At 43.1% G+C, this 72,089-nt stretch overlaps 1 protein-coding gene across 1 annotated transcript; it reads right to left on the bottom strand.

Moving 5' to 3' along the window:
* Nucleotides 1-25,959: 25,959 nt before the first annotated feature.
* LOC129868503 (NLR family CARD domain-containing protein 3-like) lies at nt 25,960-60,237 on the bottom strand. The gene is made up of 11 exons (XM_055942550.1): nt 59,511-60,237; nt 56,131-56,274; nt 40,282-40,398; nt 37,051-37,135; nt 36,693-36,921; nt 34,547-36,311; nt 34,102-34,275; nt 32,410-32,583; nt 27,135-27,308; nt 26,916-26,962; nt 25,960-26,500 (listed from the first exon to the last, which is right to left on the bottom strand). The coding sequence occupies exons 2-11, from the start codon at nt 56,256-56,258 to the stop codon at nt 25,977-25,979; spliced, it is 3,417 nt and encodes a 1,138-aa protein (XP_055798525.1). The 5' UTR covers nt 56,259-56,274; nt 59,511-60,237; the 3' UTR covers nt 25,960-25,976.
* Between the last annotated feature and the right edge of the window lie 11,852 nt (nt 60,238-72,089).

A 72,089-nucleotide genomic window follows, 5' to 3' on the forward strand; every position in this document is an offset into this window, starting at 1 on the left:
TCTTGATCTGTTGCTCCTGTGTGATGTGTTGGGGCTGCGTTTGAGAGCGATGTCCTTCAGAGTCCGGGCAAAGGTGGGCACTGCTGCCTTGTAGAGGTGGACCTGGTCATAGAGGCTGTTCAAGTCCAGGGTGAAGTGGTGGGCCAGGAAAACATTTGGTTTTGAGGCACAGTCACGGGAAATGCTTGCGTTTACCCGCTGTATTGTAGCAGGGTGGAAGTCTTTTCGTGGTAGCAGGGTGGAGATAACCACTTGTGCGTTGGGGCTCTCTCTCTCTGTTCTCTCTGCTCTCTCTGCTCTCTCTCTCTCTCTGTTCTCTCTCTGCCCTCTCTGTTCTCTCTCTCTGCTCTCTCTGTTCTCTCTCTCTCTCTGTTCTCTCTCTGCCCTCTCTGTTCTCTCTCTCTGCTCTCTCTGCTCTCTCTCTCTCTCTGTTCTCTCTCTGCCCTCTCTGTTCTCTCTCTCTGCTCTCTCTGCTCTCTCTCTCTCTCTCTGTTCTCTCTCTGCCCTCTCTGTTCTCTCTCTCTGCTCTCTCTGCTCTCTCTCTCTCTCTGTTCTCTCTCTGCCCTCTCTGTTCAATTCAATTCAATTCAATTCAAGGGGCTTTATTGGCATGGGAAACATGTGTTAACATTGCCAAAGCAAGTGAGGTAGATATTATACAAAAGTGAAATAAACAATACAAATTAACAGTAAACATTACACATACAGAAGTTTCAAAACAATAAAGACATTACAAATGTTATATTATATATATACAGTGTTGTAACAATGTACAAATGGTTAAATTTGCACACAAGCACACAAGTTAAAATAAATAAGCATAAATATGGGTTGTATTTACAATGGTGTTTGTTCTTCACTGGTTGCCCTTTTCTTGTGGCAACAGGTCACAAATCTTGCTGCTGTGATGGCACACTGTGGAATTTCTCCCAGTAGATATGGGAGTTTATCAAAATTGGATTTGTTTTCAAATTCTTTGTGGATCTGTGTAATCTGAGGGAAATATGTCTCTCTAATATGGTCATACATTGGGCAGGAGGTTAGGAAGTGCAGCTCAGTTTCCACCTCATTTTGTGGGCAGTGTGCACATAGCCTGTCTTCTCTTGAGAGCCATGTCTGCCTACGGCGGCCTTTCTCAATAGCAAGGCTATGCTCACTGAGTCTGTACATAGTCAAAGCTTTCCTTAAGTTTGGGTCAGTCACAGTGGTCAGGTATTCTGCCACTGTGTACTCTCTGTTTAGGGCCAAATAGCATTCTAGTTTGCTCTGTTTTTTTGTTAATTCTTTCCAATGTGTCAAGTAATTATCTTTTTGTTTTCTCATGATTTGGTTGGGTCTAATTGTGCTGTTGTCCTGGGGCTCTGTGGGGTGTGTTTGTGTTTGTGAACAGAGCCCTAGGACCAGCTTGCTTAGGGGACTCTTCTCCAGGTTCATCTCTCTGTAGGTGATGGCTTTGTTATGGAAGGTTTGGGAATCGCTTCCTTTTAGGTGGTTGTAGAATTTAACGGCTCTTTTCTGGATTTTGATAATTAGTGGGTATCGGCCTAATTCTGCTCTGCATGCATTATTTGGTGTTCTACGTTGTACACGGAGGATATTTTTGCAGAATTCTGCATGCAGAGTCTCAATTTGGTGTTTGTCCCATTTTGTGAAATCTTGGTTGGTGAGCGGACCCCAGACCTCACAACCATAAAGGGCAATGGGCTCTATGACTGATTCAAGTATTTTTAGCCAGATCCTAATTGGTATGTTGAAATTTATGTTCCTTTTGATGGCATAGAATGCCCTTCTTGCCTTGTCTCTCAGATCGTTCACAGCTTTGTGGAAGTTACCTGTGGTGCTGATGTTTAGGCCGAGGTATGTATAGTTTTTTGTGTGCTCTAGGGCAACGGTGTCTAGATGGAATTTGTGGTCCTGGTGACTGGACCTTTTTTGGAACACCATTATTTTGGTCTTACTGAGATTTACTGTCAGGGCCCAGGTCTGACAGAATATGTGCAGAAGATCTAGGTGCTGCTGTAGGCCCTCCTTGGTTGGTGACAGAAGCACCAGATCATCAGCAAACAGTAGACATTTGACTTCGGATTCTAGTAGGGTGAGACCGGGTGCTGCAGACTGTTCTAGTGCCCGCGCCAATTCGTTGATATATATGTTGAAGAGGGTGGGGCTTAAGCTGCATCCCTGTCTCACCCCACGACCCTGTGTGAAGAAATGTGTGTGTTTTTTGCCAATTTTAACCGCACACTTGTTGTTTGTGTACATGGATTTTATAATGTCGTATGTTTTACCCCCAACACCACTTTCCATCAATTTGTATAGCAGACCCTCATGCCAAATTGAGTCGAAGGCTTTTTTGAAATCAACAAAGCATGAGAAGACTTTGCCTTTGTTTTGGTTTGTTTGGTTGTCAATTAGGGTGTGTAGGGTGAATACATGGTCTGTTGTACGGTAATTTGGTAAAAAGCCAATTTGACATTTGCTCAGTACATTGTTTTCATTGAGGAAATGTACGAGTCTGCTGTTAATGATAATGCAGAGGATTTTCCCAAGGTTACTGTTGACGCATATTCCACGGTAGTTATTGGGGTCAAATTTGTCTCCACTTTTGTGGATTGGGGTGATCAGTCCTTGGTTCCAAATATTGGGGAAGATGCCAGAGCTAAGGACGATGTTAAAGAGTTTTAGTATAGCCAATTGGAATTTGTTGTCTGTATATTTGATCATTTCATTAAGGATACCATCAACACCACAGGCCTTTTTGGGTTGGAGGGTTTTTATTTTGTCCTGTAACTCATTCAAGGTAATTGGAGAATCCAATGGGTTCTGGTAGTCTTTAATAGTTGATTCTAGGATTTGTATTTGATCATGTATATGTTTTTGTTCTTTATTCTTTGTTATAGAGCCAAAAAGATTGGAGAAGTGGTTTACCCATACATCTCCATTTTGGATAGATAATTCTTCGTGTTGTTGTTTGTTTAGTGTTTTCCAATTTTCCCAGAATTGGTTAGAGTCTATGGAGTCTTCAATTACATTGAGCTGATTTCTGACGTGCTGTTCCTTCTTTTTCCGTAGTGTATTTCTGTATTGTTTTAGTGATTCGCCATAGTGAAGGCGTAGACTCAGGTTTTCCGGGTCTCTATGTTTTTGGTTGGACAGGTTCCTCAATTTATTTCTTAGATTTTTGCATTCTTTATCAAACCATTTGTCATTGTTGTTCATTTTCTTCGGTTTTCTATTTGAGATTTTTAGATTTGATAGGGAAGCTGAGAGGTCAAATATACTGTTAAGATTTTCTACTGCCAAGTTTACACCTTCACTATTGCAGTGGAACATTTTACCCAGGAAGTTGTCTAAAAGGGATTGAATTTGCTGTTGCCTAATTGTTTTTTGGTAGGTTTCCAAACTGCATTCCTTCCATCTATAGCATTTCTTAATGTTACTCAGTTCCTTTGGCTTTGATGCCTCATGATTGAGTATTGCTCTGTTCAAGTAGACTGTGATTTTGCTGTGGTCTGATAGGGGTGTCAGTGGGCTGACTGTGAACGCTCTGAGAGACTCTGGGTTGAGGTCAGTGATAAAGTAGTCTACAGTGCTACTGCCAAGAGCTGAGCTATAGGTGAACCTACCATAGGAGTCCCCTCGAAGCCTACCATTGACTATGTACATACCCAGCGTGCGACAGAGCTGCAGGAGTTGTGACCCGTTTTTGTTGGTTATGTTGTCATAGTTGTGCCTAGGGGGGCATATGGGGGAGGGAATGCTGTCACCTGCAGGCAGGTGTTTGTCCCCCTGTGTGCTGAGGGTGTCAGGTTCTTGTCCAGTTCTGGCATTTAGGTCGCCACAGACTAATACATGTCCCTGGGCCTGGAAATGATTGATTTCCCCCTCCAGGATGGAGAAGCTGTCTTTATTAAAGTATGGGGATTCTAGTGGGGGGATATAGGTAGCACACAGGAGGACATTTTTCTCTGTTAAGATAATTTCCTTTTGAATTTCTAGCCAAATGTAAAATGTTCCTGTTTTGATTAATTTAATGGAGTGAGTTAGGTCTGCTCTATACCAAATTAGCATTCCCCCTGAGTCCCTTCCCTGTTTCACACCTGGTAGTTTGGTGGATGGGACTACCAGCTCTCTGTAACCTAGAGATGCTGTTCTCTCTCTCTGCTCTCTCTGCTCTCTCTCTCTCTCTGTTCTCTCTCTGCCCTCTCTGTTCTCTCTCTCTGCCCTCTCTGTTCTCTCTGCTCTCTCTGCTCTCTCTCTCTCTCTGTTCTCTCTCTCTGCCCTCTCTGTTCTCTCTCTCTGCCCTCTCTGTTCTCTCTGCTCTCTCTCTCTCTCTCTGTTCTCTCTCTCTGCCCTCTCTGTTCTCTCTGCTCTCTCTGCTCTCTCTCTCTCTCTGTTCTCTCTCTCTGCCCTCTCTGTTCTCTCTCTCTGCCCTCTCTGCTCTCGTTCTCTCCCCCGCTCTGCTCTCTCACTCTGCTCTCTCTGCTCTGCTCTCTCTCTCTGTTCTCTCTCTCTCTCTGTTCTCTCACTCTCTGCTCTCTCTCTCTCTCTGTTCTCTGATCTCTCTCCCTCTGCTCTCTGCTCTGCTGCTCTGTCTTTTCTCTGCTCTCTCTCTGCTCTCTCACTCTCTGCTCTCTCACTCTCTCTTTGCTTTCTCAACCTGCTTTCTGCTCTCTGTCTCTCTCTGCTCTCTCTCTGCTCTCCGCTCTCTCTCTGCTCTCTGTCTGCTCTCTGCTCACTCTCTCTCTGCTATCTCGTCTCCCTCTGCTCTCTCTCTGTTCTCTGCTCTCTCTCTCTCACTCTGCTCTCTCTGCTCTCTCTCTGCACTCTCAGCCTACTCTCTGCTCTCTCTCTCTGCTCTCTCGCTGCTCTCTCTCTCTGCTCTCTGCTCTCTCTCTCTGCTCTCTCAGCCTGCTTTCTGCTCTCTCTCTCTCTCTACTCTCTCCCTCTCTTTCTCTACTCTCTCGTTCTTTCTGCTCTCTGCGCTCTCTCTCTCTGCTCTCTCTGCTCTCTCTCTCCCTCTGCGCTCTCTGCTCTCTCTCTGTTCTCTCTGCTCTGCTGCTCTCTCTTTTCTCTGCTCTCTCTGCTCTCTCTGAGCTCTCTCTTTCTGCTCTTGTTCTCTGCTCTCTCTCTCTGCTCTCTCTCTCCCTCTGCTCTCTCTCTCTTCTCTGCTCTCTTTCTCTGTTTTCTGCTCTCTTTGCTCTCTACTCTGCTCTCTCTATTCTATGCTCTCTCCATCCCTCTCTGCTCTCTCTGCTCTTCTCTCTCTCTCCCTCTGCTCTCTGCCCTCTCTCTCCCTCTGCTCTCTCTGCTCTCTTCCCTCTCTCTTCTCTCTCTCTCTCTGCTCTCCTCCTCTCTCTCTACTCTCTCTCTCTTTCTGCTCTCTCTTTCTGCTCTCTCTCTCCCTCTCTGCTCTCTGCCCTCTCTCTTCTCTCTCTCTCGCTCTGCTCTCCCCCTCTCTCTCTACTCTCTCTCTCTTTCTGCTCTCTCTCTGCCCTCTATGCTCTCTCTCTCCCTCTCTGCTCTCTCTCTGCTCTCTCTGCTCTTTCTCTTTTCTCTGCTCTCTCTGCTCTCTCTCTTTCTGCTCTCGTTCTCTGCTCTCTGCTCTCTCTTCTCTGCTCTCTCTCCCTCTGCTCTCTCTCTTCTCTCTGTTCTCTGCTCTCTCACTCCCTCTGCTCTCTCTCTTCTCTCTGCTCTCTCTCTTCTCTCTCTCTGCTCTCTCTCTCTCTCTCTCTGTTCTCTCTCTGCCCTCTCTGTTCTCTCTCTCTGCTCTCTCTGTTCTCTCTCTCTCTCTGTTCTCTCTCTGCCCTCTCTGTTCTCTCTCTCTGCTCTCTCTGCTCTCTCTCTCTCTCTGTTCTCTCTCTGCCCTCTCTGTTCTCTCTCTCTGCTCTCTCTGCTCTCTCTCTCTCTCTGTTCTCTCTCTGCCCTCTCTGTTCTCTCTCTCTGCTCTCTCTGCTCTCTCTCTCTCTCTGTTCTCTCTCTGCCCTCTCTGTTCTCTCTCTCTGCTCTCTCTCTCTCTCTGTTCTCTCTCTGCCCTCTCTGTTCTCTCTCTCTGCCCTCTCTGTTCTCTCTGCTCTCTCTGCTCTCTCTCTCTCTCTGTTCTCTCTCTCTGCCCTCTCTGTTCTCTCTCTCTGCCCTCTCTGTTCTCTCTGCTCTCTCTCTCTCTCTCTGTTCTCTCTCTCTGCCCTCTCTGTTCTCTCTGCTCTCTCTGCTCTCTCTCTCTCTCTGTTCTCTCTCTCTGCCCTCTCTGTTCTCTCTCTCTGCCCTCTCTGCTCTCGTTCTCTCCCCCGCTCTGCTCTCTCACTCTGCTCTCTCTGCTCTGCTCTCTCTCTCTGTTCTCTCTCTCTCTCTGTTCTCTCACTCTCTGCTCTCTCTCTCTCTCTGTTCTCTGATCTCTCTCCCTCTGCTCTCTGCTCTGCTGCTCTGTCTTTTCTCTGCTCTCTCTCTGCTCTCTCACTCTCTGCTCTCTCACTCTCTCTTTGCTTTCTCAACCTGCTTTCTGCTCTCTGTCTCTCTCTGCTCTCTCTCTGCTCTCCGCTCTCTCTCTGCTCTCTGTCTGCTCTCTGCTCACTCTCTCTCTGCTATCTCGTCTCCCTCTGCTCTCTCTCTGTTCTCTGCTCTCTCTCTCTCACTCTGCTCTCTCTGCTCTCTCTCTGCACTCTCAGCCTACTCTCTGCTCTCTCTCTCTGCTCTCTCGCTGCTCTCTCTCTCTGCTCTCTGCTCTCTCTCTCTGCTCTCTCAGCCTGCTTTCTGCTCTCTCTCTCTCTCTACTCTCTCCCTCTCTTTCTCTACTCTCTCGTTCTTTCTGCTCTCTGCGCTCTCTCTCTCTGCTCTCTCTGCTCTCTCTCTCCCTCTGCGCTCTCTGCTCTCTCTCTGTTCTCTCTGCTCTGCTGCTCTCTCTTTTCTCTGCTCTCTCTGCTCTCTCTGAGCTCTCTCTTTCTGCTCTTGTTCTCTGCTCTCTCTCTCTGCTCTCTCTCTCCCTCTGCTCTCTCTCTCTTCTCTGCTCTCTTTCTCTGTTTTCTGCTCTCTTTGCTCTCTACTCTGCTCTCTCTATTCTATGCTCTCTCCATCCCTCTCTGCTCTCTCTGCTCTTCTCTCTCTCTCCCTCTGCTCTCTGCCCTCTCTCTCCCTCTGCTCTCTCTGCTCTCTTCCCTCTCTCTTCTCTCTCTCTCTCTGCTCTCCTCCTCTCTCTCTACTCTCTCTCTCTTTCTGCTCTCTCTTTCTGCTCTCTCTCTCCCTCTCTGCTCTCTGCCCTCTCTCTTCTCTCTCTCTCGCTCTGCTCTCCCCCTCTCTCTCTACTCTCTCTCTCTTTCTGCTCTCTCTCTGCCCTCTATGCTCTCTCTCTCCCTCTCTGCTCTCTCTCTGCTCTCTCTGCTCTTTCTCTTTTCTCTGCTCTCTCTGCTCTCTCTCTTTCTGCTCTCGTTCTCTGCTCTCTGCTCTCTCTTCTCTGCTCTCTCTCCCTCTGCTCTCTCTCTTCTCTCTGTTCTCTGCTCTCTCACTCCCTCTGCTCTCTCTCTTCTCTCTGCTCTCTCTCTTCTCTCTCTCTGCTCTCTCTCTCTCTCTCTCTGTTCTCTCTCTGCCCTCTCTGTTCTCTCTCTCTGCTCTCTCTGTTCTCTCTCTCTCTCTGTTCTCTCTCTGCCCTCTCTGTTCTCTCTCTCTGCTCTCTCTGCTCTCTCTCTCTCTCTGTTCTCTCTCTGCCCTCTCTGTTCTCTCTCTCTGCTCTCTCTGCTCTCTCTCTCTCTCTGTTCTCTCTCTGCCCTCTCTGTTCTCTCTCTCTGCTCTCTCTGCTCTCTCTCTCTCTCTGTTCTCTCTCTGCCCTCTCTGTTCTCTCTCTCTGCTCTCTCTCTCTCTCTGTTCTCTCTCTGCCCTCTCTGTTCTCTCTCTCTGCCCTCTCTGTTCTCTCTGCTCTCTCTGCTCTCTCTCTCTCTCTGTTCTCTCTCTCTGCCCTCTCTGTTCTCTCTCTCTGCCCTCTCTGTTCTCTCTGCTCTCTCTCTCTCTCTCTGTTCTCTCTCTCTGCCCTCTCTGTTCTCTCTGCTCTCTCTGCTCTCTCTCTCTCTCTGTTCTCTCTCTCTGCCCTCTCTGTTCTCTCTCTCTGCCCTCTCTGCTCTCGTTCTCTCCCCCGCTCTGCTCTCTCACTCTGCTCTCTCTGCTCTGCTCTCTCTCTCTGTTCTCTCTCTCTCTCTGTTCTCTCACTCTCTGCTCTCTCTCTCTCTCTGTTCTCTGATCTCTCTCCCTCTGCTCTCTGCTCTGCTGCTCTGTCTTTTCTCTGCTCTCTCTCTGCTCTCTCACTCTCTGCTCTCTCACTCTCTCTTTGCTTTCTCAACCTGCTTTCTGCTCTCTGTCTCTCTCTGCTCTCTCTCTGCTCTCCGCTCTCTCTCTGCTCTCTGTCTGCTCTCTGCTCACTCTCTCTCTGCTATCTCGTCTCCCTCTGCTCTCTCTCTGTTCTCTGCTCTCTCTCTCTCACTCTGCTCTCTCTGCTCTCTCTCTGCACTCTCAGCCTACTCTCTGCTCTCTCTCTCTGCTCTCTCGCTGCTCTCTCTCTCTGCTCTCTGCTCTCTCTCTCTGCTCTCTCAGCCTGCTTTCTGCTCTCTCTCTCTCTCTACTCTCTCCCTCTCTTTCTCTACTCTCTCGTTCTTTCTGCTCTCTGCGCTCTCTCTCTCTGCTCTCTCTGCTCTCTCTCTCCCTCTGCGCTCTCTGCTCTCTCTCTGTTCTCTCTGCTCTGCTGCTCTCTCTTTTCTCTGCTCTCTCTGCTCTCTCTGAGCTCTCTCTTTCTGCTCTTGTTCTCTGCTCTCTCTCTCTGCTCTCTCTCTCCCTCTGCTCTCTCTCTCTTCTCTGCTCTCTTTCTGCTCTCTCTCTCTGTTTTCTGCTCTCTTTGCTCTCTACTCTGCTCTCTCTATTCTATGCTCTCTCCATCCCTCTCTGCTCTCTCTGCTCTTCTCTCTCTCTCCCTTTGCTCTCTGCCCTCTCTCTCCCTCTGCTCTCTCTGCTCTCTTCCCTCTCTCTTCTCTCTCTCTCTCTGCTCTCCTCCTCTCTCTCTACTCTCTCTCTCTTTCTGCTCTCTCTTTCTGCTCTCTCTCTCCCTCTCTGCTCTCTGCCCTCTCTCTTCTCTCTCTCTCGCTCTGCTCTCCCCCTCTCTCTCTACTCTCTCTCTCTTTCTGCTCTCTCTCTGCCCTCTATGCTCTCTCTCTCCCTCTCTGCTCTCTCTCTGCTCTCTCTGCTCTTTCTCTTTTCTCTGCTCTCTCTGCTCTCTCTCTTTCTGCTCTCGTTCTCTGCTCTCTGCTCTCTCTTCTCTGCTCTCTCTCCCTCTGCTCTCTCTCTTCTCTCTGTTCTCTGCTCTCTCACTCCCTCTGCTCTCTCTCTTCTCTCTGCTCTCTCTCTTCTCTCTCTCTGCTCTCTCTCTCTCTCTGTTCTCTGCTCTCTCTGCTCTGTTCTCTCTGCTCTCTGCTCTGCTGCTCTCTTTTCTCTGCTCTCTCTGATCTCTCTCTTCTCTCTGCTCTATCTCTCACTCTCTGCCCTCTCTCTCTGCTCTCTCCCTCTCTCTGCTCTCTCAGCCTGCTCTCTCTTCTCTCTCAGCCTGCTCTCTGCTCTCTCTGCTCTGCTGCTCTCTCTTTTCTCTGCTCTCCCTCTGCTCTCTCACTCTCTCTTTGCTTTCTCAGCCTGCTCTCTGCTCTCTCTCTCTGTTCTCTGCTCTCTGCCCACTGATCTCTCTGCTCGCTCTGCTCTCTCTCTGTCTGCCCTCTCTGCCCTCTCTGCTCTCTCTCTCTGCCCTCTCTGTTCTCTCTCTCTGCCCTCTCTCTCTCCCTCTGCTCTCTCTCCCGCTCTGCTCTCTCACTCTGCTCTCTCTGCTCTCTCTCTGTTCTCTGATCTCTCTCTCCCTCTCCTCTCTCTGCTCTCTGCTCTGCTGCTCTGTCTTTTCTCTGCTCTCTGCTCTCTCACTCTCTCTTTGCTTTCTCAGCCTGCTTTCTGCTCTCTCTCTCTCTCTCTGCTCTCTCTCTGCTCTCTGCTCTCTCTGCCCTCTCTGCTCTCTCTCTGCTCTCTCACTCTCTGCTCTCTCACTCTTTCTTTGCTTTCTCAGCCTGCTTTCTACTCTCTCTCTCTCTCTGCTCTCTCTCTGCTCTCTCTCTCTCTCTGCTCTCTCTCTCTGGTCTCTCTGTTCTCTCTCTCTCCCCTCTCTGCTCTCTCTCTCTCTCCCCCTGCTCTCTCTCCCGCTCTGCTATCTCCCTCTCTTCTCTCTCTCTCTCTCTCCCTCTGCTCTCTCTGCTCTCTGCTCCCTCTCTGCTCCCTCTCTGCTCTCTCTCTCTGGTCTCTCTGCTCTGCTGCTCTTTCTCTTTTCTTTGCTCTCTCTGCTCTCTCTCTCTCTCTGCTCTCTCTTCTCTCTGTTCTCTTCTCTCTCTGCTCTCTCTCTCTCTCTGCTCTCTCTGCTCTGTTCTCTCTGCTCTCTGCTCTGCTGCTCTCTCTCTTTTCTCTGCTCTCTGATCTCTCTCTTCTCTCTGCTCTATCTCTCTCTCTGTGCTCTCTCCCTCTCTCTGCTATCTCTATTTCTGCTCTCGTTCTCTGCTCTCTCTCTCTCTGCTCTCTCTTCTCTCTGTTCTCTTCTCTCTCTCCTCTCTGCTCTCTCTCTGTTCTCTGCTCTCCATGCTCTCTGCTCTCTCTGCTCTGCTGCTCTCTCTTTTCTCTGCTCTCTCTACTCTCTCTCTGCTCTCCGCTCTCTCTGCTCTCTCAGCCTGCTCTCTCTCTGCTCTCTCTCTCTGCTCTCTCAGCCTGCTCTCTGCTCTCCGCTCTCTCTGCTCTCTCAGCCTGCTCTCTCGCTCTGCTTTCTCTCTCTCTGCCCTCTCTGCCCTCTCTGCTCTCTCTCTGCTCTCTCACTCTATGCTCTCTCACTCTCTCTTTGCTTTCTCAGCCTGCTCTCTGCTCTTTCTCTGCTCTCTCTCTCACTCTGCCCTCTCTCATCTCTCTCTCACTCTGCTCTCTCTGCTCTATCTCTTTGCTCTCTCAGCCTACTATCTGCTCTCTCTCTCTCTCTCTGCTCTCTCTGCTCTCTCTCTCTGCTCTCTCTCTACTCTCTCTCTCTCTGCTCTCTCTCTGCCCTCGCTGTTCTCTCTCTCTCAGTCTACTCTCTCTCTCTGAACTATCTGCTCTCTCTCCCTCATAAAACATTATACTTGTCATGAACTAGTAATGTCCAGCCTGCACATGTCAGGATACCACATTCAATGTCAAAACATTTCTACGATTTGACAACACATGCCACTGCTTTTGTGATAAATGCCAGAGCCAAGCATCGTCTCTCACAGGTAAGATGCTCTTTCTGAGCAGAGCAGAACATTTGGTTAGTTGCATTATGCAGAGCATCCTGTAGTGGTTCAGTGATGGTGGAGTTCAGTCTCACTGTTGTCCATCTGCAGTGGTTCAGTGATGGTGGAGTTCATTCTCACTGCTAGGTTGTCCATCTGCAGTGGTTCAGTGATGGTGGAGTTCAGTCTCACTGCTCGGTTGTCCATCTGTAGTGGTTCAGTGATGGTGGAGTTCATTCTCACTGCTCGGTTGTCCATCTGTAGTGGTTCAGTGATGGTGGAGTTCATTCTCACTGCTCGGTTGTCCATCTGTAGTGGTTCAGTGATGGTGGAGTTCATTCTCACTGCTAGGTTGTCCATCTGCAGTGGTTCAGTGATGGTGGAGTTCAGTCTCACTGCTCGGTTGTCCATCTGTAGTGGTTCAGTGATGGTGGAGTTCAGTCTCACTGCTCGGTTGTCCATCTGCAGTGGTTCAGTGATGGTGGAGTTCATTCTCACTGCTAGGTTGTCCACCTCACTATTGTTGATCCCTTATGTCCTTATGTTAATGAATATGTCATCAGAACATCTGAATATCAGTGGTATCCATGATGGTGTGGTCCAACCTCCATGATTGATGACCTCCCCACCTCTCTCTCTCTCTCTCTCTGAGGTGTGAATGACATCCCCACCTCTCTCTCTCTCTCTCTCTCTCTCTGAGGTGTGAATGACATCCCCACCTCTCTCTCTCTCTCTGAGGTGTGAATGACATCCCCACCTCTCTCTCTCTCTCTCTGAGGTGTGAATGACATCCCCACCTCTCTCTCTCTCTCTCTCTCTCTCTGAGGTGTGGATGACATCCCCATCTCTCTCTCTCTCTCTCTGAGGTGTGAATGACATCCCCACCTCTCTCTCTCTCTCTCTCTGAGGTGTGAATGACATCCCCACCTCTCTCTCTCTCTCTCTGAGGTGTGAATGACATCCCCACCTCTCTCTCTCTCTCTCTCTCTGAGGTGTGAATGACATCCCCATCTCTCTCTCTCTCTCTCTCTCTGAGGTGTGAATGACATCCCCACCTCTCTCTCTCTCTCTCTCTGAGGTGTGAATGACATCCCCACCTCTCTCTCTCTCTCTCTGAGGTGTGAATGACATCCCTACCTCTCTCTCTCTCTCTCTCTGAGGTGTGAATGACATCCCCACCTCTCTCTCTCTCTCTGAGGTGTGAATGACATCCCCACCTCTCTCTCTCTCTCTCTCTCTGAGGTGTGAATGACATCCCCACCTCTCTCTCTCTCTCTCTGAGGTGTGAATGACATCCCCACCTCTCTCTCTCTCTCTGAGGTGTGGATGACATCCCCACCTCTCTCTCTCTCTCTCTCTGAGGTGTGAATGACATCCCTATCTCTCTCTCTCTCTCTCTCTGAGGTGTGAATGACATCCCCACCTCTCTCTCTCTCTCTCTGGGGTGTGAATGACATCCCCACCTCTCTCTCTCTCTCTGAGGTTAGAATGACATCCCCACCTCTCTCTCTCTCTCTGAGGTGAGAATGACATCCCCACCTCTCTCTCTCTCTCTCTCTCTGAGGTGTGAATGACATCCCCACCTCTCTCTCTCTCTCTCTCTCTGAGGTGTGAATGACATCCCCACCTCTCTCTCTCTCTCTCTGAGGTGTGAATGACATCCCCACCTCTCTCTCTCTCTCTGAGGTGTGGATGACATCCCCACCTCTCTCTCTCTCTCTCTCTGAGGTGTGAATGACATCCCTATCTCTCTCTCTCTCTCTCTCTGAGGTGTGAATGACATCCCCACCTCTCTCTCTCTCTCTCTGAGGTGTGGATGACATCCCCACCTCTCTCTCTCTCTCTCTCTGAGGTGTGAATGACATCCCTATCTCTCTCTCTCTCTCTCTCTCTGAGGTGTGAATGACATCCCCACCTCTCTCTCTCTCTCTCTGGGGTGTGAATGACATCCCCACCTCTCTCTCTCTCTCTGAGGTGAGAATGACATCCCCACCTCTCTCTCTCTCTCTGAGGTGAGAATGACATCCCCACCTCTCTCTCTCTCTCTCTCTCTGAGGTGTGAATGACATCCCCACCTCTCTCTCTCTCTCTCTCTCTCTCTCTCTGAGGTGTGAATGACATCCCCACCTCTCTCTCTCTCTCTCTCTGAAGTGTGGATGACATCCCCACCTCTCTCTCTCTCTCTCTCTGAGGTGTGAATGACATCCCCACCTCTCTCTCTCTCTCTCTGAGGTGTGAATGACATCCCCACCTCTCTCTCTCTCTCTGAGGTGTGAATGACATCCCCACCTCTCTCTCTCTCTCTCTCTGAGGTGTGAATGACATCCCCACCTCTCTCTCTCTCTCTCTGAGGTGTGAATGACATCCCCACCTCTCTCTCTCTCTCTCTGAGGTGTGAATGACATCCCCACCTCTCTCTCTCTCTCTCTCTCTCTGAGGTGTGAATGACATCCCCACCTCTCTCTCTCTCTCTCTCTGAGGTGTGAATGACATCCCCACCTCTCTCTCTCTCTCTCTCTCTCTGAGGTGTGAATGACATCCCCACCTCTCTCGCTCTCTCTGAGGTGTGAATGACATCCCCACCTCTCTCTCTCTCTCTGAGGTGTGAATGACATCCCCACCCCTCTCTCTCTCTCTCTCTGAGGTGTGAATGACATCCCCACCTCTCTCTCTCTCTCTCTGAGGTGTGAATGACATCCCCACCTCTCTCTCTCTCTCTCTCTCTGAGGTGTGAATGACATCCCCACCTCTCTCTCTCTCTCTCTCTCTCTCTCTGAGGTGTGAATGACATCCCCACCTCTCTCTCTCTCTCTCTCTCTGAGGTGTGAATGACATCCCCACCTCTCTCTCTCTCTCTCTCTGAGGTGTGAATGACATCCCCACCTCTCTCTCTCTCTCTGAGGTGTGAATGACATCCCCACCTCTCTCTCTCTCTCTCTGAGGTGTGAATGACATCCCCACCTCTCTCTCTCTCTCTCTCTGAGGTGAATGACACCCCCACCTCTCTCTCTCTCTCTCTGATGTGTGGACAACATCCCCACCTCTCTCTCTCTCTCTCTCTGAGGTGTGGATGACACCCCCACCTCTCTCTCTCTCTCTCTGAGGTGTGAATGACATCCCCACCTCTCTCTCTCTCTCTCTCTGAGGTGTGAATTACATCCCCACCTCTCTCTCTCTCTCTCTCTCTCTGAGGTGTGAATGACATCCCCACCTCTCTCTCTCTCTCTCTCTCTGAGGTGTGAATGACATCCCCACCTCTCTCTCTCTCTCTCTCTCTCTCTGAGGTGTGAATGACATCCCCACCTCTCTCGCTCTCTCTGAGGTGTGAATGACATCCCCACCTCTCTCTCTCTCTCTGAGGTGTGAATGACATCCCCACCTCTCTCTCTCTCTCTCTCTCTGAGGTGTGAATGACATCCCCACCTCTCTCTCTCTCTCTCTCTCTCTCTCTGAGGTGTGAATGACATCCCCACCTCTCTCTCTCTCTCTCTCTGAGGTGTGAATGACATCCCCACCTCTCTCTCTCTCTCTCTCTCTCTGAGGTGTGAATGACATCCCCACCTCTCTCTCTCTCTCTCTCTGAGGTGTGAATGACATCCCCACCTCTCTCTCTCTCTCTGAGGTGTGAATGACATCCCCACCTCTCTCTCTCTCTCTCTCTGAGGTGTGAATGACATCCCCACCTCTCTCTCTCTCTCTCTCTCTGAGGTGAGAATGACATCCCCACCTCTCTCTCTCTCTCTCTGAGGTGTGAATGACATCCCCACCTCTCTCTCTCTCTCTCTCTGAGGTGTGAATGACATCCCCACCTCTCTCCCTCTCTCTGAGGTGTGAATGACATCCCCACCTCTCTCTCTCTCTCTCTCTGAGGTGTGAATGACATCCCCACCTCTCTCTCTCTCTCTCTCTCTGAGGTGTGAATGACATCCCCACCTCTCTCTCTCTCTCTCTGAGGTGTGAATGACATCCCCACCTCTCTCTCCCTCTCTCTCTGAGGTGTGAATGACATCCCCACCTCTCTCTCTCTCTCTCTCTGAGGTGTGAATGACATCCCCACCTCTCTCTCTTTCTCTCTCTGAGGTGTGGATGACATCCCCACCTCTCTCTCTCTCTCTCTGAGGTGTGAATGACATCCCCACCTCTCTCTCTCTCTCTCTCTGAGGTGTGAATGACATCCCCACCTCTCTCTCTCTCTCTGAGGTGTGGATGACATCCCCCTCTCTCTCTCTCTCTCTGAGGTGTGAATGACATCCCCACCTCTCTCTCTCTCTCTCTCTCTCTCTCTGAGGTGTGAATGACATCCCCACCTCTCTCTCGCTCTCTCTCTGAGGTGTGAATGACATCCCCACCTCTCTCTCTCTCTCTCTCTGAGGTGTGAATGACATCCCCACCTCTCTCTCTCTCTCTCTCTGAGGTGTGAATGACAGTGTTGCTGGGGTACAGCAGTATCAATCATCACTATTGGACAACCTCAGGAAGCAGATGGAGGCGGTGCTAAAGAAGCATTCAGGAAGCAGATGGAGGCGGTGCTAAAGAAGCATTCAGGAAGCACATCAGGTCAACTTGAAAAAGATGAGAAAAGGATATATGATGCCTTGGTCTCTCTGTGGAGACATCCTGGCACAACATGAACTAGCAGGGCTCAGAGGGTTGGGCTTTGCCTACAGGAAGTGCAGACACTGAGTGTTCTGTTGAGGACATGCAGTCACACTTCAATGAGGAAGCATATACTGAAAGGACATTGGAGAAGCATGTCAGACAGTGTGATGAAATAGAAAAGGTACAGACGGACTTGCTTCACAACAGCCTGAGAACAACATATGGGGTCAATAGAAGGAGCAAGTTAGTTGAATTCACAGCCTTTGGTATCAAGTTAGTTGAATTCTCAGCCTTTGGTATCATACAACAAACTCCACAAGACATTATGCATGTAATTCTGGAGGGCAAAGCCCCATTGGAAAACAAATGTGTTTTGAATCATCTTGTTGTGTCAGGACAGATTGATCTGGACTCAGTGAATTCTGCTATTCTTGGTTTCTCTTATTCCCCTCTAGATGTTAGAGATCGGCCCTCCCCAATTTCTGTTAGTACATTAACGTCAAGTGATGGTAAACTAAAACAGTCATCTGGGCAGATGCTAGTCCTGATAAGGATATTTCCATTTGTTTTGGAGAGTTTGGAAGTCAGTGCATATATACGACTGATAACTGAGCTAATAGAGATGGTACAGATAGTATTTGCTCCTGTTCTTTCCATTGTGACTGTGTCTAGGTTGAAGTTACTCATTGAAACTCATTTGAAGCATTGGAAGGAGCTTTTTCCAGACAACAATGTTACACCTAAACAGCATTATATGATACATTTGCCATCACAGATAAAGTCATTGGGTCCAGTGGTTAGACATATGTGTATGTGGTTTGAGTCTAAATATTGTTTCTGTAACAATGGGCTTCCAAGCTCAATTTAAAAATATTTGCAAGTCTTTGATCAATCAGAACCAAATATATGAAAGCTGCCTAAATGTTGACAGTTCAATGCACCCAATTAGTTCAAATGAAATGGAGATGGGACCTGTAAAATCTACAATATTTACATGGAACATTGAGGGACTTCCTGTTTCAATGAAGTAAACCCTGCTGTATCAATGAAGTAAACCCTGCTGTATCAATGAAGTAAACCATACTGTATCAATGAAGTAAACCCTGCTGTATCAATGAAGTAAACCCTGCTGTATCAATGAAGTAAACCATACTGTATCAATGAAGTAAACCCTGCTGTATCAATGAAGTAAACCCTGCTGTATCAATGAAGTAAACCATACTGTATCAATGAAGTAAACCCTGCTGTATCAATGAAGTAAACCATACTGTATCAATGAAGTAAACCCTGCTGTATCAATGAAGTAAACCATACTGTATCAATGAAGTAAACCCTGCTGTATCAATGAAGTAAACCATACTGTATCAATGAAGTAAACCCTGCTGTATCAATGAAGTAAACCATACTGTATCAATGAGGTAAACCATACTGTATCAATGAAGTAAACCCTGCTGTATCAATGAAGTAAACCCTGCTGTATCAATGAAGTAAACCCTGCTGTATCAATGAAGTAAACCATACTGTATCAATGAAGTAAACCATACTGTATCAATGAAGTAAACCCTGCTGTATCAATGAAGTAAACCCTGCTGTATCAATGAAGTAAACCCTGCTGTATCAATGAAGTAAACCATACTGTATCAATGAAGTAAACCCTGCTGTATCAATGAAGTAAACCCTGCTGTATCAATGAAGTAAACCATACTGTATCAATGAAGTAAACCATACTGTATCAATGAAGTAAACCCTGCTGTATCAATGAAGTAAACCCTGCTGTATCAATGAAGTAAACCATACTGTATCAGTCAAATGACTTGTAATAAATTATAATAAATACATAACTCAGAAGTCCAGGATCTTTGCCAAAGTACTGAATGCTAATATTCCAGAATTTGGACTGGTCAAAAACAGATTTCTTGTTGATTCTAGGCTTTATTGTTTGGAATATCAACCATTTCAAACTATACGCTTTGATAGAAACGTCATGGCTTATCAAGGTGAGATCCCACACCTTGCACAGGCCACTGGGTTAGTGGAGGTCCCACACCTTGCACAGGCCACTGAGTCAGTGGAGGTCCCACACCTTGCACAGGCCACTGGGTCAGTGGAGGTCCCACACCTTGCACAGGCCACTGGGTTAGTGGAGGTCCCACACCTTGCACAGGCCACTGAGTTAGTGGAGGTCCCACACCTTGCACAGACCACTGAGTCAGTGGAGGTCCCACACCTTGCACAGGCCACTGAGTCAGTGGAGGTCCCACACCTTGCACAGGCCACTGGGTTAGTGGAGGTCCCACACCTTGCACAGGCCACTGAGTTAGTGGAGGTCCCACACCTTGCACAGGCCACTGAGTCAGTGGAGGTCCCACACCTTGCACAGGCCACTGAGTCAGTGGAGGTCCCACACCTTGCAGAGGCCACTGAGTCAGTTGAGGTCCCACACCTTGCACAGGCCACTGGGTTAGTGGAGGTCCCACACCTTGCAGAGGCCACTGAGTCAGTTGAGGTCCCACACCTTGCACAGGCCACTGGGTTAGTGGAGGTCCCACACCTTGCACAGACCACTGAGTCAGTGGAGGTCCCACACCTTGCACAGGCCACTGGGTTAGTGGAGGTCCCACACCTTGCACAGGCCACTGAGTCAGTGGAGGCTGAAAAGCTGGTTGATTTGACCTCTTATTACACAATTAGCAACACGTATGCAAAACGTATGTACAAGTCAAATACCATCTTGGGGATGTAATAGAATTGTACAACAGTTAAAATGACTATGTTCCCTAGATATGAATAGTTTACTGTCGTTGTTCTGTACTGTATGTTGTCTACATGATTGCTGTGTGTAAGACAATAAAACAGTGGATTCCATGTGGTCGTTATCTGTTCTTAATGAAGACATGAAACGGATGAGATGCTTGACATAAGACATTCTGACTTTGACAGTTTGTACTTGTCAGTGTTGATCAAACAGCTTTATAATTCTGGTCATTCTAGTTTCAAGCATTAAGTTACTCAGAACCATTAATACAATCTCAGTAACACATTATCTTATTAAGATAATTAAGGACAAAAAAGCTTGAAACAAGTGAAATGCTCTAACATAAAAACTTCCTGACCAATAGGAAGTGATTGTGTCTCAGAGACGTGGGCGGTTCCCTGCAGCTGACCAATAGGAAGTGATTGTGTCTCAGAGACGTGGGCGGTTCCCTGCAGCTGACCAATAGGAAGTGATTGTGTCTCAGAATCTTACTGTATTGCTGAATATATTGACTTTTATATCAACCCTCTATCCCAGAAACACCCAGCTATGTTCAGGATACTGATGAATGAAGGGTTTATTACTATTGTAGTACTGACTTTTATATCAACCCTCTATCCCAGAAACACCCAGCTATGTTCAGGATACTGATGAATGAAGGGTTTATTACTATTGTAGTACTGACTTTTATATCAGCCCTCTATCCCAGAAACACCCAGCTATGTTCAGGATACTGATGAATGAAGGGTTTTATTACTATTGTAGTACTGACTTTTATATCAACCCTCTATCCCAGAAACACCCAGCTATGTTCAGGATACTGATGAATGAAGGGTTTATTACTATTGTATTACTCTCTTTAGTAACTTAACTACTGACTTGTTCTATTGTTGTTGCATTGTCAAGAGGTTCACATGCAAGGAAGCATTTCACTGCACTGTGTCCTCCATGTATATGACAAATAAACACACTGTGTACTCCATGTATATGACAAATAAACACACTGTGTACTCCATGTATATGACAAATAAACACACTGTGTCCTCCATGTATATGACAAATAAACACACTGTGTCCTTCATGAATATGACAAATAAACACACTGTGTACTCCATGTATATGACAAATAAACACACTGTGTACTCCATGTATATGACAAATAAACACACTGTGTACTCCATGTATATGACAAATAAACACACTGTGTACTCCATGTATATGACAAATAAACACACTGTGTACTCCATGTATATGACAAATAAACATACTGTGTACTCCATGTATATGACAAATAAACACACTGTGTACTCCATGTATATGACAAATAAACACACTGTGTACTCCATGTATATGACAAATAAACACACTGTGTACTCCATGTATATGACAAATAAACACACTGTGTCCTCCATGTATATGACAAATAAACACACTGTGTACTCCATGTATATGACAAATAAACACACTGTGTCCTCCATGTATATGACAAATAAACACACTGTGTACTCCATGTATATGACAAATAAACACACTGTGTACTCCATGTATATGACAAATAAACACACTGTGTACTCCATGTATATGACAAATAAACAAACTTGAACTGAGAAGGGAAGGGGAAGGGCAGCCAGAAAGGGAGGGGAAAAGATGGCCAGATAAATTACAGTATGTGTCCTCAAATGTTATGGAATCTAAACATCTCTCATCTCACATTAGCTGGTAGAACTGAAGAAGGAAATGAATCATAGAGGTCTTATAACTTATTACATTCAACAGGTCCATTGTTTTGTCTCAAGTCTCTTTATATTCATGTCGCCTGGGGGCCATGTAATCTGATTCATTATGATTGTTTTGTCTCATGTCTCTTTATATTCATGTAGCCTGGGGGCCATGTAATCTGATTCATTATGATTGTTTTGTCTCATGTCTCTTTATATTCATGTAGCCTGGGGGAAATGTAGCTGTATTGAAATGACCTTGTTTTATAACCTTCTTTGTTGCTAAGTTGTACTTCAATTGTCCTGACCACGTCCAGTTCTTTCACACAGTAATGCTCCAGCATCCACTCAGAGATTATGCATCTAATGCATTCCTCAAATACAGCAGAGTTGTTCAGCAAGTCCCTGAGATCGTCCTGTTCAACCACATTTATTAGTTTATTTGTCAGATGAAACCTGAGGGGATCACTGTAGTGTCATAATGCATCAACAATGGTTCTGAGGTCCTCAACAATGTGATTCTGTTCCGTAGCTGGGATGCAGTGTTCTTTCCTGATTTTATCAATAAAAAGACAGATATTGTTTTAGAGACCTTCAATTAGCTGCTCAGTGTTGATCTCTGTGGCTTTGAACATATTCAGCCTCTGGCAGACTCTCTACATCGCTCATGTCATCTTCAATGGGATCAGTCCCAGTCTCAAAGTCATCATGAGGACAATTCTCATCTAAGTCGTCTCTTAAAAGCTCTCTGTGGTTTTGGTAGATGTGTGACCGATAGACGCTGAAACATCTATTTGTTTTCCCACACCCATTAACTCCACAGGTAATTAGAACATGTGGTTCATGCTGGTGATAGAGGACAATATGTGTGAGTCGTCTGGACACAGAGAAAGTTTGCTCGTTGCAAAGTGGACTATTGAATAGAGTTGGCATTCTTCAGAAAGATTGTGAACCTTGGAATGATGGGATGGAATCATGGAGATCATTGGTACTCAGCCACTTGCAGACATCATCAAGGGACCAGTCTTCCACAGCCACACTCTAATTCAAGTTGACACTAAAACCAGCAGCTACTCTTCCTGGGGTCCAACAACTATAAAGTTGTATCCAGGTATATTAGACATCTCTTTACAGGACAATGGGACAGTGGTGGTAACAGCAGCTACTCTTCCTGGAGTCCAACAACTATAAAGTTGTATCCAGGTATATTAGACATCTCTTTACAGGACAATGGGACAGTGATGGTAACAGCAGCTACTCTTCCTGGAGTCCAACAACTATAAAGTCGTATCCAGGTATATTAGACATCTCTTTACAGGACAATGGAACAGTGGTGGTAACAGCAGCTACTCTTCCTGGGGTCCAACAACTATAAAGTTGTATCCAGGTATATTAGACATCTCGTTTGTGAGCCTCAACAGCTCAGTACGTTATACCTGTACTGTACTAGATATTATATTGTCATTTTTTTAGGGTTCCCATGGATTTCAAGCAGGCAACGCCATCAGGTCCAAACCCAAAACAAGGAAATAGGAGGAGACAGGTGTGTTGGGGGTTTCCTGCCAGCGTGACCACCAGCTTCACTTCCTGAACATGAAAAAGGATGACAGGTGGGATGCAGTAATAAGGAGGTTTTTTCAGTTTATTTTGAATATTTTTTTTCAGTGTTTGATTAATTTAGTTTGTAAATAATGATGTATCTCTTCTTTAGTTTGTCAAATGCAGTGAACCTGCTGAGAGATGGAGGAGGGGATGAGAGGTCAGAACATCAATCTCATCTTCATGGAGGACATTGATGCCAGATGCAGTGAACCTGCTGAGAGATGGAGGAGGGGATGAGAGGCCAGAACATCAATCTCATCTTCATGGAGGACATTGATGCCAGATGCAGCCACATGTGCAAGTAATTAACCTTTTTTATTCAAGATCTCATTGACTTTAACATTTGAAAAGCAGTTTTCTCCAAAAATAGATTTAACATGAACATTTTGTCCATAACATTTTAGAGAAACCTTCCTCAATTGAATCATGGGACCAAATTGGTTGTTCCAGTTTTCCATGCTGATGGACATGACTTGCCATGTCAGGTACTTGAACAGGATCATTAATATTGTCAGTAGGTATTTATTATCATTTTATAAGGTTTAACCTAATAAACCTTTTACCATGGTATGACATGATTTTATATTTCAAGATGAAATTCAACACCCGATATGTGGCAGGTGCTGGACTGGCAGATGGGGAGCAGATGGAGAGGCTCTGGTCCTATCTGAGGCGCTTTGGGAAGGTCACCAAAGAAATGAGGCCGTCCCATCGTATTGACCTACTGACTGATGCACCATGGGAAAAAGATATGAGGCCGTCCCATCGTATTGACCTCCTGACTGATTTACTTCTCCACCATGGGAAAAAGATATGAGGCCGTCCCATCGTATTGACCTCCTGACTGATGCACCATGGGAAAAAGATACGCCAGAGGCAACGTTAGTACACTTGTAATTGTTCTTCATTTACTTGATGCTAGTTAACTCTAGTGATGTTCCTAACATGTCCTGTTGTAGTGGACTCTAGTGATGTTTCTAACATGTCCTGTTGTTTTGTTGTAGTGGACTCTCTGCCACAGAGGTTTTCCCAGCAACAGAAGTTGTAACAGAGGCAGAAAGGGAAATGGCAGAAATTGTCTCTTCCAGGTAAACCATTGTATCAATAATCTAAGCACAGAATTTCAGTATTGATTATAAATGTTGTCACATCTGTCACTGTTGTTATGTTGTAGGAACATTAAAAAACATGTGAAGGACTACAACCTGAGGAGACAGGGTTTGTCCTCACAGCTCCTACAGGCCTTAGTGTATGAGGATGCAGTGCAGGTGGACAGCACTGCTTGGTCCTGGAGAGCAGGAGGAGCTCTTTGTGCTCTTTGTGAAGAGAAGCGCTACATTGAGGATGATGTCTTCGCTGTCAAGATGTTCTACTCACAGGAGCAAGAACTGATCGTGGAGGTCTTACAACATTACACAGAGCAAGATGTTCTACTCACAGGAGCAGGAACTGATTGTGGAGTTCTTACAACATCACACAGAGCAAGATGTTCTACTCACAGGAGCAGGAACTGATTGTGGAGTTCTTACAACATCACACAGAGCAAGATGTTCTACTCACACGAACAGGAACTGATCGTGGAGGCCTTACAACATCACACAGAGCAAGATGTTCTACTCACATGAACAGGAACTGATCGTGGAGGCCTTACAACATTACACAGAGCAAGATGTTCTACTCACATGAACAGGAACTGATCGTGGAGTCCTTACAACATCACACAGAGCAAGATGTTCTACTCACATGAGCAGGAACTGATCGTGGAGTCCTTACAACATTACACAGAGCAAGATGTTCTACTCACATGAACAGGAACTGATCGTGGAGGCCTTACAACATCACACAGAGCAAGATGTTCTACTCACATGAGCAGGAACTGATCGTGGAGGTCTTACAACATCACACAGAGCAAGATGTTCTACTCACATGAGCAGGAACTGATTGTGGAGGCCTTACAACATTACACAGAGCAAGATGTTCTACTCACATGAGTAGGAACTGATCGTGGAGTCCTTACAACATCACACAGAGCAAGATGTTCTACTCACATGAGCAGGAACTGATCGTGGAGTCCTTACAACATTACACAGAGCAAGATGTTCTACTCACATGAGTAGGAACTGATCGTGGAGTCCTTACAACATTACACAGAGCAAGATGTTCTACTCACATGAACAGGAACTGATTGTGGAGTCCTTACAACATCACACAGAGCAAGATGTTCTACTCACATGAGCAGGAACTGATCGTGGAGTCCTTACAACATTACACAGAGCAAGATGTTCTACTCACATGAGCAGGAACTGATGTTGTCTTGGGACAAGAGCTGTCCTTGCTGGAAAGCTTGACGAGCTCCAGCAGGCAGAAGGACAATGTGAATCATTCAGAAGGGCTTTTATTGAGGGCAGAAATTATGAAGTGGAGGACATCCAGGAAGTGGATGATGACTATTATGATGTCGACGACGATGACAACGATGGTGATATTGATGGAGGAATAGATGAATGAGGCTGAGGGTGATGACTACAACAACGATGGTGATATTGATGGAGGAATAGATGAATGAGGCTGAGGGTGATGACTACAACAACGATGGTGATATTGATGGAGGAATAGATTAATGAGGCTGAGGGTGATGACTACAACAACGATGGTGATATTGATGGAGGAATAGATTAATGAGGCTGAGGGTGATGACTACAACAACGATGGTGATATTGATGGAGGAATAGATGAATGAGGCTGAGGGTGATGACCACAACAACGATGGTGACATTGATGGAGGAATAGATTAATGAGGCTGAGGGTGATGCCTACAACAACGATGGTGATATTGATGAGGAATAGATTAATGAGGCTGAGGGTGATGTCTACAACAACGATGGTGATGTTGATGGAGGAATAGATGAATGAGGCTGAGGGTAATGACTACAACAGCGATGGTGATATTGATGGAGGAATAGATGAATGAGGCTGAGTGTGATGACTACAACAACGATGGTGATATTGATGGAGGAATAGATGAATGAGGCTGAGGGTGATGACTACAACAACGATGGTGATATTGATGTAGAAAAAGACGAATGAGGCTGCGGGTGATGACTACAACAACGATGGTGATATTGATGGAGGAATAGATTAATGAGGCTGAGGGTGATGACTACAACAACGATGGTGATATTGATGGAGTAACAGACGAATGAGGCTGAGGGTGATGACTACAACAGCGATGGTGATATTGATGGAGGAATAGATTAATGAGGCTGAGGGTGATGCCTACGTGTCACAACCGTCGTCTTGGAAATGACCGGACAAGGTGCAGCGTGGGAAGCGTACATTTCTTTTTATTAAGAATGTCGCCAACAAAAACAACAAACAACAAACACAACCATGAAGCTTACTAGGGCTTTACAGGACACTAACACAGACAACCACAACTAAGGTGGAAAAACAGGCTGCCTAAGTATGATTCCCAATCAGAGACAACGATAGACAGCTGTCCCTGATTGAGAACCACACCCGGCCAAAACATAGAAACAGAAAACATAGAAATAAAGAAACTAGAATGCCCACCCTAGTCACACCCTGGCCTAACCAAAATAGAGAATAAAACCTCTCTACAGCCAGGGCGTGACAGTATCCCCCCCCCCCCAAAGGTGCGGACTCCGGCCGCAAAACCTGATTCAAAAGGTCCGGGTGGGCATCTACTTCGGTGTGTGTTATGTGTGTGTGTGTGTGTGTGTGTGTGTCCAGTTTGTGTGTGTGTGTGTGTCCAGTGTGTGTGTGTGTGTGTGTGTGTGTGTGTGTGTGTGTGTGTCCAGTGTGTGTGTGTGTGTGTGTGTGTGTGTGTGTGTGTGTGTGTGTGTGTGTCCAGTTTGTGTGTGTGTGTGTGTGTGTGTGTGTGTGTGTGTGTGTGTGTGTCCAGTTTGTGTGTGTGTGTGTGTGTGTGTGTGTGTCCAGTGTGTGTGTCCAGTGTTTGTGTCCAGTGTTTGTGTGTCAGGTTATTATTTACAGGGACAGTGAGGAGTCTTCATAAACCCTAAACCCTGGATAGAGGGTCTCAGTGAATGTGGAGGTGAATGTGTACAGGTGGGTCAGTGTGTCAGAGGAGGCTCTATAGAAGGACAGAGTGCCGGCGGGCCAGTCCAGATACACTCCTACTCTGTGGGTGCTGGAGGAGGGGACGACTATGGTAGTCTGATTATTATTGTGACAGGCAATGTAACTGTTGTCAGAGCAGAACAGACTCCAGGACTTGTCATTGTATCCAAGCCAACAGTCATCACCCTCTCCTCTCCTGCTGATTCCTTTATATGTCACTCCTATAACAGCCCCTCTCCCACTACACTCTACCTCCCAGTAACAGCGCCCAGTCAGACCTTCTCTACACAGCACCTGTCCACAGACCTCAAATCTCTCTGGGTGATCAGGATACGGCTGCTTCTCTCTCCTACATGTCACCTTTCTGTTCTCCTCAGACAGAGAGAGGTGTCTGTTTACTGTGTTTAGGTCCAGTGTGAGATCACAGACATCTGATGGATGAAACCAGACACAATATTAGAAATCATCATCATTCACATTAGAATGTTAACTCACTTTTCACTAATTCATTTAATGTAGATGTTTCTAGGTATCAAAAGGAGAAGTTAAGGTAACTTGAGACTTGTTGAATGATTATATGTTATATTGTATGGTAATATAAAACACACTTATTCCCATTAATTACACACACACACACACACACACACACACACACACACACACACACACACACACACACTGTCAAATCAGCTCTTTGTAAACTTTGGTGTCCCTGATTTCTGCTTCTGTAGAACTACAGCTGATATTTAATATGACCAAGTCAGTAATGATGGTGGTCTTTGACTTTAACTTAACTTGAATTAAGACTTATTCTTAGTTATATTCTTCACAGCAGTCAACACTCACATTTTCTAAGCCCAGGTTTCGTTCTGTTCTCTCCATCATGTTCCACACTGTAGCGGTAAGCAGAAGAACAGACAGTCATTGAGGGATACACCTGAACACACACACACACACACACACACACACACACAGTCAGCATATAACTGGTAAGAATGTTTGTCTTAACCAGCCTGATAAGTCAAACATGTCTGATATGAACATTGACATAAACCCTCTACATACTTGAGTTTCTCCAGTCTGCAGTGTGGATCCTCCAGTCCAGCAGAGAGCAGTCTGACTCCTGAGTCTCCTGGGTGATTGTAGCTCAGGTCCAGCTCTCTCAGGTGTGAGGGGTTTGACCTCAGAGCTGAGACCAGAGAAGCACAGACTTCCTCTGTGACTAGACAGCCTGACAGCCTGCAAAGAGTCAAATCATATTAAAATCACACTGATATTCTTTGGTGGTGATAATGGCAGTATATATTTTTTCAACATAATCAGATACATCAGTGTCCTGAAACCTGCCATATCTATTCATAAATTAATGAATGTATCATTATTATAAATAATCATAATATTACATGCAGATAAAAACATGTATAGTACAAATATTTGAGTAGACTGACCAGACCAGTTTAAAAAGCAGTATCAGTCAAAAGACAGACAGTGAGGTATCAGATTTAGATTGTATTGAGTATACAGTCCACACCATATCTATAATGACAGTGAAGCTAACATTTTAAATGTGACTCTATACTCCAACATTTTGGATTTGAGAATTTAAAAAATGTATGTGACAGTATATAATGTCACTTTTTATTTGAGGATATTTCCCCATTTAGAAAAATGAAATCACTTTATGTTGTTAGGTTGTAAATAATAAGAGTAATAAACTCAGGGACGAGCAGTTAAGCTCAAAATTTCAAGCAGAAATTCGCATCCTGTAGCTCTAACTCCAAAAAGTTCTGGGATACTGTAAAGTCCATGGAGAACAAGAGCACCTCCTCCCAGCTCCCAGCTGAGGCTAGGTAACACGGTCACCACCGATAAATCCGTGATAATCGAAGACTTCAACAAGCATTTCTCAATGGCTGGCCATGCCTTCCTCCTGGCGACTCCAACCTTGGCCAACAGCCCCGCCCCCCCCCCGCTGCTACTCGCCCAAGCCTCCCCAGCTTCTCCTTTACCCAAATCCAGATAGCAGATGTTCTGAAAGAGCTGGAAAACCTGGACCCATACAAATCAGCTGGGCTTGACAATCTGGACCCCCTATTTCTGAAACTGTCCGCCGCCATTGTCGCACCCCCTATTACCAGCCTGTTCAACTCTCCTTCGTATCATCTGAGATCCCCAAGGATTGGAAAGCTGCCGCGGTCATCCCCCTCTTCAAAGGGGGAGACACCCTGGACCCAAACTGTTACAGACCTATATCCATCCTGCCCTGCCTATCTAAGGTCTTCGAAAGCCAAGTCAACAAACAGATCACTGACCATCTCGAATCCCACCGTACCTTCTCCGCTGTGCAATCCGGTTTCCGAGCCGGTCACGGGTGCACCTCAGCCACGCTCAAGGTACTAAACGATATCATAACCGCCATCGATAAAAGACATTACTGTGCAGCCGTCTTCATCGACCTGGCCAAGGCTTTCGACTCTGTCAATCACCATATTCTTATCGGCAGACTCAGTAGCCTCGGTTTTTCTAATGACTGCCTTGCCTGGTTCACCAACTACTTTGCAGACAGAGTTCAGTGTGTCAAATCGGAGGGCATGTTGTCCGGTCCTCTGGCAGTCTCTATGGGGGTACCACAGGGTTCAATTCTCGGGCCGACTCTTTTCTCTGTATACATCAATGATGTTGCTCTTGCTGCGGGCGATTCCCTGATCCACCTCTACGCAGACGACACCATTCTATATACTTCCGGCCCTTCCTTGGACACTGTGCTATCTAACCTCCAAACGAGCTTCAATGCCATACAACACTCCTTCCGTGGCCTCCAACTGCTCTTAAACGCTAGTAAAACCAAATGCATGCTTTTCAACCGTTCGCTGCCTGCACCCGCACGCCCGACTAGCATCACCACCCTGGACGGTTCCGACCTAGAATATGTGGACATCTATAAGTACCTAGGTGTCTGGCTAGACTGCAAACTCTCCTTCCAGACTCATATCAAACATCTCCAATCCAAAATCAAATCAAGAATCGGCTTTCTATTCCGCAACAAAGCCTCCTTCACTCACGCCGCCAAACTTACCCTAGTAAAACTGACTATCCTACCGATCCTCGACTTCGGCGATGTCATCTACAAAATAGCTTCCAACACTCTACTCAGCAAACTGGATGCAGTTTATCACAGTGCCATTCGTTTTGTTACTAAAGCACCTTATACGACCCACCACTGCGACCTGTATGCCCTAGTCGGCTGGCCCTCGCTACATGTTCGTCGTCAGACCCACTGGCTCCAGGTCATCTACAAGGCTATGCTAGGTAAAGTGCCGCCTTATCTCAGTTCACTGGTCACGATGGCTACACCCACCCGCAGCACGCGCTCCAGCAGGTGTATCTCACTGATCATCCCTAAAGCTAAAACCTCATTTGGACGCCTTTCCTTCCAGTTCTCTGCTGCCTGCGACTGGAACGAATTGCAAAAATCTCTGAAGTTGGAGACTTTTATCTCCCTCAACAACTTTAAAAATCTGCTATCCGAGCAGCTAACCGATCGCTGCAGCTGTACATAGTCCATCTGTAAACTACCCACCTCACCCCCCATACTGCTTTTATTTATTTACTTTTCTGCTCTTTTGCACACCAGTATCTCTTCTTGCACATGATCATCTGATGATTTATCACTCCAGTGTTAATCTGCTAAATTGTAATTATTCGATTTATTGCCTACCTCATGCCTTTTGCACACATTGTATATAGATTCTCTTTTTTTCTACCATGTTATTGACTTGTTTATTGTTTACTCCATGTGTAACTCTGTGTTGTCTGTTCACACTGCTATGCTTTATCTTGGCCAGGTCGCAGTTGCAAATGAGAACTTGTTCTCAACTAGCCTACCTGGTTAAATAAAGGTGAAATAAAATAAATAAAATAAAAACCAAGGTGATTCACCCACTGGACCATACATCTGCATAAGACAAAGAACATATTCACACGAGTACCAGTATTTAACCCTTTCTCCTATGCTGAGTCTCCTCCTACACATCTGAACAGCCAATACACATCTGTTGCTAGACAGAAGATGAGTGAAATATGTTCTTCCTCACTACATCTAACCTGACCTCGGCCCACATTCCTTACTCCTCCCTAAATCATGGCTGTCATGGTGACTTGTGCCAGACTGTGTCTCTTCTCCTCCCAGAGGATCCCTGATGGCTAACAATAACATATCCTGACATAATGTAAACATTATACATTACCCTCTCCCTCAGTGACATATCCTGACATAATGTAAACATTATACATGACCCTCTCTCCCTCAGTGACATAACCTGACATAATGTAAACATTATACATTACCCTCTCCCTCAGTGACATAACCTGACATAATGTAAACATTATACATTACCCTCTCTCCCTCAGTGACATAACCTGACATAATGTAAACATTATACATGACCCTCTCTCCCTCAGTGACACAACCTGACATAATGTAAACATTATACATTACCCTCTCCCTCAGTAACATATCCTGACATAATGAAAACGTTATACATTACCCTCTCCCTCAGTGACATATCCTGACATAATGTAAACATTATACATTACCCTCTCCCTCAGTGACATATCCTGACATAATGTAACATTATACATTACCCTCTCCCTCAGTGGCATATCCTGACATAATGTAAACACTATACATTACCCTCTCCCTCAGTGACATATCCTGACATAATGTAAACATTATACATTACCCTCTCCCTCAGTGACATATACTGACATAATGTAAACAACAAAACATGCTAACCTCTCACCATTACCAATAACAGAGGCTACAACAAAACATGCTAACCTCTCACCATTACCAATAACAGAGGCTACAACAAAACATGCTAACCTCTCACCATTACCAATAACAGAGGATACAACAAAACATGCTAACCTCTCACCATTACCAATAAGAGGGGCTAAAACAAAACATGCTAACCTCTCACCATTAACCTCAAATAAAAAGGTGACATTCTGTACTGTCACCTAATATGATACATTCTATCTCAAATCCAAAATGCTGGAGCATAGCACCAAATGTAAAACTAAGATTCACTGTCCAAACATATATGGTGTGGACTATGTGTGTCTGGTAAACACATGTGGATCTGGTGAACAGTTATCACTTGTTGACCAACTATTCTTTGGTGGTGAAAATAGTGGCAGTATATTTTTCAACATATTCAGATTTATCAGTGTCCTGAAACCTGCCATATCTATTCATGAATTAATGAATCTATCATTTTAATAAATGAGCATAATTTTACTTGTAGTGAGAAAAATGTATTGTACAAATATTTGAGTAGACTGACCAGACCAGTTTAAAAAGCAGTATCAGTCAAAAGACAGACAGTGAGGTATCAGATTTAGATTGTATTGAGTACAATACACGGCTGTTCATGTTCAAAGTATAGCTATTTCCATGAGTGTAGTGTATAAGTGACTGCAATTGATAAGATATCAAAGAGTTATATTCTGGAAATTGACACTCTATAAACAACATGTTCCCGTGGTGCCCCGACTTCCTAGTTAATTAAAGTTACATGATTAGTTTAATCGCGTAATTAAATTACAGATAAAGAATGTATTTAATAATATACAGTCTTCACATGTAATGATAGTCAACGCTACGACAGCACCATTTGGCATGTCACCACATGTGGAACTCTCACAGCGACCAAAGAGGACATGGTAAAAACGGACTTCCATGTTAATGTTGTTCTCACATCAATTTAGTTGACCAAGAACCTTTCCGATGTTTGATGACAACAGCCGGGAGCCATTTTCACCCAGGTGAATTCCGTCTTCCACAAAGTAGTCTATTCCAGAAGGAGTCAAAATAGTCGACGAAGGACCCGAGTCCTTGGTCAGATGTATTAATCACTGGTGAAGCAACCAAAGACGGCTAAACACTCAGTCCCACAACGGAGATGGAATTGGGCCCGAGACAATTATATGTTCTGCTAGATTCTGAGCTCTCCAAGAGTTGTAAGAAATTGTCTCTTAGCTTTACAGATTTCACATGATGTCATTAGACTCAATATGCAACACAACTGTTTTCAGAGCAGGTATCTTTCTTGATGGTGGACTTCTGATAACTCCAATATCCTAGCTCCAGGAAAACAAAGTGCACGGGTATTTCGACATCCACCGATCTATGATCCAAATGCTGGAGCATAGCACCACAATGAAAACTGTAAGCTTCACTGTCCAAACACAAATGGTGTGGACTATGTGTTCCTGGTAAACACATATGGATCTGGTGAACAGTTATCACTTATTGACCAACTACAGGAATACTGACCTCAGAGTCTCCAGTTTACAGTGGGGATTCCCCAGTCCAGCAGAGAGCAGCTTCACTCCTGAATCCTTCAGGTCATTGTTACTCAGATCCAGCTCTCTCAGGTGTGAGGGGTTTGACCTCAGAGCTGTGATCAGAGAAGCACAGCCTTCCTCTGTGACTAGACAGCCTGACAGCCTGCAAAGAGTCAAATTATATTAAAATCACACTGCTATCTTTGGTGGTGAAAATAGTGGCAGTATATATTTTTCAACATATTCAGATATATCAATGTCCTGAGACCTGCCATATCTATTCATAAATAAATGAATCTATCATTTCAATAAATGATCATCATTTTACTTGTAGTGAGAAAAATTTATAGTACAAATATTTGAGTAGACTGACCCAGTGTAAAAAGCAGTACCAGTCAAAAGACAGACAGTGAAATATTATATTTAGATTTTGTTGAGTACAATACACAGCTGTTCATGTTCAAAGTATAGGCATTTCCAATAGTGTAGTGTATTCAACTGGATGTACTTGAATCCACTCTGAGTTTCCCGCTCTTGAGCCGTCCCCATCCCCTTTCCTTTGTCTACCAAGCAGTCATATCGGTTTCGTCCGCTAGGGACTTTTTCGTTGCATCATGTAGTAACCAATGTAAGACCTATTGTTTGTGTGGGTTTATGTAATTCTGTGATTGATTAAGTTAGTTAGTAAATAAATATTTAAGCCAATTAGTATATTGCTGATTCATGATCTATGTTAGGGTTTGTGCAGATATCCAAGGATTTGCTACGTTCAGTAATGCAACTGATGAGGTAATACAATTCATTAACAAGTGACTGCAATCGATAAGATATGAACATATCTTAAGAGTTATATTCTGGAAATTGACACTCTATAAACAATATGTTCCCGTGGTGCCCCGACTTCCTAGTTAATTAAAGTTACATGATTAGTTTAATCGCGTAATTAAATTACAGATAAAGAATGTATTTGATAATATACAGTCTTCACATGTAATGATAGTCAACGCTACGACAGCACCATTTGGCATGTCACCACATGTGGAACTCTCACAGCGACCAAAGAGGACATGGTAAAAACGGACTTCCATGTTAATGTTGTTCTCACATCAATTTAGTTGACCAAGAACCTTTCCGATGTTTGATGACAACAGCCGGGAGCCATTTTCACCCAGGTGAATTCCGTCTTCCACAAAGTAGTCTATTCCAGAAGGAGACAAAATAGTCGACGAAGGACCCGAGTCCTTGGTCAGATGCATTAATCACTGGTGAAGAGACCAAAGACGGCTAAACACTCAGTCCCACAACGGAGATGGAATTGGGCCCGAGACAATTATATGTTCTGCTAGATTCTGAGCTCTCCAAGAGTTGTAAGAAATTGTCTCTTAGCTTTACAGATTTCACATGATGTCATTAGACCCAATATGCAACACAGCTGTTTTCAGGAATCTGTTTCTTGATGGTGGACTTCTGATAACTCCAATATCCTAGCTCCGGGAAAACAAAGTGCACGGGTATTTCGACATCCACAGATCTATGATGCAAAATGCTGGAGCATAGCACCACAATGAAAACTGTAAGCTTTACTGTCCAAACACAAATGGTGTAGACTATGTGTGTCTGGTAAACACATGTGGATCTGGTGAACAGTTATCACTTGTTGACCAACTACAGGAATACTGACCTCAGAGTCTCCAGTTTACAGTGGGGATTCCCCAGTCCAGCAGAGAGCAGCTTCACTCCTGAATCCTTCAGGTCATTGTTACTCAGGTCCAGCTCTCTCAGGTGTGAGGGGTTTGACCTCAGAGCTGAGACCAGAGAAGCACAGCCTTCCTCTGTGACTCCACAGCCTGACAGCCTGACAAAGAGATCATCATGACTTCACAAACACACTGTTAATTTAACACCAGTAGTGTAGAAGGACAATGGCAGATGCATTTGGTTTATTCTCTCAAACAACATATAGATTCACCTTCCGTCTCCTAGAATTGTATGGTCATATTGTTATACTAATGTAAACATCAATGCATTTATTCAATATGTTTTAATAATATAATAATACAAATCTTTCTCTAAACTGGATAATGCTTCCTGATGATTAGTTCTTATATGTCATTTTATTTACTCACAGAACAGCTCTGGAGGCTTTGACCACTGGCAGCAGCCTCAGAAGACCTTCCTCTGATCTGGAGTATTTCTTCAGGTCAAACACATCCAGCTCCTTTTCTGAAGTCAGCAACACAAAGACCAGAGCTGACCACTGTGCAGGTGACAGGTTGGGTTTTGAGAGACTTCCTGATCTCAGGTAGCTTTGGATCTCCTCCACTAGAGAATGGTCATTCAGTTCATTCAGACAGTGGAACAGATTGATGCTCCTCTCTGGAGAGGGATTCTCCCTGATCTTCTCCTTTAGGTACTTGACTGTTTCTTCATGGCTCTGTGAGCTGCTTCTTGACTTTGTCAGTAGACCTTGTAAGTGCTTCTGATTGGACTCCAGTGAGAGGCCCAGAAGGAAGCGGAGGAAAAGGTCCAGGTTTCCAGTCTCACTTTGTAAGGCTTTATCCACAGCACTCTTGTAGAAAGTAACTGCAGACTTGTTGTTTGTTTGCAGTTTGTCCATTAGATTCTCATTGTTGTTGATGAATGAGAGGAACACATATACAGCAGCCAGAAACTCCTGAATGCTCAGATGAACAAAGCAGTACACCTTTTCCTGGTACAGCCCACATTCCTCTTTAAATATCTGTGTGCACAATCCTGAGTACACTGAGGCTTCATTGACATCAATGCCAGCCTCTTTCAGGTCTTCTTCATAGAAAATCAGATTGCCATTCACAAGCTGTTGAAAAGCCAGTTTTCCCAGTGACAGAATGCTCTCTTGATTCCAGTGTGGACCTGTCTCTTCTTTCCCAAGATACTTTTCATTCTTCTGTTTGGTATGAAACACCACAAGGTGTGTGTACATCTCAGTCAGAGTTTTGGGCATCTCTTCTCTCTTATGTTTCAGCATGTGTTCAAGGATTGTTGCAGAAATCCAACAGAAGACTGGAATGTGACACATGATGTGGAGGCTCCTTGATGTCTTTATGTGTGAGATGATTCTGCTGGCGAGGTCCTCATCACTGAATCTCTTCCTGAAGTACTCCTCCTTCTGTGGGTCATTGAACCCCTGTACCTCTGTCACCTGGTCAACACACCCTGAAGGGATCTTATTGGCTGCTGCAGGTCGGGTAGTTATCCAAAGGAGAGCAGAGGGAAGCAGATTTCCCTTGATAAGATTTGTCAGCAGAACATCCACTGAGGTTGACTCTGTGACGTCACAACAGATCTTGTTATTCCGGAAGTCTAGGGGCAGTCGGCACTCATCCAGACCATCAAAGATGAACAGAACTTTGTACTTGTCGTAGTTGGAGATTCTTGATTGTTTGGTTTCCATTGAGAAGTGATTGAGAAGTTCAATCAAAGTGTGTTTGTCCCCTTTCATCAAATTCAGCTCCCGGAAAGGGAATGAAAATACAAATTGGACATCCTGATTTGCTTTTCCTTCAGCCCAGTCCAGAATGAACTTCTGCACAGAGACTGTTTTTCCAATGCCAGCGACTCCCTTTGTCAGCACAGTTCTGATTCGTTTGTCTTGTCCAGTTAAGGGTTTGAAGATGTCGTTACATTTGATTGCAGTCTCTGGTCTTGCTTGTTTCCTGGTTGTTGTCTCAATCTGTCTCAGCTCATGTTCATTATTGACCTCTCCTGTTCCACCCTCTGTGATGTAGAGCTCTGTGTAGATCTTATTGAGAAGTGTTGGGTTTCCTTGTTTAGCGATCCCCTCAAATACACATTGAAACTTCTTCTTCAGATTAGATTTGAGTTCACGTTGGCAAATCACAGCAAGCTCATCTGAATGAAGAAATAACACAGAGGATATTATATTACATTTGTTTTAATGCCTACATTATTGTAGGACTGTTATAAAGTTTTACATTATAACAATTTATTCTCTTAACTGACTATATAAATGTGTAAATGTTTTCATAATGCATTACAGACTGGTGTGACTGATTATATTATTATTGGTATTATTGATGGTATTATTAATGTTGTCTCTCTCTCTCTAAATGAATCACCACAACACATCCCTGCTGCTACTTGATGAGGTCACTAGGTGTTGTGTTAAGGCTGCTACAATATCATTGAGTTACACAGCTACTTTAGCTGTACTTTAGCTACAGCTTTTAAATGTTATAAAACAGCATTCAACATGAGGCAGACAGGTCTTACATTTCTCCAGTGTGTCAGCAAGCTCCTTCTGGTTCATTTTCCTCAGGACGTGCAGTGTGATCTTCAGAGCCCCCTCTCTGGCACTGCTCTCCTGCTTCTCATCTTCAGCATCCACCACTTCCTTATCCTGCTTCTGACTCTCAAAGCCTTCTGGGAGTTCTGGACTAAGAATCCTCTTGAACATCTTCAGCTCGTTCTTCACAAATGTCATAATTTTCTCTTCAAGCAACTGAAATAAATCAAGTAAATAAGTTAAGCAAGAAACAAAATGCTTTCTCATTAACACATTAATGAATGATTGACAGATCAACTTTACTTGAGGTAAACAAAAACAAATGTACATAACAGGACCACATACACTGAATATGGAGTCCAGGTCTGTTTGATGACTCTGGGAAGACTGACCACTGAGAATCTCTGACTCTGATCTCTCCTGTTGGTTTCTGTGGACAAAACATGAGATTACATCTCCTCATCCAGGGAGTATACACACACACACACACACACACACACACACACACACACACACACACACCACACACACACACACACACACACTGTAACGGCTGTCAATGTCGTTCTCCTCCTCAGACGAGGAGGAGCATGGATCGGACCAAGATGCGGAGTAGGAGGTATTCATGATTTTAATGGCAAACCAACAAACACTACAAATAAACAAAACAAAACGTGACTAACCTGCAACAGTCCTGTGTGGCCCAAACGCTAACACAGGAAACAAACACCCACAAAACACCAGTGAAACCCTGGCTACCTTAGTATGACTCTCAATCAGAGACAAACGATACACACCTGTCTCTAATTGAGAATCATACCAGGCCGAACACAAAACCCAACATAGAAATAGAAAACATAGACTGCCCACCCAACACTCACGCCCTGACCATCACACACATACAAAACAAGAGAAAACAGGTCAGGAACGTGACATAACCCCCCCCTTAAGGTGCGAACTCCGGGCGCACCAGCACAAAGTCTAGGGGAGGGTCTGGGTGGGCATCTGACCACGGTGGTGGCTCAGGCTCTGGGCGAGGTCCCCACCCCACCATAGTCACTCCCCGCTTCCGTATCCCCCTCCCAATGACCACCCTCCAACTAAATCCACCTAAATGAAGGGGCAGCATCGGGATAAGGGGCAGCACCGGGATAAGGGGCAGCAGCTACGGAATAAGGGGCAGCAGCTCCGGGATGAGGGACTCTGGCAGGTCCTGGCTGAGGGACTCTGGCAGGTCCTGGCTGAGGGACTCTGGCAGGTCCTGGCTGAGGGACTCTGGCAGGTCCTGGCTGAGGGACTCTGGCAGGTCCTGGCTGAGGGACTCTGGCGAATCCTGGCTGGCGGCTGGCTCTGGCGGATCCTGGCTGGCGGCTGGCTCTGGCGGATCCTGGCTGGCGGCTGGCTCTGGCGGATCCTGGCTGGCGGCTGGCTCTGGCGGATCCTGGCTGGCGGCTGGCTCTGGCGGATCCTGGCTGGCGGCTGGCTCTGGCGGATCCTGGCTGGCGGAAGGCTCTGGCGGATCCTGGCTGGCTGGCAGCTCCTGGCTGGACGGCTCTGGCTGGTTCTGGCTGGACGGCTCTGGCTGGTCCTGGCTGGACGGCTCTGGCTGGTCCTGGCTGGACGGCCCTGGCTGGTCCTGGCTGGACGGCTCTGGCAGCTCCTGGCTGGACGGCTCTGGCAGCTCCTGACTGGCTGGCGTCTCTGGCAGCTCCTGACTGGCTGGCGTCTCTGGCAGCTCCTGACTGGCTGGCGTCTCTGGCAGCTCCTGACTGGCTGGCGGCTCTGGCGGCTCCTGACTGACGGGCGGCTCTAGCGGCTCCTGACTGACGGACGGCTCTAACGGCTCGGGACAGACGGGCGGCTCTAATGGCTCGTGGCAGACGGATGGCTCAGATGGCGCTTGGCAGACGGATGGCTCAGACGGCGCTGGGCAGACGGATGGCTCAGACGGCGTTGGGCAGACGGATGGCTCAGACGGCGTTGGGCAGACAGATGGCTCAGACGGCGTTGGGCAGCCGGGCAGTTCAGGCACCGCTGGGCAGACGGCAGACTCTGGCCGGCTGAGACGCACAATAGGCCTGATGCGTGGTGCCGGAACTGGAGGTACCGGGCTGAGGGCACGCACCTCAGGGCGAGTGCGGGGAGGAGGAACAGGGCTCTGGAGATGCCCTGGAAGCCTGGTGCGTGGTGTAGGCACTGGTGGTACTGGGCTGGGGCGGGAAGGTGGCGCCGGATATGCCGGACCGTGAAGGAGGACACGCGCTCTTGAGCACCGAGCCTCTCCAACCTTACCAGGTTGAATGGTCCCCTTAGCCCTACCAGTGCGGCGAGGTGGAATAGCCCGCACTGGGCTATGCAGGCGAACCGGGGACACCACCTGTAAGGCTGGTGCCATGTACGCCGGCCCGAGGAGACGTACTGGAGGCCAGATACGTTGGGCCGGCTTCATGACATCCGGCTCGATGCCCAACCTAGCCCTCCCAGTGCGGCAAGGTGGAATAGCCCGCACTGGGCTAAGCACGCGTACTGGGGACACCGTGCGCTTTACCGCATAACACGGTGTCTGACCAGTACGACGCCCTCTCACTCCACGGTAAGCCCGGGGAGTTGGCTCAGGTATCCAACCCGGCTTCGCCACCCTCCCCTTTAGCCCCCTCCCAAGAAATTTTTGGGTGAGCCTCTCGGGTTTCCAGCCACTCTGCCTTGCAAGCGCCTCATAATGCCGCCTCTCCGCTTTCGCTGCCTCCAGCTCCGCTTTGGGGCGGCGACACTCCACTGGCTGTGCCCAGGGTCCTTTACCGTCTAGGATCTCCTCCCAAGTCCATTCCTCTTCTCTCCATTGCTTTGGTTCTTGCCGTCCTTCTCCAATCCGCTTGGTCCTGGTTTGGTGGGTGTTTCTGTAACGGCTGTCAATGTCGTTCTCCTCCTCAGACGAGGAGGAGCATGGATCGGACCAAGATGCGGAGTAGGAGGTATTCATGATTTTAATGGCAAACCAACAAACACTACAAATAAACAAAACAACAAACGTGACTAACCTGCAACAGTCCTGTGTGGCCCAAACGCTAACACAGGAAACAAACACCCACAAAACACCAGTGAAACCCTGGCTGCCTTAGTATGACTCTCAATCAGAGACAAACGATACACACCTGTCTCTAATTGAGAATCATACCAGGCCGAACACAAAAACCCAACATAGAAATAGAAAACATAGACTGCCCACCCAACACTCACGCCCTGACCAAATAAAGACATACAAAACAAGAGAAAACAGGTCAGGAACGTGACACACACACACACACACACACACACACACACACACACACACACACACACACACACACACACACACACACACACACACACACACACACACACACACACGCACAAACACACACACACACGGAGGGAATGTTGTGTTTGTTTAATATTGTTTTAGGACTATGAAAATGGACAAAAGGATTAGCCTATGGATTATGAAAACAACAACAATAAATGGAAAAATGGGAGAGGAGAAATGACTAGAGACAGTGTTGTTTAACTCACTGACCATGACCCATGAGTTCTTCTTACCTTCGTTCAGCAGAAAAGTCTCCCTCTCTAAAGTTTAGAGGAGGACTCATAGACCAGTCACTCTTCATGGACACACAGCTGGGTACAGGGGAGGCTGGTCTCTCCTGCTTGATTGGACTTCAACACAACAGAGACAAACATTACATCTCTCATCTAATCTGAGCTCAGATGGGGAAACATAAGAACAGTTTCATTCCAAAAACCTATATATCACTTTTCAGAAACTTTCGTAAATTAGCTTGTATTTCTTGAAGACATTTTGAAAGAGATTGGTGTGTTTTTTCACTATCTAATCATGGCATGGGATTGTTCAATAACAGACATGCATTTGTTTAAAATCTATCACTTGATGGTTTCATTTCAGAGGACAAATAATCATGTTTTTTTGCTAAATGCTGTATATAAATATACTATTAATAGGTTTTATACAGTAATAATATATATCTGGCTCACTTTCAGTGAAATCAGTAGTACTGCTAGGTTTTACACAGTAATAATATATATCTGCCTCCCTCTCAGAGAAATCAGTAGTACTGCTAGGTTTTACACAGTAATAATATATATCTGCCTCACTCTCAGAGAAATCAGTAGTACTGATAGGTTATTCACAGTAATAATTTATATCTGCCCCACTCTCAGAGAAATCAGTAGTACTGCTAGGTTTTACACAGTAATAATATATATCTGCCTCACTCTCAGAGAAATCAGTAGTACTGCTAGGTTTTACACAGTAATAATATATATCTGCCTCACTCTCAGAGATATCAGAAGTACTGCTAGGTTTTACACAGTAATAATATATATCTGCCTCAGCCTCAGAGGAATCAGTAGTACTGCTAGATTTTACACAGTAATAATATATATCTTCCTTACTCTCAGAGAAATCAGTAGTACTGCTAGGTTTTATACAGTAATAATATATATCTACCTCACTCTCAGAGAAATCAGTAGTACTGATAGGTTTTACACAGTAATAATATATATCTGCCTCACTCTCAGAGAAATCAGTAGTACTGATAGGTTTTACACAGTAATAATATATATCTGCCTCACTCTCAGAGAAATCAGTAGTACTGCTAGGTTTTACACAGTAATAATATATATCTGCCTCACTCTCAGTGAAATCAGTGGTACTGCTAGGTTTTACACAGTAATAATATATATCTGCCTCACTCTCAGAGAAATCAGTAGTACTACTAGGTTTTATACAGTAATAATATATATCTGCCTCACTCTCAGTGAAATCAGTAGTACTACTAGGTTTTATACAGTAATAATATATATCTGCCTCACTCTCAGTGAAATCAGTAGGACAGCTAGGTTTTATACAGTAATAATATATATCTGCCTCACTCTCAGAGAAATCAGTAGTACTGCTAGGTTTTATACAGTAATAATATATATCTACCTCACTCTCAGAGAAATCAGTAGTACTGATAGGTTTTACACAGTAATAATATATATCTGCCTCACTCTCAGAGAAATCAGTAGTACTGCTAGGTTTTATACAGTAATAATATATATCTGCCTCACTCTCAGAGAAATCAGTAGTACGGCCAGGTTTTATACAGTAATAATATATATCTGCCTCACTCTCAGAGGAATCAGTAGTACTGCTAGGTTTTACACAGTAATAATATATATCTGCCTCACTCTCAGAGAAATCAGTAGTACTGCTAGGTTTTACACAGTAATAATATATATCTGCCTCACTCTCAGAGAAATCAGTAGTACTGCTAGGTTTTATACAGTAATAATATATATCTGCCTCAGCCTCAGAGGAATCAGTAGTACTGCTAGGTTTTACACAGTAATAATATATATCTGCCTCACTCTCAGAGAAATCAGCAGTACTGCTAGGTTTTACACAGTAATAAAATATATCTTCCTTACTCTCAGAGAAATCAGTAGTACTGCTAGGTTTTATACAGTATTAATATATATCTGCCTCAGCCTCAGAGGAATCAGTAGTACTGCTAGGTTTTACACAGTAATAATATATATCTACCTCACTCTCAGAGAAATCAGTAGTACTGCTAGGTTTTACACAGTAATAATATATATCTTCCTTACTCTCAGAGAAATCAGTAGTACTGCTAGGTTTTATACAGTAATAATATATATCTGCCTCAGCCTCAGAGAAATCAGTAGTACTGCTAGGTTTTACACAGTAATAATATATATCTGCCTCAGCCTCAGTGAAATTAGTAGGACAGCTAGGTTTTACACAGTAATAATATATATCTGCCTCAGCCTCAGAGAAATCAGAAGTACTACTAGGTTTTACACAGTAATAATATATATCTGACTCACTCTCAGAGAAATCAGTAGTACTGCTAGGTTTTACACAGTAATAATATATATCTTCCTTACTCTCAGAGAAATCAGTAGTACTACTAGGTTTTACACAGTAATAATATATATCTTCCTTACTCTCAGAGAAATCAGTAGTACTGCTAGGTTTTACACAGTAATAATATATATCTGCCTCACTCTCAGAGAAATCAGTAGTACTGCTAGGTTTTACACAGTAATAATATCTTCCTTACTCTCAGAGATATCAGTAGTCCTGCTAGGTTTTACACAGTAATAATATATATCTGCCTCACTCTCAGAGAAATCAGTAGTACTGCTAGGTTTTACACAGTAATAATATATATCTGTCTCACTCTCAGAGAAATCAGTAGTAATGCTAGGTTTTACACAGTAATAATATATATCTGTCTCACTCTCAGAGTAATCAGTCGTACTGCTAGGTTTTACACAGTAATAATATATATCTGTCTCACTCTCAGAGAAATCAGTAGTACTGCTAGGTTTTACACAGTAATAATATATATCTGTCTCACTCTCAGAGAAATCAATAGTACTGCTAGGTTTTATACAGTAATAATATATATCTGTCTCACTCTCAGAGAAATCAGTAGTAATGCTAGGTTTTACACAGTAATAATATATATCTGTCTCACTCTCAGAGTAATCAGTCGTACTGCTAGGTTTTACACAGTAATAATATATATCTGTCTCACTCTCAGAGAAATCAGTAGTAATGCTAGGTTTTACACAGTAATAATATATATCTGTCTCACTCTCAGAGAAATCAGTAGTACTGCTAGGTTTTATACAGTAATAATATATATCTGCCTCACTCTCAGAGAAATCAGTAGTACTGCTAGGTTTTACACAGTAATAATATATATCTGCCTCACTCTCAGAGAAATCAGTAGTACTGCTAGGTTTTACACAGTAATAATATATATCTGTCTCACTCTCAGAGAAATCAGTAGTACTGCTAGGTTTTACACAGTAATAATATATATCTGTCTCACTCTCAGAGAAATCAATAGTACTGCTAGGTTTTATACAGTAATAATATATATCTGTCTCACTCTCAGAGAAATCAGTAGTAATGCTAGGTTTTACACAGTAATAATATATATCTGTCTCACTCTCAGAGTAATCAGTCGTACTGCTAGGTTTTACACAGTAATAATATATATCTGTCTCACTCTCAGAGTAATCATGAGTACTGCTAGGTTTTACACAGTAATAATATATATCTGCCTCACTCTCAGTGAAATCAGTAGTACTGCTAGGTTTTACACAGTAATAATATATATCTGTCTCACTCTCAGAGTAATCAGTCGTACTGCTAGGTTTTACACAGTAATAATATATATCTGTCTCACTCTCAGAGAAATCAGTAGTACTGCTAGGTTTTACACAGTAATAATATATATCTGACTCACTCTCAGAGAAATCAGTAGGACTGCTAGGTTTTACACAGTAATAATATATATCTGCCTCACTCTCAGAGAAATCAGTAGTACTGATAGGTTTTACACAGTAATAATATATATCTGCCTCACTCTCAGAGTAATCAGTCGTACTGCTAGGTTTTACACAGTAATAATATATATCTGTCTCACTCTCAGAGTAATCAGTCGTACTGCTAGATTTTACACAGTAATAATATATATCTGCCTCACTCTCAGAGAAATCAGTAGTACTGCTAGGTTTTATACAGTAATAATATATATCTGTCTCACTCTCAGAGAAATCAGTAGTACTGCTAGGTTTTATACAGTAATAATATATATCTGTCTCACTCTCAGAGTAATCAGTCGTACTGCTAGGTTTTATACAGTAATAATATATATCTGTCTCACTCTCAGAGAAATCAGTAGTACTGCTAGGTTTTATACAGTAATAATATATATCTGCCTCACTCTCAGAGAAATCAGTAGTACTGCTAGGTTTTATACAGTAATAATATATATCTGCCTCACTCTCAGAGTAATCAGTAGTACTGCTAGGTTTTACACAGTAATAATATATATCTGCCTCACTCTCAGAGAAATCAGTAGTACTGCTAGGTTTTATACAGTAATAATATATATCTGTCTCACTCTCAGAGTAATCAGTCGTACTGCTAGGTTTTATACAGTAATAATATATATCTGTCTCACTCTCAGAGAAATCAGTAGTACTGCTAGGTTTTATACAGTAATAATATATATCTGCCTCACTCTCAGAGTAATCAGTCGTACTGCTAGGTTTTACACAGTAATAATATATATCTGCCTCACTCTCAGAGAAATCAGTAGTACTGCTAGGATTACACAGTAATAATATATATCTGCCTCACTCTCAGAGAAATCAGTAGTACTGCTAGGTTTTACACAGTAATAATATATATCTGCCTCACTCTCAGAGAAATCAGTAGTACTGATAGGTTTTACACAGTAATAATATATATCTGCCTCACTCTCAGAGTAATCAGTCGTACTGCTAGGTTTTACACAGTAATAATATATATCTGTCTCACTCTCAGAGTAATCAGTCGTACTGCTAGGTTTTATACAGTAATAATATATATCTGTCTCACTCTCAGAGTAATCAGTCGTACTGCTAGGTTTTATACAGTAATAATATATATCTGTCTCACTCTCAGAGAAATCAGTAGTACTGCTAGGTTTTATACAGTAATAATATATATCTGCCTCACTCTCAGAGAAATCAGTAGTACTGCTAGGTTTTATACAGTAATAATATATATCTGCCTCACTCTCAGAGAAATCAGTAGTACTGCTAGGTTTTATACAGTAATAATATATATCTGCCTCACTCTCAGAGTAATCAGTAGTACTGCTAGGTTTTACACAGTAATAATATATATCTGCCTCACTCTCAGAGAAATCAGTAGTACTGCTAGGTTTTATACAGTAATAATATATATCTGTCTCACTCTCAGAGTAATCAGTCGTACTGCTAGGTTTTATACAGTAATAATATATATCTGTCTCACTCTCAGAGAAATCAGTAGTACTGCTAGGTTTTATACAGTAATAATATATATCTGCCTCACTCTCAGAGTAATCAGTCGTACTGCTAGGTTTTACACAGTAATAATATATATCTGCCTCACTCTCAGAGAAATCAGTAGTACTGCTAGGATTACACAGTAATAATATATATCTGCCTCACTCTCAGAGAAATCAGTAGTACTGCTAGGTTTTACACAGTAATAATATATATCTGCCTCACTCTCAGAGAAATCAGTAGTACTGCTAGGTTTTACACAGTAATAATATATATCTGCCTCACTCTCAGAGTAATCAGTCGTACTGCTAGGTTTTACACAGTAATAATATATATCTGCCTCACTCTCAGAGAAATCAGTAGTACTGCTAGGTTTTACACAGTAGAGTAATCAGTCGTACTGCTAGGTTTTACACAGTAGAGTAATCAGTCGTACTGCTAGGTTTTACACAGTAGAGTAATCAGTCGTACTGCTAGGTTTTACACAGTAGAGTAATCAGTCGTACTGCTAGGTTTTACACAGTAGAGTAATCAGTCGTACTGCTAGGTTTTACACAGTAGAGTAATCAGTCGTACTGCTAGGTTTTACACAGTAGAGTAATCAGTCGTACTGCTAGGTTTTACACAGTAGAGTAATCAGTCGTACTGCTAGGTTTTACACAGTAGAGTAATCAGTCGTACTGCTAGGTTTTACACAGTAGAGTAATCAGTCGTACTGCTAGGTTTTACACAGTAGAGTAATCAGTCGTACTGCTAGGTTTTACACAGTAGAGTAATCAGTCGTACTGCTAGGTTTTACACAGTAGAGTAATCAGTCGTACTGCTAGGTTTTACACAGTAGAGTAATCAGTCGTACTGCTAGGTTTTACACAGTAGAGTAATCAGTCGTACTGCTAGGTTTTACACAGTAGAGTAATCAGTCGTACTGCTAGGTTTTACACAGTAGAGTAATCAGTCGTACTGCTAGGTTTTACACAGTAGAGTAATCAGTCGTACTGCTAGGTTTTACACAGTAGAGTAATCAGTCGTACTGCTAGGTTTTACACAGTAGAGTAATCAGTCGTACTGCTAGGTTTTACACAGTAGAGTAATCAGTCGTACTGCTAGGTTTTACACAGTAGAGTAATCAGTCGTACTGCTAGGTTTTACACAGTAGAGTAATCAGTCGTACTGCTAGGTTTTACACAGTAGAGTAATCAGTCGTACTGCTAGGTTTTACACAGTAGAGTAATCAGTCGTACTGCTAGGTTTTACACAGTAGAGTAATCAGTCGTACTGCTAGGTTTTACACAGTAGAGTAATCAGTCGTACTGCTAGGTTTTACACAGTAGAGTAATCAGTCGTACTGCTAGGTTTTACACAGTAGAGTAATCAGTCGTACTGCTAGGTTTTACACAGTAGAGTAATCAGTCGTACTGCTAGGTTTTACACAGTAGAGTAATCAGTCGTACTGCTAGGTTTTACACAGTAGAGTAATCAGTCGTACTGCTAGGTTTTACACAGTAGAGTAATCAGTCGTACTGCTAGGTTTTACACAGTAGAGTAATCAGTCGTACTGCTAGGTTTTACACAGTAGAGTAATCAGTCGTACTGCTAGGTTTTACACAGTAGAGTAATCAGTCGTACTGCTAGGTTTTACACAGTAGAGTAATCAGTCGTACTGCTAGGTTTTACACAGTAGAGTAATCAGTCGTACTGCTAGGTTTTACACAGTAGAGTAATCAGTCGTACTGCTAGGTTTTACACAGTAGAGTAATCAGTCGTACTGCTAGGTTTTACACAGTAGAGTAATCAGTCGTACTGCTAGGTTTTACACAGTAGAGTAATCAGTCGTACTGCTAGGTTTTACACAGTAGAGTAATCAGTCGTACTGCTAGGTTTTACACAGTAGAGTAATCAGTCGTACTGCTAGGTTTTACACAGTAGAGTAATCAGTCGTACTGCTAGGTTTTATACAGTAGAGTAATCAGTAGTACTGCTAGGTTTTACACAGTAGAGTAATCAGTCGTACTGCTAGGTTTTACACAGTAGAGTAATCAGTCGTACTGCTAGGTTTTATACAGTAGAGTAATCAGTAGTACTGCTAGGTTTTACACAGTAGAGTAATCAGTAGTACTGCTAGGTTTTACACAGTAGAGTAATCAGTCGTACTGCTAGGTTTTACACAGTAATAATATATATCTGTCTCACTCTCAGAGAAATCAGTAGTACTGCTAGGTTTTATACAGTAATAATATATATCTACCTCACTCTCAGAGAAATCAGTAGTACTGCTAGGTTTTACACAGTAATAATATATATCTGCCTCACTCTCAGAGAAATCAGTAGTACTGCTAGGTTTTATACAGTAATAATATATATCTGCCTCATTCTCAGAGAAATCAGTAGTACTGCTAGGTTTTACACAGTAATAATATATATCTGCCTCACTCTCAGAGAAATCAGTAGTACTGCTAGGTTTTATACAGTAATAATATATATCTGCCTCACTCTCAGAGAAATCAGTAGTACTGCTAGGTTTTACACAGTAATAATATATATCTGCCTCACTCTCAGAGAAATCAGTAGTACTGCTAGGTTTTACACAGTAATAATATATATCTGCCTCACTCTCAGAGAAATCAGTAGTACTGCTAGGTTTTACACAGTAATAATATATATCTGCCTCACTCTCAGAGAAATCAGTAGTACTGCTAGGTTTTACACAGTAATAATATATATCTGCCTCACTCTCAGAGAAATCAGTAGTACTGCTAGGTTTTACACAGTAATAATATATATCTGTCTCACTCTCAGAGAAATCAGTAGTACTGCTAGGTTTTACACAGTAATAATATATATCTGCCTCACTCTCAGAGAAATCAGTAGTACTGCTAGGTTTTACACAGTAATAATATATATCTGCCTCACTCTCAGAGAAATCAGTAGTACTGCTAGGTTTTACACAGTAATAATATATATCTGCCTCACTCTCAGAGAAATCAGTAGTACTGCTAGGTTTTACACAGTAATAATATATATCTGTCTCACTCTCAGAGAAATCAGTAGTACTGCTAGGTTTTATACAGTAATAATATATATCTGCCTCACTCTCAGAGTAATCAGTAGTACTGCTAGGTTTACACAGTAATAATATATATCTGCCTCACTCTCAGAGAAATCAGTAGTACTGCTAGGTTTTACACAGTAATAATATATATCTGCCTCACTCTCAGAGAAATCAGTAGTACTGCTAGGTTTTACACAGTAATAATATATATCTGCCTCACTCTCAGAGAAATCAGTAGTACTGCTAGGTTTTACACAGTAATAATATATATCTGCCTCACTCTCAGAGAAATCAGTAGTACTGCTAGGTTTTATACAGTAATAATATATATCTGCCTCACTCTCAGAGAAATCAGTAGTACTGCTAGGTTTTACACAGTAATAATATATATCTGCCTCACTCTCAGAGAAATCAGTAGTACTGCTAGGTTTTACACAGTAATAATATATATCTGCCTCACTCTCAGAGAAATCAGTAGTACTGCTAGGTTTTACACAGTAATAATATATATCTGCCTCACTCTCAGAGAAATCAGTAGTACTGCTAGGTTTTACACAGTAATAATATATATCTGCCTCACTCTCAGTGAAATCAGTAGTACTGCTAGGTTTTACAGAGTAATAATATATATCTGCCTCACTCTCAGAGAAATTAGTAGTACTGCTAGGTTTTACACAGTAATAATATATATCTGCCTCACTCTCAGTGAAATCAGTAGTACTGCTAGGTTTTATACAGTAATAATATATATCTGCCTCACTCTCAGAGAAATTAGTAGTACTGCTAGGATTTACACAGTAATAATATATATCTGCCTCACTCTCAGAGAAATCAGTAGTACTGCTAGGTTTTACACAGTACTAATATACAGTATATCTGCCTCACTCTCAGGGAAATCAGAAGTACTGATGGGTTTTACACAGTAATAATATATATCTGCCTCACTCTCAGAGAAATCAGTAGTACTGCTAGGTTTTATACAGTAATAGTATATATATTTCTCACTCTCAGAGAAATCAGTAGTACTGCTAGGTTTTATACAGTAATAATATATATCTGCCTCACTCTCAGAGAAATCAGTAGTACTGCTAGGTTTTACACAGTAATAATATATATCTGCCTCACTCTCAGAGAAATCAGTAGTACTGCTAGGTTTAATACAGTAATAATATATATCTGCCTCACTCTCAGAGAAATCAGTAGTACTGCTAGGTTTTATACAGTAATAATATATATCTGCCTCACTCTCAGAGAAATCAGTAGTACTGCTAGGTTTTATACAGTAATAATATATATCTGCCTCACTCTCAGAGAAATCAGTAGTACTGCTAGGTTTTACACAGTAATAATATATATCTGCCTCACTCTCAGAGAAATCAGTAGTACTGCTAGGTTTTACACAGTAATAATATATATCTGCCTCACTCTCAGAGAAATCAGTAGTACTGCTAGGTTTTACACAGTAATAATATATATCTGCCTCACTCTCAGAGAAATCAGTAGTACTGCTAGGTTTTACACAGTAATAATATATATCTGCCTCACTCTCAGAGAAATCAGCAGTACTGCTAGGTTTTACACAGTAATAATATATATATGCCTCACTCTCAGAGAAATCTACACTACACTACAATTTAAAAGACACCACAGTTGAGGGATATTGGGAAAGTAATTCTGCTTTGAACGTTGATTAACTTGTAACCTCACTTGTGAGAAAATGTCCTTTGAATATTTTGGTACCTACTGGAGAGCTCTTCTTTGTCTACAGGGCTGTTATTTTGGCAGATAATGTCACCCATCTAAATAAATAGTTAATTAAAAAAAATAATGAACTAAATGTACGGTGTTTTTGGTTGATGTCAGTTTCATTGTTTGTTATGCTATAAATGGTTATTTTATGGTTGAAAGTGGTGAAATTAACTAGAAAATGTTATATAATTACTACTTTAGTAAGGAATTACACATTATTCGGTACTACTGCAGTTGCTACATAATTTCAATAGATGGCAACATAAGACCACAAATTATATTTCAGGAGATGAGTTCAGTTTTCTCCCTGGATACACCACCACTCCCCTCACAGGAAAACTCCTGTGTGCTTCTTCCTGTCCCGTCCGTCACTGCTAACGCAAGAGGAAGGACTGAAAAAAGCATTTAACAGATTCCTGTGAAGTAATATAATGATGATTCATGTTTATTATTACCTGTTTTTATGCTCATGTTTTGAAATTATACTTCATTAATATAACGATTACCAATAAGCCTGAACATTAATTCAGTCGTCTCTGGTTGAGAAAAACGTATTTTCATAGTACATTCATTGTCAAATTCATCGACCAGCATCAAGCTGCTCTGCCTTCTCGAGCAAGTAGCCAACTCAGCCCCGCTAAAAGGCTGGTGTCGTTACTCTGCATTCTCCAGGGACATGTTGAGGTAAATTTACTAACCGGGAGGGTTGAATTATGTAATTTATTGGTGGGCTGGAAGATGCACTCTTGTCTTTTCTATTCCGAGGTTGTTTACTTGCAATATCAGATTAAAGATAATTTTTTTTATAATGCATGTATACTAAGGTTGAGGTTCTGACCAGTGATTATTTACTCAGGGTTCAATACCTGCTATTGTCACAATTGTTTTGCTCTCCCAAAAGCAACACAGCCCTAATACGAGATATATAGCTAACAGTAAAGTAATGAGTGACCATTTTAGAAAATCATGGGACATATTGTCTGTGGTTGTATGCTATTTTATGTCAATCATATTGCTGCTTGTAGTCTGTAACTGACACTTTGTGGTCTTATGCTGCCATCTATTGGAAATATTTAGCAATTAAAAGTTATTAATTCACCTACAGACATTGCTGTTAATTCCTTAGATCAGTATCTAACCTGCCCCACCTATCCCAAGCCAATTGCTGGACTTTCACATAGAGGTTTCCAGGTCACCCAGTTCAAGACACATTTGAAAAAAAATAACTAATTTGGCTTGTTTATCAAGTGTTCTGCCTTGCAATAATAAATACCATGAAAGGGCCCTAGAATTAGGGTTAGGGGTTAAGGGTTAAGGCTAAAATAGGTAATACATAGGGTTAGGGGTTAAGGGTTAGGGGTTAAGGCTAAAATAGGTTACACATAGGGTTAGGGGTTAAGGGTTAGGGGTTAAGGCTAAAATAGGTTACACATAGGGTTAGGGGTTAAGGGTTAGGGGTTAAGGGTTAGGGGTTAAGGCTAAAATAGGTTACACATAGGGTTAGGGGTTAAGGGTTAGGGGTTAGGGGTTAAGGCTAAAATAGGTTACACATAGGGTTAGGGGTTAAGGGTTAGGGGTTAAGGGTTAGGGGTTAGGGGTTAAGGGTTAAGGCTAAAATAGGTTACACATAGGGTTAAGGGTTAAGGGTTAGGGGTTAAGGGTTAAGGGTTAAGGGTTAGGGGTTAGGGGTTAAGAGTTAAGGGTTAGGGGTTAAGGCTAAAATAGGTAATACCTAGGGTTAGAGTTTCTGTATAGCATTTTATAGCATCTGCTGATATAAAAAGGGCTTTAGAAATACATTTGATTGATTGTTAGGTTTAGGGTTTTTAAGGCAAAAAAACAGTATGGGTTTATAGCTCTCTTGGTCTTCTGTGGGTACTACATGACTTATTCGCGACATTTGCTAGGCTCATAATCTGAGGTAGCAACTGAGTCAGATCTACAAATCAATGAGCTAGACCTGTCCTTTTGGTTTGCAACTCAGTGAACCTGTGCAGCATTCATTCAATTCGATGCCTACAAACGAATATTTAGATGCATATCAAATTACCCAGCAGCCATGAAGAAACAACAAGTTGTCAAAAGAGTGTAATTTCTTAATTAAAAATGTATTCAGGCTGTTTAAATCAGTCACATCTTGAAAAACAGGACATGTGTTTTGTTTTGATTGTATACCTTTTTCTGAAAACAAATATGGTTCAAATGCTTAACGTTTGATGGCGCCAGGCATCACAACTGGGTTACCTGACCCTTTAAGGGAACGAGGGCAGTATTGAAAAGTTTGGATGAAAAGCGTGCCCAAAGTAAACTGCCTGTTACTCAGGCCTGAAGCTAGGATATGCATATGCATGGTAGCATTGGATTGAAAACACTCTAAAGTTTCCAAAACGGTTCAAATAACTGTTTAAATAATAAAACACTGATATGGCAGGCGAAAACCTGAGGAAAATCCATCCAGGAAGTGTGATTCTTTTGATGTGAGTGTTTTTCCATTGAAAGCCTATCGACCATATACGTGGATAGGACCCAGATTGCAGTTCCTATGGTTTCCACTAGATGTCAACAGTCTTTAGATAATGTTTCAGGATTGTATTCTGAGAAATGAAGAAGAATGACAGCATTTCATGAGTGGTCGGGTCGAATGAACTAGAGCTTTTTTCGCACGTGACTGGGAGCGAGACCTCTTCTTTTTCCTTTGTATTGAATTTTTGGGGAGGATATAAAGAAGGACTTTATCGAAAAAAACAAACATTTATTGTGTAACATGGAGTCTTGTGAGTGCAACCATATGAAGATCATCAATGGTAAGTGATTAATTTTATCGCTATTTCTGACTTTCGGAACTCCTCTACTTGGCTGGAAAATGATTGTATGCTTTTGTATGCGGGGCGCTGTCCTCAGATAATCGCATGGTATACTTTTGCCGTAAAGCCTTTTTGAAATCTGACACAGCGGCTGGATTAACAAGAAGTTAATCCTTATTTTGATGTATGACACTTGTATCTTCATGAAAGTTAAATATTTATATTTCTGTAATTTGAATTTCGCGCTCTGCAATTTCACCAGATGTTGTCGAGGTGTCCCACTAGCGGGATGCCTATCCCAAAGAGGTTTTAACGTGTACACAGTTGAACAGGGAGTTCTCACAAAGTAGCCTTGTTTAACCTTGTTAATAATAAGCTGAGGTCAATGTTTACGGTTAATGCAGACAGGTTTCATTGCCAACAATAGCAAAGCAGGCATTGTGACGCAGAACAATGAGCTGGGAATAGAACGTTCAGAAGGTGAGTTGGTGCCACGGTGCTCAATACAACTAATAGGAGCTTGCAGGGTGAAAAATGACCTGAAATAAGGTCTGTTTTTTCACAATTAGCTCACAACTAGGGACATATGGTAATGTTATGAAACTGGGCTCCATGGCGAATGCAATGAACTAGTCATCAGGGGAAAAAAGTAATGTGTCCAGCCTACTTGAGGCACCCCGAAAAATAATATTAAAAAGTTTGGTCCTTGGATACAGAGGGGTTAAACACTAAAGTTACCGTCCATCTAGTGAAGAGAGGAGAACTGGATAGAGGTAGCCAGCATCCATCAACGAGAGAGACGAAAAAAAACGGGGAGCTCCATCGGTCCACAAGAAATGCAGGCAGCCGGAAATGATGTAGTGGTAGCTATGGTAACTAGGATGCTGCTGGTATAGAAGCTAGCTTATCTAGCTGTACCGACTAACTTGGCGAGCTAGCAGGTCTTTCGGCTGACCCTCGTCTCGAGGATGATGACGAATCCAGTGAACCACAAAATGAAACAAGGATAGAGATGGCTACACTCATACTGTCCCTGACTGTAAAGCAAAAAGCAAATTGAACAATAGACTTCGCCGTCTCAACACTGTAGGGAACTCTGAGATCTGGGACCATATCCACAAAGCGTCTCAAAGTAGAAAATTGGTCGTATAAGTGCTGAGAATAAAGACATTTTACACTTATGGGTATACATTAAAGCTATGCATGAAGTCTAGTCCCACCTAGTCGGCAGATATTTAGGACACCTCGTGAGCTGTCTTAAGTAGTTAAGAGTTAACAGCAGGTGTCTTGATAATACTATAGAATCATGCAGTGAGTCAGTGGCTCCTGCGCCACATGTAATTGCTTTGTAGTAGTTAAAAATAATGTTTTATATTTCTATATGATCAATCTATAAATAATATAGATCTACATGTCTTGTGCCTTTGGCAATGATTTATGTATAACAAGTGATACCGTTTTGTCTTAATTTTGGCAGATTAAATCATGTTAATTTCTGAAGAATAACTCAGGTTTTTGCCCAAAGGAATTGGATTTATGGTTGAAAGGTGGCTGGTTCGAATCCCTGGGCGGGCGCTGGAAAAATCAGGCGGAATTGATCTGACCACTGGAGGGCTGCTGGGTTCACATCCTCAAAACATTCACCTTTCGTTGATCAGAACTCGAGAGGCTCTTCTTCACTGAACCCCAAAATATATAATTTTATAATTTTATAAATGTTATAATTTTTAGTGGTTCCATATATTAAGGAAGTGATAGAAGCATTTTTGGTTCTATAAGGAACCTTCTTTTCTAAGAGTGTATAATAAACACGTTTTTCTTTTGATTATTTAATTCTCTACATCATGTTATTTCAAGTTCTCCCTTTGGAGCGCAACATCACGTTGTTAAAAAATAATCCTAAATTGGGCGTGGCTATAAATTGGGCAATTGAAGGCATCTGGGGCGTAATATGTGTCTGATGAATATGAACATTGTATGCAACGTTGTAGGCAACATTATTGGCAAGGGACTTGATGCCTACTATGCCAAAGATATTTAGAGTTGTTAAACGGGTGTGAAGAGTGTGTTGATATAATGGTAATATTGTCAAAATTCTGCTTGTAAAAACGATCAGAATTGGTTAAATAAATATGCATTCCATTATATTAGGCAATAATTAAGAGTAGGCAAAGTGGTTGTGTCGTGAAAATTGTATCAAATGTCTTATATTGCAACGAGTACAGTCAGGGTGCCGTGGAACCCCTGCAGTACCTCCACAGACCCCGGATTGAGAACCCCTGCAGTACCTCCACAGACCCCGGATTGAGAACCCCTGCAGTACCTCCACAGACCCCGGATTGAGAACCCCTGCAGTACCTCCACAGACCCCGGATTGAGAACCCCTGCAGTACCTCCTCAGACCCCGGATTGAGAACCCCTGCAGTACCTCCACAGACCCTGGATTGAGAACCCCTGCAGTACCTCCACAGACCCCGGATTGAGAACCCCTGCAGTACCTCCACAGACCCCGGATTGAGAACCCCTGATTTAGCAGATGCTCTTATCCAGAGCGATTTACAATAAGTGCATTCATCTTAAGATAGCTAGGTGAGACAACCACATATCACAGTCAGATATACAGGATACCAACATTACATTCCTGTTAAACAATGGATATATAGATATCTAGATGAGACAACCACATATCAGAGTCAAATATACAGGATACAAACATTAAATTTCAGCTAAACAATGGAAATATAGCGTTTTGCTAAGAAACTAATTTTCATACACATCTAAAATATACTAATAAAAAATCTGAGGACAGTAATGGAAGGTACCCAAGAACAACCATTTCTGATTAAAAAACAAATGTGAAAAACTGTGGAAATAGCATTTAGGAAATAAACACTCAATAGTTTATAAACACAATTGTAATCTTACCTCTTAGCTTTGATGTCATGTTCCCCAGAGTGTCTCATTTTAGAGGCAGGACGCCCCTCCTTTCTCTCCCCAGAGAGACTCATTTTAGAGGCAGGGCCTCCCTCCTCTCTCTTCCCAGAGAGACTCATTTTAGAGCACTGACCCCTAAACAGAGATCCAGCATGTTGGTTGTGGTTAACAGTAATTCTTGAATGTCAATTGTTCTCATTTAATAATCATCTCTTATAAAACATTTACTAACAGACATAGAAACAGTCAGGTGATTTAATGCATCACATGAACATGTAGTTGACATTTCATCTCCATGGTAACTGTCAACAATAATAAGTCACTGTTTGTTAAGGTAGTTATAGACAGTACAGCAACACTAATAATAACAATAATAATAATAATAAGTCACTGTTTGTTAAGGTAGTTATAGACAGTACAGCAACAATAATAATAATAATAATAATAATAATAATAATAAAGTCACTGTTTGTTAAGGTAGTTATAGACAGTACAGCAACAATAATAATAATAATAATAAGTCACTGTTTGTTAAGGTAGTTATAGACAGAACAGCAACAATAATAATAATAATAATAAGTCACTGTTTGTTAAGGTAGTTCTATACAGAACAGCAACAATAATAACAATAATAATAATAATAATAATAATAAGTCACTGTTTGTTAAGGTAGTTATAGACAGTACAGCAACAATAATAATAAGAATAATAAGTCACTGTTTGTTAAGGTAGTTATAGACAGTACAGCAACAATAATAATAATAATAATAATAATAAGTCACTGTTTGTTAAGGTAGTTATAGACAGTACAGCAACAATAATAATAATAATAATAATAATAAGTCACTGTTTGTTAAGGTAGTTATAGACAGTACAGCAACAATAATAATAATGATAATAAGTCACTGTTTATTAAGGTAGTTATAGACAGTACAGCAACAATAATAATAATAATAATAAGTCACTGTTTGTTAAGGTAGTTATAGACAGTACAGCAACAATAATAATAATAATAAGTCACTGTTTGTTAAGGTAGTTCTAGACAGTACAGCAACAATAATAATAATAATAATAATAAGTCACTGTTTGTTAAGGTAGTTATAGACAGTACAACAACACAAGGCCATGTCTCACAATTATTTTTATTAATTAAAAGTAGGCTATTTATTGTCTTTCAATCTGTTATTTTCTAAATGTATGTGAGAATATAGACAGAATGGATAAAACTGGAGTGATTGATCTGAGGGGGAAATCATTGATCAATTCAGAAAGGTTTAATGCATCAAGTAAGAGATGTTATATTATGTAAAGTAGGCTAGGTTATAATGTATAGTAGTGGGTTGTTAGTGATATGTAGATGTTATATTATGTAATGTAGACTAGGTTATAATGTATAGTAGTGAGTTGTTAGTGATATGTAGATGTTATATTATGTAAAGTAGGCTAGGTTATAATGTATAGTAGTGGGTTGTTAGTGATATGTATATGTTATATAATGTAAAGTAGACTAGGTTATAATGTATAGTAGTGGGTTGTTAGTGATATGTAGATGTTATATTATGTAAAGTAGACTAGGTTATAATGTATAGTAGTGGGTTGTTAGTGATATGTAGATGTTATATTATGTAAAGTAGACTAGGTTATAATGTATAGTAGTGGGTTGTTAGTGATATGTAGATGTTATATTATGTAAAGTAGACTAGGTTATAATGTATAGTAGTGGGTTGTTAGTGATATGTAGATGTTATATTATGTAAAGTAGACTAGGTTATAATGTATAGTAGTGGGTTGTTAGTGATATGTAGATGTTATATTATGTAAAGTAGACTAGGTTATAATGTATAGTAGTGGGTTGTTAGTGATATGTAGATGTTATATTATGTAAAGTAGACTAGGTTATAATGTATAGTAGTGGTTGTTAGTGATATGTAGATGTTATATTATGTAAAGTAGACTAGGTTATAATGTATAGTAGCAGGTTGTTAGTGATATGCACATCGAGGTCTATACCTCGGCTATAGCCTACATATCATAGATGACCAGTCTAAACCTGTTCAGATCAGTTCACATAATGGTATAGTCCTACCAGTAGCAGGACAGAGAATGTACTGTATATAACCTACATCTCATAGATGACCAGCCTAAACCTGTTCAGGTCAGTTCACATAATGTTATAGTCCTACCAGTAGCAGGACAGAGAATGTACTGTATATAACCTACATATCATAGATGACCAGTCTAAACCTGTTCAGATCAGTTCACATAATGTTATAGTCCTACCAGTAGCAGGACAGAGAATGTAGCCAAGGCCATCAGGTCGGTCGGCTTGATAAGCAGTGATGTATTTTTTTTAGGTGAGGGAGCGCAAGAAAATATGTAAATTACGTCAAAATTTCTTCAAAGTTTGTACCGACAGATGTAGCCTATTGAATTGCCTATCATTACAGTTCTCTCCAACCCTGTTCCTGGGGCGCTACCCTCCGGTAGGGTTTCACTCCAACCCTGTTCCTGGAGCTCTACCCTCCGGTAGGGTTTCACTCCAACCCTGTTCCTGGGGCGCTACCCTCCGGTAGGGTTCCACTCCAACCCTGTTCCTGGAGCTCTACCCTCCGGTAGGGTTTCACTCCAACCCTGTTCCTGGGGCGCTAGCCTCCGGTAGGGTTTCACTCCAACGCTGTTCCTGGAGCTCTACCCTCCGGTAGGGTTTCACTCCAACCCTGTTCCTGGGGCGCTACCCTCCGGTAGGGTTTCACTCCAACCCTGTTCCTGGGGCGCTAGCCTCCGGTAGGGTTTCACTCCAACCCTGTTCCTGGAGCTCTACCCTCCGGTAGGGTTTCACTCCAACCCTGTTCCTGGGGCGCTACCCTCCGGTAGGGTTTCACTCCAACGCTGTTCCTGGAGCTCTACCCTCCGGTAGGGTTTCACTCCAACACCAGTTGTAACTAACCTGATTTAAGTTATAAACCAACTAATTATTTTAATCAGGTGACTAGTTTTGAATAGTAAGGAAAACCTACAGGATGGTATCTCTCCAGGAATTGGATCGGAGAGCCCTGTTTTAGAAGATGAATAAAATCCATCCTCCAATTGTTTTTTTACTATTCAGCTTCAGTTAACCGTCCTAAAATCTTATTAGAAGTTGGTATATTTGTGTAACAGTAACGTTACCATTTACCTGGTAATTAAATATAATTTATTTAGAATTGATCAGAATAATTTTTTCGTGTATTCTCAAATTGAAAGTGCTCCCTCGCGCTCCCCAGTACTACACACATGATGATCAGTGATCATAGATAAAACCTACTCTGGACTATTAAATGTCTGAAGACGAACTAACTTTATAATAGTTTGTATGTAGCCTCTAGACTTACCAGAGTCTGCTCGTCTTTCCTTCAAATCAATACTTTTACCCGACTTCTAATGTTGCAGAGAAATGTGCGCCACAGTTTCAACATCCATTTTGTAAGTGCATTCGCCTACAAAAGTACTTTCAACTTCATGAGGAAATTACATAACCAGAATTCCTAAACCCAGAGACGCAACATCCCGAGTCTACCGGGACCGCTGGGGAAGCAGACTGTAGGAAGTAGACCAAAGCCGTGATTTGGGGTTTGAGAAGTCATACGATAAGTGAAAAATGATTCCTTAGTTGTACATTTTCTCGAAATCTAAAGGCAAAACCTAGATTCGAGCCAATGTTTTAAGTAGTTGAACATGTTATTACTCCAACTTCGTGAAAGTGACAAACTGACAGGTTATTATTTTAGTTAAAAAATACTTTATATCGAAGGAGTGTCTTTGGTTTGACGGCCTGCACATGCGCAGTTCGGCGTGAGACGACCGTTATACCCGATAATGTGTTTCTGCGTATGCGCTGAGTAAACCAACGTTGCCATGACATGTGCATCTGTTTCTAGTTAGTATAAATGTATGTGCATATTACACTATATTACACTTTTGGAGCGGCAGGTAACCTAGTGGTTAGAGCGTTGGGCCAGTAACCGGAGCTGACAAGGTAAACATCTGTCGTTCTGCCCCTGAACAAGGCAGTTAACCCACTGTTCCCTGGTAGGCCATCATTGTAATAAATAATTTGTTCTTAAACTGACTTGCTTAGTTAAATAAAGGTTACTTAAAAAAAAGATATATATATATGTAACGGATGTGAAATGGCTAGCTAGTTAGCAGGTACGCGCTACTAGCATTTCAATCAGTTACGTCACTTGCTCTGAGACTTAAGTAGGGTTGCCCCTTGCTCTGCAAGGGCCGCGGCTTTTGTGGAGCGATGGGTAACGACGCTACGTGGGTGTCAGTTGTTGATGTGTGCAGAGGGTCCCTGGTTCGCGCCCGTGTCGGGGCGAGGGGACGTGCTAAAGTTATACTGTTACATTGGTGCCGTGACCCGGATCACTGGTTGCTGCGGAAAAGGAGGAGGTTGAAAGGGGGGTGAGTGTAACGGATGTGAAATGGCTAGCTAGTTAGCAGGTACGCGCTACTAGCATTTCAATCAGTTACGTCACTTGCTCTGAGACTTAAGTAGGGTTGCCCCTTGCTCTGCAAGGGCCGCGGCTTTTGTGGAGCGATGGGTAACGACGCTTCGTGGGTGTCAGTTGTTGATGTGTGCAGAGGGTCCCTGGTTCGCGCCCGTGTCGGGGCGAGGGGACGTGCTAAAGTTATACTGTTACATATATACATATATGCATAAATACTAAAGTATGTCGACACCCCTTCAAATTTGTGGATTTGGTTATTTCAGCCACATCCGTTGCTGACAGGTGTATAAAATCGAGCACACAGCCATATAATCTCCATAGTCAGTAGAATGACCTTACTGAAAAGATCAGTTACTTTCAACGTGGCACCTTCATAGGATGCCACCTTTCCACAAAGTCAGTTCATCACATTTCTGCCCTGCTAGAGATTCCCTGATCAACTGTAAGTGCTGTTATTTTGAAGTGGAAACATCTTGGAGAAACAACGGCTCAAGCATGAAGTGGTAGGCCACACAAACTCACAGAATGGGGCAGCCGAGTGCTGAAGCGTGCTTTCTGGAGTGATGAATCACGCTTCACCATCTGGTAGTCCGACTGACACGTCTGGGTTTGGTGGATGCCAGGAGAACGCTACCTGCCCCAATGTATAGTGCAAACTGTAAAGTTTGGTGGAGGAGGAATAATGGTCTGGGGCTGTTTTTCCATGGTTTGTGCCAGGCCCCTTAGTTTCAGTGAAGGGAAATCGTAACGCTACAGCATACAATGACATTCTAGATGATTCTGTGCTGGCAACTTTGTGGCAACAGTTTGGGGAAGGCCCTTTCCTGTTTCAGCATGACAATGTCCCAGTGCACAAAGCGAAGTCCATACAGAAATGGTTTGTCAAGATCGGTGTGGAAGAACTTGACTGTCCTGCACAGAGCCATGACCTCAACCCCATCGAACACATTTGGGATGAATTGGAACGCCGACTGCGAGCCAGGCCTAATCACCCAACATCAGTACCCGACCTCACTAATGCTCTTGTGGCTGAATGGAAGCAAGTCCACGCAGCAATGTTCCAATATCTAGTGCAAAGCCTTCCAAGAATAGTGGAGGCTGTTACGGCAGCAAAGGCTGGACCAACTCCATATTAAGTGTGTAGGAGGCGCTATTTTCACTTTGGGAAAAAATCGTGCCCAATTTAAACGGCCTCGTACTCTATTCTAGATCGTACAATATGCATATTATTATTACTATTGGATAGAAAACACTCTCAAGTTTCTAAAACCGTTTGAATTATATCTGTGAGTAAAACAGAACTCATTTTGCAGCAAACTTCCTGACAGGAAGTGAAAAATCTGAAATCGAGGCTCTGTTCCAGGGCCATCCTATTCAATTGCTTGAAATCTGTGGATATACATGCACTTCATACGCCTTCCACTAGATGTCAACAGGCAGTGGGAGGTGAAATGGGGTGTCTAGCTTGATCTGAGGTCGAACAAGAGCTCTTGGAATGACGTGACCCCAATTTCCTTTGTCTTGCAAGGCGCGGGAAGGACATTGGCTTCTGAAAAGCGTTCGGTATAGACGTCTAATAACTCCGGCTTTGATTTTATTTGATACATGTGATAATATCATCGTAAAGTATGTTTTTTCAATATAGTTTTATCAGATTATTGAACGTTTATCGGGAGTTTTGGCGTTTTCCGTTCTCTGCGTTTGGTAAAGATGGACATCTTCGCGCCACTTGGCTAGCTAAGGTTGCTAATTCGACAGGAGAAGAGAACATTCTAAAACCAAACAACGATTATTCTGGACCAAGGACTCCTTGTACAAGATTCTGATGGAAGCTCAGCAAAAGTAAGAACCATTTATGATGTTATTTTGTATTTCAGTGGAAAATGTTTAGTCCTATTATCCGCACTAAGCTAACATAAATATATATAGTGTTTTCGCTGTAAAACATTAAAAAAATCGGACATGTTGGCTGGATTCACAAGATGTTTATCTTTCATTTGCTGTGTTGGACTTGTTAATGTGTGGAAGTTAAATATTTCCCAAAAATATTTTTTGAAAATCGCGCTCTGCGAAGGCAGCGGAATGTTGTGGGTGTTCCGCTAGCGGAACCCGGGGTGAGAAAGGTTAATGTCCATGATTTTGGAATGAGATGGCCGGTGAGCACGTGTCCACATACTTTTGGAAATGTACTGTATATTTGATGCTTTTTGTAAAACTCATGCCACCATTTTAGTTATAGTTATAACATACTGTAGTCTAAAACCATTTTAGTTATAGTTATAACATACTGTAGTCTAAAACCATTTTAGTTATAGTTATAACATACTGTAGTCTAAAACCATTTTAGTTATAGTTACAGTATAACATACTCTAGTCTAAAACCTTTAACAAGTACATTTGGGAACATAACATGATGTCATATTTTCCAAATGGTTTCATTATCAAAACTTCATGACACTTAATTGGGTGACTACCTCATGTCTCCTTTTCTGTTAAATGCGTTAAATGCTGTTAAATGCTGGAGATCCCCCTTAACATAGCCTTGCCTTAGTCTATCCAGTGGACAAGCATTCTGCCATATGCTGGAGATCCCCCTTAACAAAGCCTTGCCTTAGTCTATCCAGAGGACAAGCTCTCTGCCATATGCTGGAGACCCCCTTAACAAAGCCTTGCCTTAGTCTATCCAGAGGACAAGCCTTCTGCCATATGCTGGAGACCCCCTTAACAAAGCCTTGCCTTAGTCTATCCAGAGGACAAGCCTTCTGCCATATGCTGGAGACCCCCTTAACAAAGCCTTGCCTTAGTCTATCCAGAGGACAAGCCTTCTGCCATATGCTGGAGACCCCCCTTAACAAAGCCTTGCCTTATTCAATCCAGAGGACAAGCCTTCTGCCATATGCTGGAGACCCCCCTTAACAAAGCCTTGCCTTAGTCTATCCAGAGGACAAGCCTTCTGCCATATGCTGGAGACCCCCCTTAACAAAGCCTTGCCTTAGTCTATCCAGTGGACAAGCCTTCTGCCATATGCTGGAGACCCCCCTTAACAAAGCCTTGCCTTAGTCTATCCAGTGGACAAGCCTTCTGCCATATGCTGGAGATCCCCCTTAACAAAGCCTTGCCTTAGTCTATCCAGAGGACAAGCCTTCTGCCATATGCTGGAGACCCCCCTTAACAAAGCCTTGCCTTAGTCTATCCAGAGGACAAGCCTTCTGCCATATGCTGGAGACCCCCTTAACAAAGCCTTGCCTTAGTCTATCCAGTGGACAAGCCTTCTGCCATATGCTGGAGACCCCCCTTAACAAAGCCTTGCCTTAGTCTATCCAGAGGACAAGCCTTCTGCCATATGCTGGAGACCCCCCTTAACAAAGCCTTGCCTTAGTCTATCCAGAGGACAAGCCTTCTGCCATATGCTGGAGACCCCCCTTAACAAAGCCTTGCCTTAGTCTATCCAGAGGACAAGCCTTCTGCCATATGCTGGAGACCCCCCTTAACAAAGCCTTGCCTTATTCTATCCAGAGGACAAGCCTTCTGCCATGCCTGCACATTTTCAGAAAAAAGTACCAACACTTCAAAATTAAATATCACTTGGGATAATCTTCCAATGACATTGTCTTTTATTCAAATAACAGATTGTACCTGTTTGGGGCTCCAGGTTCTCCAGAAGGACCAGACACCACCATCTCCTCAGACCAGGCTGAAGGACTACACACCACCATCTCCTCAGACCAGGCTGAAGGACCACACACCACCATCTCCTCAGACCAGGCTGAAGGACTACACACCACCATCTCCTCAGACCAGGCTGAAGGACCAGCCACCACCATCTCCTCAGAACAGGCTGAAGGACCACACACCACCATCTCCTCAGACCAGGCTGAAGGACCACACACCACCATCTCCTCAGACCAGGCTGAAGGACCACACCACCATCTCCTCAGACCAGGCTGAAGGACCACACCACCATCTCCTCAGACCAGGCTGAAGGACTACACACCACCATCTCCTCAGACCAGGCTGAAGGACCAGACACCACCATGTCCTCAGACCAGGCATATCAGGCTGAAGGACCACACCACCATCTCCTCAGACCAGGCTGAAGGACCAGACACCACCATCTCCTCAGACCAGGCTGAAGGAGCAGACACCACCATCTCCTCAGACCAGGCTGAAGGACTACACACCACCATCTCCTCAGACCAGGCATATCAGGCTGAAGGACTACACACCACCATCTCCTAAGACCAGGCTGAAGGAGCAGACACCACCATCTCCTCAGACCAGGCTGAAGGACTACACACCACCATCTCCTAAGACCAGGCTGAAGGACCACACACCACCATCTCCTCAGACCAGGCTGAAGGACCAGACACCACCATCTCCTCAGACCAGGCTGAAGGATCAGACACCACCATCTCCTCAGACCAGGCTGAAGGACCAGACACCACCATCTCCTCAGACCAGGCTGAAGGACCACACACCACCATCTCCTCAGACCAGGCTGAAGGACCACACACCACCATCTCCTCAGACCAGGCTGAAGGACCAGACACCACCATCTCCTCAGACCAGGCTGAAGGACCACACACCACCATCTCCTCAGACCAGGCTGAAGGACCAGACACCACCATCTCCTCAGACCAGGCTGAAGGACCAGACACCACCATCTCCTCAGACCAGGCATATCAGGCTGAAGGACGAGAACAGTCACAATGTATTTCCAATTGTTCATTCTGAGCATCTGTAAATACTAAATAAATACCTATTCTGCTTTTGAAATAATACCACTTACGGTCGAGTATTCAAACGGAGTGTCCGAGACAAAACATCACGTGTACTGGAATGAAAACTCATAATGAATAAAACACAATGTTAATTACTCATTATAAATGTATGTTAGTAAAACATAATGAATTAAACACAATGTTAATTACTCATTATAAATGTATGTTAGTAAAACATAATGAATTAAACACAATGTTAATTACTCATTATAAATGTATGTTAGTAAAACATAATGAATAAAACACAATGTTAAGAGAGAATAAAGTAGATGTCACACGTCAAAATGTTGATTTATGACCCTATGTCATGATGACGTGTGCATGCCCATATTTGGGCTTCCGGTCAGGACATCTTGGTGGGGTGGGGGGCGGGGGGTAGGAAGTGACCATGTGTTTGGGCTTCCGGTCAGGACATCCTGGTGGGGTGGGGGGCGGGGGGGAGGAAGTGACCATGTGTTTGGGCATCCTGTTCCTGTTTCTCACGGTTCATAGTGTGAAAATAGTTTTTTTATAGTGTCTTTGAAGTTGTCATGATGTTTGATGTCTAGTGTCCTGTTTGGAACGGGGTGGGGGGAATGAACATTTCAAAGAGTAAGCATTTCAAAGAGTAAGGCTATTGTATTGCCCTCCGGGTTGTTGTCTATGAAACATGAATGTCCCGGGGTATTGGGCTTTGCAGACGCCTTATAAATTCCCAGAACAATACATTCGTAAGATACATTAATCATGAACGGCTATAAATTGTATGTACATGATTTTTTGAATGAAATAAAGATGTTTTTAAAAGCAGTATCTAACGACGTCCTGAACTCTCTCGTTTTTTCACTCTTACCAGTCTGTCCCTGAGAAAAAAACTTGCGGAAAAAGCCATGTGTGTGTGTGTGTTTAATAATTCATTTCTCAATTTAGGATAATACGGTTTATTTTATACTTTACTTAAATTGTATTATTTATCTTGCCTCATAGCAGGCTAATACACTACCAAGCCATGCAAACAGCTAGGGAATTAACCCAGAACAGTTGGGGGTCTTTTTTGTTTTTGAACAATAAATGATCAAGAATACCAAGAGGCGTGATCTGATCCTCAAACCTATCACGACATCCTATAATGCACAGACATATGCAAAACCATAAAACTCTGACAAGAAAACAATGAAAATCTTAACTTAACTTTAGGGAAAACAATATTCACACTATGTGGATTATAAACATGTTAGAGAGCCATCACATCATGATGTAACAGGGATGAGTGGCGATTCAAAGTACAACAGGAGTCTTCTGTAACCTGCAATACGTGTTAAATATGTTTTACATACAGCCATGACTGAGTGGTTGAATGATCTGCTTTGTGCTATTGAGCAAGAGGCCTGACCCATTTCTATGTAAGAAGCAGCATCTTTATATTATTTTTTATATTCAGCTTCTTAATTAACTAACTTAATTAACTTAATTAACTAACACATAAATATACCAATAGTGTATATATTTGGTAACTCACATTATCATGGTTCAACGATAGGTGTTTCATTCTGTGGACTGAAAATAATTCTAATGATTGAAGTGTATGTACCTAATATGTTGTACTAGTATATACGTTAAGCTGACTTAAAAAAATAAAAAACATATTTATGTGTTAGTTAATTAAGAAGCTGAATATAAAAAATAATATAAAGATGCTGCTTCTTACATAGAAATGGGTCAGGCCTCTTGCTCAATAGCACAAAGCAGATCATTCAATCAATGGCCTTACTGGTTCTAGACTATGTTGAAGTAATCTAAATTAAATGCATCGGCCCCTTCATTAAAAACTTTAGATGCATTTGCTCTTCGGAATTCCATTCTAATGAAGGCGGTTCCATATCATTTATCCCCGGGATGCAGTTGGCTTAATGTGGCATATCCTGCGAACGTTTTAAATTACATGAATATGTGCATTTGACTTAAATAAAATAATAATTGTTGTCATCGGTTTAAAACACATATAACTCCTGTTTAATATTACTATAACATCCCCAATGTTCAAACAAGTCCCCGCATCCCAAATCTAATATATACGTTTTCACGAACTCACCTTCAGAAAGCGGAAGGATTTACAGATGATCTTGTCCGATAACTATTATGGGGCTGCTGTCCTGCATGTGTGTAACTGCGCTAAAACGATGCGAACAGAGTGGGAAACTATCTGTTTCACTAGACTCGTTGAGAAGTTTGCGGCCTTGGCTCAAAAGTAGTGAAAGTACGGAATGAGTTTACAGAGCCCGGGGTGACGTTTTTTTTTTTTTTTTTTTCGGGCGCTATCCGGTATATTTGATTACTAAATCAGTGGGTTCAAACATTAGGATTAGGGTGTCGAGACATTATTGCCCTTTTGATATTCTACAACCTCCGGGGGGCTAGCACCTCGATGCAGGGGGTCGGTCTAGACATCGCTATTATTTCTGGGCTGTTTGACTTTTTAGACCCCACATCCTCTGGGGGGGTGAGCTATATTTGGTGGGTTAATGATGCGTAAGTGTCCGTAAGACAACGACACACTTTTTTGTTTGGGGGTAGGCATCTGTTTTGCAGGATATTGTAAAGAGAGAGAGCCTTGAGCGCAGACGCCTGGCCATTTATGAACACACACCCCGCCCCTTTTTCTTTGTTTTGAAACACACACACATCCACGACCGCGCACGCACGCACACACACACGCGCTCACATGGCTTTTTCCTCAAGTTTTTTTCTCCGGGGGCATGCTTGGTGATAGATGGAAAGGACTTATTCCTATCGTTAAAAGGTGAGATACAATTTTAAAACCATTTATTTAATTCAAAATATTTAGTACATACAGTTTATAGCCGTTCATATTTAATGTCTTTCACTATGCCTTTCTTACAGATATAGGTCCTGGTTAGCCCTGACCATTATCCGATCGCTAAGACGCTTGCACACTCCCTCAAAGCTCCGTAAATTTTCCCTCCATGGGTAGATAATCCGTCCGGCATGTAAATCCTGGGTATGCCCACAGCATTAATGAATAAGATGGGTAGAAAATGAATCTGTTTAAGTCATAAGTAAAGGCCTTTCATAAAGAGTCTGTCATGATTGACTGTGGCCCATATTTAACACGTATTGCTTGTTACCTAAGACTATTGTTGTACATTGAATATCCACTAGCAGAGTTGTGTAGCATGCATCTCCACTATATCTGTCATGTTACTGTGGTCTTTTTAAAGTCAATAAACATGTGTGTAAAATGTACACTTTTGTTTCACTGTAGATTTGTTTAAGCCCACCTAGAAACACCTGATTTATCCCACAGCATTAATGAATAAGATGTGTAGAAAATGAATCTGTTTAAGTCATAAGTAAAGGCCTTTCCTAAAGAGGCTGTCATGATTGACTGTGGCCCATATTTAACCCGCATTGCTTGTTACAGAAGACCACTGTTGTACATTGAATATCCATTCATCCCTGTTACACCTTTATGTGTTGGCTCTCTATGTCTGTACATAGTGTGAAATGCGGTTTCACTAAAGTTATTACACCCTAAACCTGAATCTGAAATTACCTTTAGGATCTTTCTTTGGGGTTCTAATCTCCCCGGTGTACATGCACTGAACATCCACAGGATGGCGCCACCTGGAAGCTCGGTGCATGTACATATAAAGACAACTAAATAGGAACCTCAACAGGGTGTTAGGCCTAGAAACATTATTTAGATGGCTGTTTTATTGTAGTTGAAAGCTTGAAATGTACACAATGCGAAGGGACCTTGTTTCTCACACACACACACACGCACGCACGCACGCACGCACGCACACACACACACACACACACACACACACACACACTCACACGCACACACACACACACACACACACACACACGCACACACGAGCGCACATGGCTTTTTCCGCCAGTTTTTTTTCTCGGGGACAGACTGTGGTCAGAGTGAAAAACGAGAGAGTTCAGGACGTCGTTAGATACGGCTTTTAAAAACATCTTTATTTCATTCAAAATATCATGTACATACAATTTATATCCGTTCATAATTAAGGTCTTTTACTATGCCTTTCTTACAGATACAGGGGCCTGGTATAGCCATCCACCATTATCCGTGTCCAATTCCCCATTCCCCAACTGCCTGGCTCTCTTGCACGGTCCATCAAAACTCCGTAAGTTTTCCCTCCAGGGGTATATAATCCGTCGGGCCTTTAGGTCCTGGCTCTGTCTCAAGGACAGCCGCGGCCAGCGCTGTAACTGTTCACCATTTTGGAAAAGACTGTCCAGCTTATTCATAAGTGTCATGAAAATTGGATAATCCACCCATTTAAAACTAAACACAGGAATAAAAAAGTTTACATCTTTGCATGCTGGGGAAGATACAGGAGAATTGACAGACTTTGTAGCATTAGCACCATCATAAAGTCCACAGGCTAAAATTGTCACTTTGGCGTCAGGGCTGTAGGCCATTGAAGCGATTCTTAGGGCCTTCAGATCACTGCGGCCGCAGACCTGTTCTTCCAACGCATATCCGGGCACATTTGTACCACTCAGGGCCTGTTCAATTTTACAGAGCGCCAGCCTAATCTTTAGCCATTCTCTCATCTGCAGAGCAGGAGAAAAACTCACAGGTTTTGCCTGATAAAGGGGTTTGGGGCCACTGTCTGTGAATATCTTTACCGTAGAATCCTCCGTCTGGAATATGTAAGACATATGTCCCTCAGTCGTACCCAAAACTCCTTTAAAACATTCTGGAGCTTCACACAGAACTTCCTCAATGCTTTGGTCACTGGGTTCATGACAAGACGTGCATAACATACCGAAAATTGGCATAGGTGTCATTTTTGTTTAATATTCCGGGGGTTATCATGTACAGTCTTACGCATGTATTGTTCTGGGGCTTTATAAGGCGTCTGCAAAGCCCAATACCCCAGGACATTCGTGTTTCATAGACAACAACCCGGAGGGCAATACAATAGGGGGGCTCTTACTCTTTGAAATGCTTACTCTTTGAAATGTTCATTCCCCCCACCCCGATCCAAACAGGACACTAGACATCAAACATCATGACAACTTCAAAGACACTATAAAAAAACTATTTTCACACTATAAACCATGAGAAACAGGAACAGGATGCCCAAACACATGGTCACTTTGTCCCGCCCCCCACCCCACCAGGATGTCCTGACCGGAAGCTTATCTTTGTCACGCCCTGGCCTTTGTTATCTTTGTTTTCTGTAATAGTTTGGTTAGGTCAGGGTGTGACAGGGGGGATGTTTGTGTGTTTTTGTCTCGTCTGGGGTGGTTGTATGGTATAGAGGGTTTAGGTAGAGTAGATGGGTGTGTGTTTGAGTGTAGGTGTCTAGGTATGTCTATGGTTGCCTGAATGGTTCTCAATCAGAGACAGCTGTCATTCATTGTCTCTGATTGGGAGCCATATTTTAGGCAGCCATAGGCAGTAGGCTTTTGTGGGTAATTGTCTATGTGTATTGTTTAGTGTCAGCACTATTTGTTTGTATAGCTTCACAGTCATCTGTTTGTTGTTTTTGTTCGTTTGTTTCGTCTTCTTAATAAAAATAAGATGTCTTTCTATCACGCTGCGCCTTGGTCCTCCCTTCAAAGTTACGACGATCGTGACACACTTCCTACCCCCCGCCCCCCACCCCACCAGGATATCCTGACCGGAAGCCCAAATATGGGCATGCACACGTCATCATGACATAGGGTCATAAATCAACATTTTGACGTGTGACATCTACTTTATTCTCTCTGGTTTACCTGGAAGAGAATGCAATTTCTGACATTTCCCTTTCTGCCTCTGTTGAACTTCTGTTGCTGGGGAAACCTCTGTGGCAGAGAGTCCACTACAACAAAACAACAGACCATGTTAGGAACATCACTAGAGTCCACTACAACAAAACAACAGACCATGTTAGGAACATCACTAGATTCCATCAGCATTAAGTAAATGAAGAACAATTTCAAGTGAACTAACGTTGCCTCTGGCGTAACTTTTTCCCACGGTGGAGAAGTACATCAGTCAGGAGGTCAATACGATGGGACGGCCTCATATCTTTTTCCCATGGTGCATCAGTCAGGAGGTCAATACGATGGGGCGGCCTCATATCTTTTTCCCATTGTGGAGAAGTGCATCAGTCAGGAGGTCAATACGATGGGACGGCCTCATATCTTTTTCCCATGGTGCATCAGTCAGGAGCTCAATACGATGGGACTGCCTCATATCTTTTTCCCATGGTGCATCAGTCAGGAGGTCAATACGATGGGACGGCCTCATATCTTTTTCCCATGGTGCATCAGTCAGGAGGTCAATACGATGGGACTGCGTCATATCTTTTTCCCACGGTGGAGAAGTGCATCAGTCAGGAGGTCAATACGATGGGACGGCCTCATATCTTTTTCCCATGGTGCATCAGTCAGGAGGTCAATACGATGGGACTGCGTCATATCTTTTTCCCACGGTGGAGAAGTGCATCAGTCAGGAGGTCAATACGATGGGACGACCTCATATCTTTTTCCCATGGTGCATCAGTCAGGAGGTCAATACGATGGGACGGCCTCATATCTTTTTCCCATGGTGCATCAGTCAGGAGGTCAATACGATGGGACGGCCTCATTTCTTTGGTGACCTTCCCAAAGCGCCTCAGATAGGACCAGAGCCTCTCCATCT

This window comes from Salvelinus fontinalis, chromosome 2, assembly GCF_029448725.1.
Source record: "Salvelinus fontinalis isolate EN_2023a chromosome 2, ASM2944872v1, whole genome shotgun sequence".
In the NCBI taxonomy this organism is placed as follows: domain Eukaryota; kingdom Metazoa; phylum Chordata; class Actinopteri; order Salmoniformes; family Salmonidae; genus Salvelinus; species Salvelinus fontinalis.

Excerpts from the sequence above, each read along its gene's own strand:
- LOC129868503 (XM_055942550.1), bottom strand. The coding sequence starts at position 56,258 with ATGAGTCTCTCTGGGAAGAGAGAGGAGGGAGGCCCTGCCTCTAAAATG. Across the intron at positions 36,922-37,050 it reads ACCTGGACTCCATATTCAGT|TTGCTTGAAGAGAAAATTAT; the intron begins GTATGTGGTCCT and ends GATTTATTTCAG. Across the intron at positions 27,309-32,409 it reads TGTAAACTGGAGACTCTGAG|GCTGTCAGGCTGTCTAGTCA; the intron begins GTCAGTATTCCT and ends GACTCTTTGCAG.